A 72,089-nucleotide genomic window follows, 5' to 3' on the forward strand; every position below is an offset into this window, starting at 1 on the left:
TAAATCCAGCATTCCAAATTACTGAAGGGTCAGTGCATGACCCCGGGGCAAGTGAGACAGTTATCTTGAAAGTAGATGTATCGACTTGGAGCTTCCTCTCCCCCTTCCCTTTAATCCAGGGTTTCTCAAACAGGGGTCACCGCTTCTGTAGGGAAAGCCCCTGGTGGGCCGGGCCGTTTTGTTTACCTGCACCGTCCGCAGGTCTGGACGATCTCGGCTCCCACTGGCTGTGGATCGCTGCTCCAGGCCAATGGGAGCTGCTGGAAGTGGTGGCCAGTACATCCCTTGGCCCGTGCCACTTCCAGCAGCTCCTATTGGCCCAGAGCAGTGATCCGCGGCGAGTGGGAGCTGCGATCGGCTGGACCTGTGGACGGGGCAGGTAAACACACTGGACCGGCCCGTCAGGGGCTTTCCCTACAGAAGCGGCAACCCCTGTTTGAGAAACCCTGCTTTAATCTGAACATTGATACATTTATGGGAGGGATGGTATGATGAGACCACCTACCATGGCATATACCTGATCTGCTACTGCTAGTAGTAAATATCTCCAACAGCTGGTGATGGGCCACTAGATGGGGAGGGTTCTGAATTACTAGAAAATTCTTTACCAGGTGTCTGGTTGCTGGCTCTTGCCCATATCTCAGGGTCTAACTGATGACCATATTGGGGGTCAGGATGGAATTTCCCCCCAGGTCAGATTGGCAGAGACCTTGGGTTTTTTTCCCCCGCCTTCCTCTGCAACATGGGGCATGGGTCATTTGCAGGTTTAAACTAATGGAAATGGTGGATTCTCTGTAACTTTCAGTATTTAAAAAATGATTTGAGAACTTCAATAACTCAGCCAGTGGTTAGGGGTCTATTATAGGAGTGGGTGCAGGAGGTCAGACTAGTTGACCATGACAGTCCTTTTTGGCCTTACAGTCTGTCTATATATAAAGAAGACTGCATAGAATAGGGATTAAATTCATAATACACTTCTAGTAGGTAGCTTGTGAGTAAGACCTTGTTTTGGCCAACCAAGTTTCAGGAGGTGAAAAAAAACCCTGTGATAACCATCTGCCTGCTAATGGTTTCTCTTTGAAGATTTCAGGGCTGTCATGTTTATCTTGGGGGTCTAATTCACACCAAACTCATGAATATCAAGAATTTTCTCCGTCTGACTTCTGATCTAACTAAGGATCCTGGGTCCATTTCAGAATCCTCTTCGTAGACAATAGTGTATGAATTAATCAGTCTGTTCTCCACATCCTAAATACTGGGAAATCTTAAATTCAAAGCATCAAAGGGTCTTTATTAGGAAGATAAATCAACGTTGTAACAACTTTGTGACTGATTTTTTTTTAAAGCCCTCAATATATTTCTCACATTGTGCCAGACTTTTTGCTTATTTGATCCCAGCACACTGTCCATTTTGTGATAAAAGGAGCCCTTGTTAGAACTCTGGCATAATGAAATTGTAAAGAGGGTTGATATTTCTCTGCCTCAGAGTCCGCCTCTTTTTGCCCCCCCCCCAATCATCTCTGCAATTGATGGCTTAGCCCTCAGGCTCATAGATACTTCTGAAGAGCAAATATTTTGACGTTGGAATGGGAAAGGTCCTCCAAATGTTAGTTGTTTAAAAATGTAATGCCCCAGGAGATGAAAGGTCCTGTCACCCATTTTAAATTATACAAGCTGAACAGTGTTGTCTTATGCATATACTCGATGTATTTTTCAGGAACAAGGTCTGAACATTTCCAGTAATGTGCAGCTTAATAAGTTTGTTTGCCAAATGCTACTGCCTCTTCTGTGTTAAAGGTTTGAGAAAACGAATGAATAGATCCATAGGACCTTGCCCTTTCTCTCAGGGTACGTCTACACTACAAGACTATTTCGAATCTACTTAACTCGAATTTGTGGAATCGACCTTATGAAGTTGAATTTGTGTATCCACACTAACTACACTAATTCGACTGTCTGAGTCCACAGTAACGGGGCCAGCGTCGACTTTGGAAGCGGTGCACTGTGGGAAGCTATCCCACAGTTCCCGCAGTCCCCGCTGCCCATTGGAATGCTGGGTAGAGCCCCCAATGCCTGCTGGGGGAAAAAATGTGTCGAGAGTGGTTTTGGGTAACTGTCATCATTCAACCGTCACTCCCGCCCTCTCTCCTTGAAAGCGCCGGCGGGAAATCTGTTCGCGCCCTTCTCTGGTCGGTTACAGCTCGGACGCCACAGCACTGCGAGCATGGAGCCCGCTGCGATCATCGCTGCACTTATGGCCGTTGTCAACTCCTCGCACCTTATCGTCCACCTCTTCCACAGTCAGCTGCTGAGAAATCGGGCGAGGAGGCTCCGTCAGCACGGTGAGGACAGGAAGTCACAGAGTGGCGCAGACCTCTCACAAAGCAGGGTACCGCGCAGTGGAGATCATGGTGGCAATGGATCAAGTTCATGGTGTGGAACGGCGATTCTGGGCCCGGGAAACAAGCACGGACTGGTGAGACCGCATAGTGCTGCAGGTCTGGGATGAATCACAGTGGCTGCGAAACTTCAGGATGCGTAAGGGCACTTTCCTTGAACTCTGTGACTTGCTGTCCCCTCCCCTGAAGCGCCAGGACACCCGGATGCGAGCAGCCCTGACTGTGCAGAACCGAGTGGCCATAGCCCTCTGGAAACTTGCAACGCCAGACAGCTACCGGTCAGTAGCGAACCACTTTGGCGTGGGCAAATCTACCGTAGGGCTTGCTGTGATTCAAGTAGCCCATGCAATCGTTGAGCAACTGCTCTCAAAGGTAGTGACTCTAGGAAACGTCCAGGTCGTCAGAGATGGCTTCACCACAATGGGATTCCCAAACTGCGGTGGGGCTATAGATGGGACTCACATCCCTATCCTGGCACCAGCCCACCAGGCCAGCCATTACATTAACCGAAAGGGCTACTTTTCTATGGTGCTGCAAGCACTGGTGGACTATAGGGGACATTTTACCAACATCTACGTCGGGTGGCCGGGCAAGGTTCATGACGCGCGTTTGTTCAGGACCTCTAGTCTGTTTAAATGCCTCCAGGCAGGTATTTTCTTCCCGGACCACAAAATAACGGTTGGGGATGTGCAGATGCCTACAGTGATCCTCGGGGACCCAGCTTACCCGCTAATGCCCTGGCTCATGAAGCCCTATACAGGCGCCTTGGACAGTGAGAAGGAACTATTCAACTACCGGCTGAGCAAGTGCAGAATGGTGGTGGAGTGTGCTTTCGGACGTCTCAAGGGGAGATGGTGGAGCTTACTGACTCGCTCGGACCTCAGCGAAAAAAATATCCCCGTTGTTATTGCTGCTTGCTGTGTGCTCCACAATCTCTGTGAGAGCAAGGGGGAGACCTTTATGGTGGGATGGGAGGTTGAGGCAAATCGCCTGGCTGCTGATTACGCTCAGCCAGACAGCCGTGCCGATAGAAGATCCCAGTGGGAAGCGCTGTGCATCCGGGAGGCTTTGAAAGCTAGGTTCCTCGGAGAGCAGGGTAACCTATGACTCTCCAGTTGATTTACAGAGAAGCTGAACCTGAGCCTGTTTCAGTGACTGTTGACTTCGATCTGCGGTTACATACCCCGTTCTCCAGGTTTCCCCCCTTCCAACACACGTTTTAAAATAAATTTAATGGAACACTGATTATTAACAAAGTTTTCTTTAATTATGAATTCCTGTTCTAGGGTTGAAACATGGACGCAGACTGTGGTGGGTACGGTGTGCACTGATGTACAGACCGCTTCTACACTAGAGGAATGACAGGCTCCTGCTCCTACAGCGGTCTCTGGGGGGAGGACGGTTGCAGGTGGGTGTGCAGGAAGGGGTGGGTTTGCAGGAAGGGGTGAGGGGTGCCGTCTTTGGGACGGAGTTTGGATGCAGGCTCTGGACTGGGGGTTGGGACGTAGGAAGGGGTGAGGGGTGTGTGGGAAGGGTGAGTATGTGTCCGTGGATGAGGGCTCTTGCTGGGGCTCAGGGCATCGGAGAGGCTCGTGGCTAGGGTGGAAGGGCATGGTAAGGGGCAGCCTGCCTTGCCATTTGTGGATGGCAGGCGCTAGGACCCTGGGGCAGCATACACCTCACAGACTGACCCGGGACTGCATACACCTCCCAGACTGACCCTGGTGCCTAGTGACTGCAGTCTGTGTGTGTCCTGCTGTTGATCCTGCCCCCAAGTCTGTACCCTGGTAATGGAGGCTGTCCTATGCAATTAAAAAACCCCTCTCCCCTTCACACAAAGTCTTCTGACAAGAAAAACGTGACGGGAACAGTGAATAACAACAAACTATTTTAATACTCAACTACACAGTGGGGGGATGAAACTTGGATTTTGGACTGGGTGATCCAGGAAGGGAAGCACTTCTCAAAATTTATGGCATGAGAGCTGTGTGGTACATGAGCGCTCTGCTGAGGTGCAGTGACAGTTTTCACGGCCCCTAGCGCCCCTCCTTCTTGTTATTTTGGGTGAGGGGGGGACAGGACTTTGTGGCGGGGGATGGCGGTTGCAGATACAGTGCAGGGGGGCTCTCTCCTCCTGCCTGCGGTCCTGCAGAACATCTACAAGGCGCCGGAGCGTGTCCGTTTGCTCCCTCATTAGCCCAAGCAGCGTTTGAGTCGCCTGCTGGTCTTCCTGCCGCCACCTGTCCTCCCGTTCGCTGTGTGAGCGCTGGTGCTGACATAGGGTCTCCCTCCACTGTCTCTGCTCGGCCGCCTCGGCTCTGGAGCAGGCCATCAGTTCCGAGAACATGTCGTCCCTAGTCTTTTTCTTTCGCCGCCTAATCTGCGCCAGCCTCTGTGAGGGGGAAGCCGGGGCAGTTCGTGAAAGAGCCGCAGCTGTGTGATGGGAAAAAGGAAATGATTTCCTTGAAAAGATACATGTTTGCGAACACTGAACACAGTCTACTCAGTTTCTGTGAACAAGACCATACAGGGCACCTAGTCTCACGAGCTCTCAGGACAAGTTCGAGATTTCGGAATACGCTTTCATTGGCTGCGGTCTTGCACAGGAGATCGGACAAGCGGGGCGGTACAGCTGAATCCGTGTAGCAGCCAGGCCTGGTAAGCCCTACACTATAGGCTGCTTAACAGTTAATGGATAGATGTGCCCTCCCGCTGAAGGCAATCTGGAAAGCATAAAGTCTGACCCTGTTCCAGCCCCTCGCGGCTGTGCCCGGGAAAGATCACTGTATGCTTTTCCTCTGCGGCCTCCAACACGTGGCTGTTAAACGAAGGTCATTGCTATGCAAAGTAAAAGTCAAGCATTCACAATAGTAACAGTACACTAATTGCCCTAATTAGATGCAGCAGTCACCGAACGAGATTACCCTGAGGCGGGTCACTCGGAGAGAGAGAGAGAGGATGCTGCTAGAATCCCTGCACAGACCAGGACCGTATGCTGCCATGCTGGTGGAGGCAATGATTCCGCTGTACGTTAGGATGGCCTGGCGCGGAAGAGTGTGCTTCCACGGAGCACCAAATAAGGCACCTCTCCCCAGGAACCTCCTGCGGAGGCTTTTCGAGCTCCTCTACGAGAGCTTCATGGAAGTGTCCCAAGAGTATTTCTGTTCCATCCCTATATGTGTGGACCTTCTTTTTATATAGTTTTATATGGAAAAGTTTTTATATTGTTTTTATATAGTTTTTATTCCTGTTTTTTAAAAAATAAATGTTTCCATGTTTATAGCACTTACCGACTGATCCTTCCCCTGATTCTGAGTCCGGGTTAACGGCCGGGGAGGGTTGGTAGGGGATCTCTGTGAGGGTGATGAAGAGATCCTGGCTGTCGGGGAAAGCGTTATTGTAAGCGCTGTCGCCTGCGTCGTCCTCCACAAACCCTTCCTCATCTTCCCCATCGGCGAACATTGCCGAGGAACTGCCCATCGACACTATCTCATCCTCAGAGTCCACGGTCACTGGTGGGGCAGTGGTGGCAGACCCACCTAGAATGGCATGCAGTGCCTCGTAGAAGCGGCATGTCGGGGGCTGGGCTCCGGAGCGTCCGTTTGCCGCTCTGACTTTTTGATAGCCTTGTCTCAGGTCCTTGATTTTCACGCGGCACTGCGTTGTATCCCGGCTGTAGCCTCTGAGTGCCATGGCTTTGGAGACCTTCTCGTAGGTCTTTGCATTCCGTTTGTTGGAGCGCAGCTCCGAAAGCACAGACTCCTCGCCCCACACAGCGATCAGATCCAGGACTTCCCAGTCTGTCCATGCTGGGGACCTCTTTCTATTCTGGGATTGCATGGACTCCTCTGCTGGAGAGCTCTGCATCGTTAAAGGTGCTGCTGAGCTCGCCCCGATGTCCAACCAGGACATCAGATTCAAAGTGCCCAGACAGGAAAAGGAATTCAAATTTTCCCGGGTCGTTTCCTGTGTGGCTGGTCAGAGAATCCAAGCTTGGACTGCTGTCCAGAGCGTCAACAGAGTGGTGCACTGTGGGATAGCTCCCGGAGCTACTAAATTCGATTTGCATCCACACATAGCCTAATTCGATAGCCATGTCGAATTTAGCGCTACTCCCCTCGTCGGGGTGGAGTACCGAATTCGAACTAAAGAGCCCTCTAGGTCGAATTAAACGGCTTCCTGGTGTGGACGGTTGAGCGGTTAATTCGAATTAACGCTGCTAAATTCGATTTAATGTCCTAGTGTAGACCAGGCCTCAGAGAGCACCTGTTATACAGGCTGAGGGGACAGCACTGTGGGACACACTTGTCAAAGTATTGGCAGCTCATAACTGTGTAAACTTCCTTATATAAAGTGGGATGGAATTATGAATCTATTCAAGAAAATCCACAGCTCAAAAGGCTCATCTTTAATCAGACATTTGTGCCAATATAACACATGCAGTAAAAGATGGTAGTTTGCTTTTACATCACTGAAACTCACTTGGTATCTCTTCCTGAATATTGGGCAGAATATGGAATCATATTAACAGGCAAGAAATGATTATAAAGACAATTAATAAAACAAGACCTCCGGGCAGCCATTTTATTATATCCATTCCTCTTCTCTCATCCTCAGTTAAGAAATACTTTTTCTTCTCTCTCAAGTTTCTAGATACATATTTTTTTTAGGCTTTGTGCTGAGCTCTACATGTGACATTAGTTTTTCATCCAGTTCCTGGCAGTCATACTGGAGGCAATTTCTTAAAGTTGCCATGTATCCAATAGATCATGTTATCTGGATTACCTGCAGATTCTTGGTGGTATTGACTCGATTCACATCCATAGATGAGGTATACTTTATTAGGTTGACTCCTACCTCTAGTGAAGCTTTTAACTTGCTAGTGTCGGAGAAAAACTCAGTTCTCGCTTTTTCGTTTGGGTGCAGCAAAATCAAATATTTTATTATTTCTCCAGTAATTACAATGGAGGGAGAGAGTGCCATAGGACACAGGGTCGCCCCAGTCCTGGACAGGTCTCTCAACTGGTAAACAATTACAGCAAGCCTTTATACTTTTGTTACAGACAATAACTAGCAATAATACAGACAATAGAGAGCAACAACTACATTTTGTTTATACATAAGCCATTCTGCTTATGTCTCACTCCTAAGAAAAGCAAGCCTGCATATTTGGTTATCAGTTACAAGGTCGTAATAACTTTGTACACAGTTCTTTCCCTATGTCTCACACTATCCTTGCTTCTAGAAGTCTCACGTCATTAGGGTTACAGCTGGGCTAACTCTTGCTAACTGACTGACATGTATTAAGATCCCCTTCAAATCCTTATTAATTCTTTCCCTGCTTCCACACTCCCCCCTTTTGTACTTCTAGTACAACAAATATTTTCAAATCTCTATTTGCATTAATTCGTGGATTTCAGATTCTACATCAGATGTTTCAACCTTAGGGGTTTTGATTGGATGTAATGACAAGGCATGATTAGCATGAACATGAAAGGTATTGCTATTATTACGTTTTTTTACAACAACAACAACAATAACATAATCCTAAGCTAACTAACAACACTACAAACAATAACATTCCCATAGGAATAATATAATGGGGCTGTTGTACAATTTTGTTTACAAAGCACAAGACATCATACTTAGTACATAAAGTAGACACTCTATAAGCTGTATGAAAGGCATTCTTTTCAGCTTGATATATATTCTGAAGCATGTGAATTTGCCCTTGCAATCCATAGATTCTTTGAACCTCTGGTAACAATGAAAGCAAATTTTGAAACCGATCAGGCACTACACTAGTCCAATTAAAATATACCTGAAATCGAAGAGCTACTTACAACATTCTATCTGCAGGCCAGTAAATAATATGATTGCCTGCAGCAGTGGTAAGATTAATATGTATATCTTGCAATGTGGTGGCTTTAACGTACACACAGCTATCATTAGCTTGAAAAAATGGGTGTCCCGTCAGGGTAGTTCCTTGACCTCCACCCTCTCAGCAAATATTGTCATAAACAGTGACAACTGCCCCTGGCTTCAGTTTATAGATACACTGAGCTGTGGTGGTTCTAACGGCTAAAATGTCCATTGACTCTCTATCCTTATCCAAAATGTCAGGTGTTATTCTAGGGGTACTGTCTATAAATCAGTTAGGTATACCAGGTGGTCTAATTTCCCAGATGTCTCGGTAAATAATTCAGTCCCACATGCATCCTCCTCATGGACCCGGCAGGATTCGGTATGTGGGAGCCCACACCCCCCTAACCGGTCCAAATGCTTGGAAGGAGCACTGTGAACGTCCACATTTCCATCCAGAAAGTTTCCAAGTATGTTTCCATGACCATAGATCAGATGGTTCCTGATGTGTCTGTAAGGGCAGTGGGCCAAGTCTGGTCTAGATCCCACTGCAATGCCTTCCTAGCCTCAGTGTTATTCAATACCACAGTTTGTCTCAGCACAAATCTTGGCCAGTTTATTCTTTAAAATCCGGTTCTGGCGTTCCACTGTCCCAGCAGACTGTGGGTGGTGAGGGCAGTGAGCTGCACATAACTCCTTTACAATCTGTCCAGTAAAATGAGTTCCACGATCACTGTTGATACTCACAGGGATGCCAAAACGTGTATAAAAATCTTTAAGCAGAAGTTTCACAACAGTCCTGGCATCTGCTTTCCTGCAAGGAAAAGCTTCAACCCAATTGGTAAATACATCAACTAAAACTAATACATATTCATAACCACAACATTTAGACATTTGAATAAAATCAATCCGAATATTTACAAAAGGTCCCCAAGGAGGAGGGTGGGCTGCCCGCTTAGCTTTAACAGCTTTACCAATGTTGTGCTGTTGACAAATCACACAGTGTTGACAGTAGGAATGTGCTACAGAAGGGAAACTCGGTGCACACCAATCTATGTTAACTGCAGCAACCATCCCCCCTTTGCTCACGTGTGCCATTCCATGGTATATGCGAGCAAGAAAGGGCAGTAACATCTTCGGTGCCACCAGGCGACCATCCGGGGCACACCAAAGATGATCAGTATGTAAAATGCATCCAGCAGCACTCCAAGAGTGTTTCTAGGTTCTTGATGCAGCCTCCTGGATCTTAGCCAGATCCTCAAGGGAGGCTAGTGAAGGCTGCCCAATTAGGACACAAGTATGTTCAGCCTGAGGTACGGAAAGGGTCGCTGCTTTGGCTGCAGAGTCTGCCAAAGCATTTCCATGGGTAACTTCATCATGAGGGGTCTTGTGAGCGGTACATTTAACAACAGCAATAGCTTCCTACCATCCCCAGCCCTCTGGCTAGAAATCTGAGGTAGCCAGAAGATCCCATGCACAATATGGGGAGTGGGTTAAGTTTTCATGTCATTGCTTCCAAAGACCGTCGGTATGCAAATTTTAACAACAATTTGTAATTAAAAGATTTGGCCAATGTAGTTTCTTTCTCCCACCCAAGAAAATGTACTAGACTTTAGTATATCACATTTTTCTGATGTATCCAAACACTTTGTATTCTAAGTCGAACAAAACAAGTATCCACATTTCAATCCAACACTTCCGCTAGAGTTTAAATCAGACCATCCCATGAAAATATTAAACACAACAATTCTGGCCACGAGACAAACACCACAAAACAGAACATAGAACACAAAACATAATTTTTACTCTGTCAGTAAACGCATGGTACGTTGAATGCTGTTCAGCTGGCATTAGTTTTCTTTGATTATCTGAAAGACAAAAACAGAAGTCTACCCCTTCTGGGCAGTCAATTACTTAAAATATACAAATACTCTTGTTGATTTTAGGCAAAACAGGGGAATTACCCCATATTTTCTTGTATGTGTTTTATAGGCAGCCCAGGTTACAGCGGCTTCTTCCTTATCAGTTAGATAATTTGCATTAACACAGATGCTTTCTGGCTTGCTTTTTACTTTTAACTTTTGCTTTTAAACACTGAAAGAAAACATCACCACTTACAGTGCCCTTAGAGCCTAATACAATATTAATTACATAGCACTTTATACACTCTTTAACTAATTTAACAAAATTGTTCATAGCCAAATGATTGCAATCTAATAATTTCTTTGCCTGAATTTATTTACAAACATGTCAAAGACACCAAAAACTTTTCTCTTTAGCATTTTTACAAAGTTCAACTGCTGTTCCTCCCAGCAACTACAGAGTCAACTTTTCACTGTCCTGTAAATCACTTGCTTTGTCTTTCAATAGCCACTTACCAATTCAAATCACCATTCCAAATATCCTCCTGAGTATTTGAAATATTCATGCTTATACTCACTTACTCTTTCCTTCCACTACACCCTCAAAAGTTTCCAACCTGTTCTCCAATCTCTCTGTCTGTTGCCTGCCCGCCTGGGCCCGATCCTGTTTTTCTCTCTGAACCGTCCCTTTCATGGGCACAAACTTGTTCCACTACCAGTTTAGCTCGGAGGGTGGGCTTCTCAACTAGCCCCCACCCTTCTGGTCTTTTCCCTAAAACATTTTTACTTACATGACTACCCGAGTCCTCCCTAGTAAGGCTTGCCACCTGGGCAAAAATACATGGCCATTGGGTAAAGGCCATTTACTTAACAGATAATCCAAACCCCTTTAGGGGGTCTACCCAGAGACCCACCCATTTGTCTGCTGACACTTAAACAAAAAAGAAAATTACACAGAAAACAGAGAGAATTACAGTCTAAGCCAGATTTTTTCCTACTTCTATTACATTGTCCGTTACAGGGGGCGGGACAGAAGAATCTCAATACAACCTCAGAGCTTCATCGCACACATGGCTTCCACCCTGAGGAATTACGAACGAGAAGTTCAGATCCGCCCACACACCTAACGCCCAAGTGAACAGAGCAGAAAAACAACAGTAACCGGTTAAACAGAACAGAACCAGAACCAGAGAGTGCACCAAAACCAAATAGTGTTTCCTTATTCTATTAGGGCTCACCTCTAATCATGCAATTCTTAACATATAACACCAACAATACCAAACAAAGCAAACATAAAATAACAAGGGTAAAACAGATAGATGGTGTAAATTCTGCAGGGCTCCCCCATTCTCAATCGCTCACCAAACTGTGACAAATATCTGTTACCAATTTATCCCTCATGTCAGGTAATCAGACTTACACTGCAGGACGGTGGGGGAGGATAGAGAAAACAAACCATATAATCAAATTTTAAAGCTTCATTAAAAATAATAAAACAACAATGGAGAGTGTTGGGAATGCTCCCACATCACTCAGGAAAAATATGAATGCTCCAAGCCTTAAGCCACTTTAATACTCACACATGTCCAGACTGGCCACATCTGTGTATAACGGTCAGAGAAGGGGGAATAGGTGGACGGGAGATTATCCTGTATACAGCTTGTTCAGAATTTCCAACATACTTCTGCTCTTGGGATGGCTGTTCTTTTACACCCTGGAATCTCCTGCGGTGTCTCTTTCAGAGATTCCAATTCAGGTTAGCTGCCTGTGGCTTTTCCAGGAATTTCCAAGCCACACCAGCTACAGGGTTGCAGAAGCACACTGCTGGATCTCACTGGAAAGTTAAGCTTTGCAAATGTAATTTCAATTCTGTAACTTGTATTGCCTTTGGTTTGCCTGTGTCTCTATTTTTCCACAACCAGCTGGGGCTGAAAGCAGTTTTTCTTTGCACTTAGCATAGTCTGCACTGGTTCTTGACCTTGAACGTAGAGCAACTTTCCCTTTATCTCTGGGCTAAGCTGAATTTCAAATTAACCCGTTCCTAGGCAAATTGCTCACACTGTGTCAGAGGCTTTTCTTTGGTGATTAAAAGCTCCTCTGAGATATATGATCTTATCTAGATTGAAGGTACCTTCTAATGGACATTGTTTAGATGGATTTTCACGCGTGTACAGATTCCAATCATTTAAATACCTGCAGGTTTTAGGACCATAATGTACGTACATGGAATATGCTGGGGTACCCTTAGGGGGTGAGGTGGAATGCTTAGACTGTCCCTTACCTATTTTCCATTTACACACAAAGAGAGGGTGCCCTGTCCGCGCTAGCGGCTCAGAAACTAAGGATCTCTCCCTACAGGGCACTCACACAGGAGAGACTAACGGGAATGACCATGACTCTCCTACACCTCCCTTCAGCAAAGAGCGTCGGCTAGTCTCTGGGAGACGGCGCCGCTTACTCTGATTGCATCCAGTGAGATGATCAGACTTTCAGTAGCCCACATGGAAAGGAAGGGGAGGGAAGATGGGTTCACACACTCCTAGACCCAGGCAGCTTCCTCGCCGGACTATGCCAGGCCGAGTCAGCCCACCGTGGGTCGGATCTCCTAAAGATCCACTAGTTACCGGGCTTGCGTTAGAGTAGTCCTGATCACTAGCCTTCGCTTCACAGGGTACTCTGGGCATCTTCCGGTAACAGTCACTCACACTGGTGTACACACACACACACCAAGGCCTCTTTTCTCTTTTTTTCCTTTTTTTCTTCTTTACCTCTGGTTTGTTTTTGTTTTGTTTTTAACCACGATGCATCTTTACCTGGTCCGGACCAATACCATGAGGCGGTATGACAACCCCTCTTGAGGCAGTAAAAACCCCTCAGCACCGGTGCATTCTAATGCATTTACCTATGCATTACCTTATGCATTTACCTATGCATTACCTTGTCGGTCAACTCAGCAGTTCCCAATACTGCTATAAACTAACCTTGTTGGGGCCTTTCCCCAATACCACTCTGCATCTGATCTTGCTGCACAGTCAATAAGTTCAGATGGCGTGAGCCCAACAGAGACAGACGTCCTCACGGACAGTCCTCCTCCGATACCCCAATAGAGATTTCAAAAGGTCTCATACCTCTCATGTGGCGCCATGGAGTTCGAAGGGGAATGATCCGTAGTAGCCGTCTGTGGGTCCGTGGGCGTTGCCATCCCGGACGAGCCCCCAAATTGTCGGAGAAAAACTCAGTTCTCGCTTTTTCGTTTGGGTGCAGCAAAATCAAATACTTTATTATTTCTCCAGTAATTACAATGGAGAGAGAGAGAGTGCCATAGGACACAGGGTCGCCCCAGTCCTGGACAGGTCTCTCAACTGGTAAACAATTACAGCAAGCCTTTATACTTTTGTTACAGACAATAACTAGCAATAATACAGACAATAGAGAACAACAACTACATTTTGTTTATACATAAGCCATTCTGCTATCTTATTTGTCTCACTCCTAAGAAAAGCAAGCCTGCATATTTGGTTATCAGTTACAAGGTCGTAATAACTTTGTACACAGTTCTTTCCCTATGTCTCACACTATCCTTGCTTCAAGAAGTCTCACGTCATTAGGGTTACAGCTGGGCTAACTCTTGCTAACTGACTGACATGTATTAAGATCCCCTTCAAATCCTCATTAATTCTTTCCCTGCTTCCACACTAGGAAGGAATGCATGTGATTTTAGCTAGAGCGGTACTAGTGAAGGCATAGCTCAAACCAATGGGTAAGCGATCATAACAAACAGTAACACCTACATATTATTGATAGATTCAAGGTCTTTTAACTTCAGAACTCATTATATGGAAATGGAAGACCAGAACAAGTCAAGAAATACTTCTACCCCACTGAGAAGATTTGGATAATAGTTTAGATAAAGTCACAGCACTAGGTAGAAAAGGAAAGCACACCTCTACCCTGATATAACACTGTCCTCAGGAGCCAAAAAATCTTACCACATTATAGGTGAAACTGCGTTATATCGAACTTGCTTTGATCCGCTGGAGTGCACAGCCCCGGCCCCCCGGAGCACTGCTTTACTGCATTATATCCAAATTTGTGTTATATCGGGTTGCGTTATATTGGGGTAGAGGTGTATTTGGTTTGAAAATAACACTGTGCAGCTACTTGAAAATAAAAATAAATATTCCATTTGGTAAGTAGCTGAGTCTCTTCCAAAAAGGACCAACAGATGAGGACACTCTTAAGTTAAGTGTATTGCATTGTTTGATATTGCATGACATTTGAGGTCTTTCTATAATGATCACTGACAATAAATATGAGACATTGGTATTGTGCTACACTGACAGTCATATTTTCTTGCCAGCTGGGGAATTATGTAGCTTATTTATAAAAGTTGTTACTTCCATGGTTACAGTACTCTGGTGATCTTCCTGTGACCCTAGCTCTGTGCAGACCAGACAAAAGGAGATGCAAGCTTTTTCTGCACATCCTCTCTGGTTAGTGTTCATTTTAAAATTTCAGGATCCTGGTTGTACGAAATCTGCACTGATATGTTGCTGACTTGTAGTAAAATGAAGATGTGGCTGTACATTTGGAAGGTGGGTGGAAGGAATGGTTTCTCTGACTATATAAAGTATAATCTTCAGAAATAGCAGGGGCCAATGAGATAAACATAAACATTAGATTTGGCAAAGTAGTTAAAACATTGTTTTAAAAACATCAAACAGAATGCCACCCAAAGGTAACCTGTTCTGGCAACAGTGAAATGGGTGGAGGAAAGTCTCCAAATTGAGCATGCTGAAATTCAGAGGAGTCTAACTAACCAATGCCAGTTTCAACGAAGAGCCCTGAAAGGCCATTACAATACCAATACCTAGCAAAGGCCTGTGGCCTTGCGCCACACTAAAACCTCTAATCCCATCAAATGAAAACGAATCCCTGTTGCTAGGACAAATTACCCATAATTACAGTCCTCTGAAAGTAACAAACCAGAAAGTAATGTACCCTTTACCCCGTTTATTAAGTAGTTCATGTCCATGCAAAATCATCTGCACCTGTTCTGTCCACAGCCATTGTTTTCAATGAGACTTTTTTGTAACTTAGACATGCCCCTTCAGTACATTTTTAATTGTCAGAACCTGAGGGTTATTCAGCAGGAGGAATAGAAAGAAAGCCATCCTGAGGGTATCAGTCATTTCCAAACATTGTCCTTAGTATATGAGATACCTGACAAGGGAAAGAAATTAAATGGTCTCTCTCTCTCGATTGATATTATATGTTTTCAATATTTCTTTCACATTTTATTTATTTTAATTCAATTTCTTTTCTCACTGAGCTGCTCTTTTACTGTCTTTCCTCCAAGTATGGCCAACTATAGTATCTGGGAATGTTGGGCACTCTGTGTAAAACTGATTAGAATCACTTGATGGTGGACCATTTTGTAAAGATTCTAAAATGACTAATGTTGCATGGCAAACATTTCTTTTGGGTTGATCTAGCCTCCCTCCCCCAAATTGCAAAATAAAATCTGATGTAGCAAATGTCAACAGTAGTGATCTTCTCTAACGTTGGGGCAGTTACTTCTTTGTATAAACATATTGCATGGCTGGCACAGAGGGAAATCTCCCACTTAACACATTTTGCATGCCACTGATGTTGGCTCATCCTGTGTTAGGGGAAAAGCGTCAGATCAACAATTAGATACCATTGTTCCGATTAAGGAAGAGAACACATTTTCATGAAATAATTTTTTTTGTAAAATTTACATAAATAATTCATGTAGGCTTGAGAAACTCTGCCAAGAGAGAAATGAATAATTCATTAAAATGATTACTAGGGTACAAGGTTCAGTATGTAACCTCCACATCCCCTCTATTTGATATGTATTGGTCACAGCACTGACCACTGAAAAGCACAATATCCCTAGAGGGCATGAATGAGAGATTGCAATAAGAGTTTCCCATTGAGTTCAATAAGAGCATTTCAATCTCCTTCTCACCCCTGAGGGAGCACTTTAACTTTCAGTGGTCAGGAATGTTTAATACATGGGGATTTTCATATTCATTCTCTGGAAAAAAGTTCTGTGCTGGAGTTTTCCAGGTAAATTTGGGCTACATCATCACATGGATTAGGTAAGAATATTTTAGCTGAGTTTCTGAAGAACTATTCTATTAGAAAAACACAATTCTGCATTGAGGGTATGTTGTCTTATGTGGGAACCAAGCAGATCTTAATACAAAATTAAGAGATTTAGTGTGGGGAGTGCCTCTTTCTGCAAAAAGAAATACGGGAGGTGGCATTGGCTGTGACATTCTCCAGCGTTCCTCTTGTTCAGTTTCCATCAGATCATTCACTTTGTGGGTGGCATGGGGTCCATGTATCCCATCCTAACATCTGGATGTGCATGCCTCGGTTTGCCCTCTGACTCTCCAAGGAACACCCCCTACTTGTGTTTGTAGTATGACTCCCCTTCTTGGGGTCTAATTTATTGAAACAGAATGCAAACTACATAGCTTGCTTGGCTGTATGCTAAGGTGCAAACAGTTCTATCTATGGGGAGCAATCAGTCCATTCGTGTAGCTTTGCGAACAGGGGCTGCTAACAGGGAGTTTCGCAAGGGAGTTCTCCAGGTGAAGGAGGAGCAAATACAGCATCTGTGGGGTGACTGTCTGTAGTGTGTGTTTGTTTGTGTTTGGGGGTTACTTGCTGTGTGCTGAGCTTGTGTTTGTCAGTCTGTTTGTTTGTTTGGTTGTTTGAGGGACCGTGTGCTCTGGCTGGCAGTTGGAGCCAGGTTTGAAAGCTCGAAGCCTCTGGTAATTGGCTGAGCCTTAATCAGTGGGCGGGGCATTCACTCAGGCCAGGGCTTTATAAAGCCGTGCACAAGCGACCAAGGGCTGCTAACAGGGAGTTTCGCAAGGGAGTTTGGGAGTGGGAAGGGAGTGGGAGTCCCTTGCCAGCCCTAACCCCTTCCCTGTGGTCCCCCCCTCCTAAAACCTGTAAACCGAACCACATTCCAAAACTCCTTTCTGTAAACCACCCTTCCATTAACTAGGAGACAATCAGGCAGAAGCCCAGCAGCAGAGGGGGGGCTATCCAGTTTATTGCACTGAGTGTTGCATGTATGATTACCTGCCCTGTGGGCGGGTGGCGTATGTGTGCAGTCGGTGCAAGGAGCTCCTGGCCCTCAGAGACCATGTATGGACTTTGGAGGCCAGGGTGGCGGAACTGGAGGAGCTAAGAGAGGCAGAGAGGTATGTTGATGAGGCTTTCCGGGACACTGTAGAATTGTCCCACCTCCGCTCAGACAGCTCCTGTGCTGTTGAGGAGGAAGAACGGCCCAGGGAAGTAGAGCAGTCAATGGTAGCAGAGGGAAACCTTCCCGTAGTTGGGACCCTCCTTCCAGATGGTGCTGGGGTTGCCTCTCACACTGAGGTTGCCTCTCCGGGGGGAGGGAACTCCAGTTTCTAGGAAAAGGCAGGTGTTAGTAATGGGAGATTCGATTATTAGAAACATAGATAGCTGGGTCTGTGATGACCGGGAGAACCGTATGGTGACTTGCCTGCCTGGTGCGAAGGTTGCGGATCTCTCGAGGCATCTAGATAGACTTATGTGTAGTGCTGGGGAGGAGCCGGTGGTCGTGGTACATGTAGGTACCAATGACATAGGGAAGGGTAGGAGAGATGTCCTGGAAGCCAAATGTAGGCTGCTAGGGAAGAGACTGAAATCCAGGACCTCTATGGTGGCATTCTCAGAAATGCTCCCAGTTCCACGCGCAGGGCCAGGTAGGCAGGCAGAGCTTCAGAGTCTCAATGCGTGGATGAGACGATGGTGTAGAGAGGAGGGGTTCACGTTCATTAGGAACTGGGGAAACTTCTGGGATGGGAGGAGCCTATACAGGAGAGATGGGCTCCACCTAAACCAAAGTGGAACCAGACTGCTGGCACTAAACATTAAAAAGGTTGTAGAGCAGTTTTAAAACTAGGAGATGGGGGAAAGCCGACTGCTGCAGAGGAGCGTGTGGATCGGACACAGACTTTTCTTAAGGGAGAGTCTGATGATAGAGAATCTCCAGGTTATAGTCAGGAGCAGAGGACTGAAAAGTATAATGTAAGGGCCAGATCAGATGATAAACAGTCACATAAAAAAGAATCTGGCACATCAGAAAAAGGCAGGCTAATAAACAGGGACAAGTTTTTAAAGTGCTTGTACACAAATGCCAGAAGTCTAATTAATAAGATGGGTGAACTAGAATGCCTTGTGATAAAGGAGGATATAGATATAATAGGCATCACAGAAACCTGGTGGACTGAGAGCAATCAATGGGACACAATCATTCCGGGGTACAAAATATATCAGAAGGACAGAACAGGTCGTGCAGGGGGAGGAGTGGCACTATATGTGAAAGAAAGTGTAGATTCAAATGAAGTAAAAATCTTAAGCGAATCCACATGTTCCATAGAGTCTCTATGGATAGAAATTTCATGCTCTAGTAAAAATATAACATTAGGGATCTATTATCGACCACCTGACCAGGACAGTAATAGTGATGATGAAATGCTAAGGGAAATTAGAGAGGCTATCAAAATTAAGAACCCAATAATAGTGGGGGATTTCAATTATCCCCATATTGACTGGGAACATTTCACTTCAGGACGAAATGCAGAGATAAAATTTCTCGATACTTTAAATGACTGCTTCATGGAGCAGCTGGTACGGGAACCCACAAGGGGAGAGGCAACTCTAGATTTAATCCTGAGTGGAGCGCAGGAGCTGATCCAAGAGGTAACTATAGCAGGACCGCTTGGAAATAGTGACCATAATACAATAGCATTCAACATCCCTGTGGTGGGAAGAACACCTCAACTGCCCAACACTGTGGCATTTAATTTCAAAAGGGGGAACTATACAAAAATGAGGGGATTAGTTAGACAAAAGTTAAAAGGTACAGTGACTAAAGTGAAATCCCTGCAAATTGCATGGGCCCTTTTAAAAGATACCATAATAGAGGCCCAACTTCAATGTATACCCCAAATTAAGAAAAACAGTAAAAGAACTAAAAAAGAGCCACCGTGGCTTAACAACCATGTAAAAGAAGCAGTGAGAGATAAAAAGACTTCCTTTAAAAAGTGGAAGTCAAATCCTAGTGAGGCAAATAGAAAGGAGCACAAACACTGCCAACTTAAGTGCAAGAGTGTAATAAGAAAAGCCAAAGAGGAGTTTGAAGAACGGCTAGCCAAAAACTCCAAAGGTAATAACAAAATGTTTTGTAAGTACATCAGAAGCAGGAAGCCTGCTAAACAACCAGTGGGGCCCCTTGATGATCAAAATACAAAAGGAGCGCTTAAAGATGATAAAGTCATTGCGGAGAAACTAAATGGATTCTTTGCTTCAGTCTTCATGGCTGAGGATGTTAGGGAGATTCCCAAACCTGAGCTGGCTTTTGTAGGTGACAAATCTGAGGAACTGTCACAGATTGAAGTGTCACTAAAGGAGGTTTTGGAATTAATTGATAAACTCAACATTAACAAGTCACCGGGACCAGATGGCATTCACCCAAGAGTTCTGAAAGAACTCAAATGTGAAGTTGCGGAACTATTAACTAAGGTTTGTAACCTGTCCTTTAAATCGGCTTCAGTACCCAATGACTGGAAGTTAGCTAATGTAACGCCAATATTTAAAAAGGGCTCTAGGGGTGATCCCGGCAATTACAGACTGGTAAGTCTAATGTCGGTACCGGGCAAATTAGTTGAAACAATAGTAAAGAATAAAATTGTCAGACACATAGAAAAACATAAACTCTTGAGCAATAGTCAACATGGTTTCTGTAAAGGGAAATCGTGTCTTACTAATCCATTAGAGTTCTTTGAAGGGGTCAACAAACACGTGGACAAGGGGGATCCGGTGGACATAGTGTACTTAGATTTCCAGAAAGCCTTTGACAAGGTCCCTCACCAAAGGCTCTTACGTAAATTAAGCTGTCATGGGATAAAAGGGAAGGTCCTTTCATGGATTGAGAACTGGTTAAAGGACAGGGAACAAAGGGTAGGAATTAATGGTAAATTCTCAGAATGGAGAGGGGTAACTAGTGGTGTTCCCCAAGGGTCAGTCCTAGGACCAATCCTATTCAATTTATTCATAAATGATCTGGAGAAAGGGGTAAACAGTGAGGTGGCAAAGTTTGCAGATGATACTAAACTACTCAAGATAGTTAAGACCAAAGCAGATTGTGAAGAACTTCAAAAAGATCTCACAAAACTAAGTGATTGGGCAACAAAATGGCAAATGAAATTTAATGTGGATAAATGTAAAGTAATGCACATTGGAAAAAATAACCCCAACTATACATACAACATGATGGGGGCAAATTTAGCTACAACGAGTCAGGAAAAAGATCTTGGAGTCATCGTGGATAGTTCTCTGAAGATGTCCACGCAGTGTGCAGAGGCGGTCAAAAAAGCAAACAGGATGTTAGGAATCATTAAAAAGGGGATAGAAAATAAGACTGAGAATATATTATTGCCCTTATATAAATCCATGGTACGCCCACATCTCGAATACTGTGTACAGATGTGGTCTCCTCACCTCAAAAAAGATATTCTAGCACTAGAAAAGGTTCAGAAAAGGGCAACTAAAATGATTAGGGGTTTAGAGAGGGTCCCATACGAGGAAAGATTAAAGAGGCTAGGACTCTTCAGCTTGGAAAAGAGAAGACTAGGGGGGGATATGATAGATGTATATAAAATCATGAGTGATGTTGAGAAAGTGGATAAGGAAAAGTTATTTACTTATTCCCATAATATAAGAACTAGGGGTCACCAAATGAAATTAATAGGCAGCAGGTTTAAAACAAATAAAAGGAAGTTCTTCTTCACGCAGCGCACAGTCAACTTGTGGAACTCCTTATCTGAGGAGGTTGTGAAGGCTAGGACTATAACAATGTTTAAAAGGGGACTGGATAAATTCATGGTGGCTAAGTCCATAAATGGCTATTAGCCAGGATGGGTAAGAATGGTGTTCCTAGCCTCTGTTCGTCAGAGGATGGAGATGGATGGCAGGAGAGAGATCACTTGATCATTGCCTGTTCACTCCCTCTGGGGCACCTGGCATTGGCCACTGTCGGTAGACAGATACTGGGCTAGATGGACCTTTGGTCTGACCTGGTACGGCCTTTCTTATGTAGCTTGCCAGCCTTAATTCTTGATGTTCCTGGGGCACCAGTACTGGGTTTGAAGATTTCTTTCCCTATTTCTGACACAAGGCTATGCAGTCCTTGCCCTGTATTCCATCCAGAGACCGCCTCAGCATTTCCTGTTCGATGCAGGTCTTTTCTCATTGTTTGAACAAGCAGACCCTTTTATAGGTGAAACCTTTTTAGGGCTGCCATTTCATGAGTCTTGGTCACCTGACTCAGTCTCAGGGCACTGCCTGAGTCGTAACCCAGCTCACCTTTGACAGGAAGTTTATTCCACCTACCCCCTTGAGCATGAGAAGCAATTTGTACCTTGAATCTGGAGGTTGCAGGAAAATTTGCTACTGGTGCATAGTCGTGTCTTTGGAGGCCTTGTGTGTGTGTATACCAGGCTGGAGGGGGAGAGCAGGCCAGCATGAAATATTTACTGTACAAACATTAACACAGACTTAGGTTGTGTTAACTTTGGGGGTGAGTATACTGCTGGTGTCCAGGGAAGATGCATTTTTGCCCCTTGATTCTACTCAGCCTGCACTCTCTCATGAGTAAGTATCCAGCTCAACAAAGTATCTTCAGTGATGTCTGGAGCGCTTCTTGGGGTGGGAGAGGAGAAACAGTGCTTTGAGGTGGCTCTGACCCCCTAATGCAAGGGCAGTGGCAGCTTTGTACATGGAGGGGAACTTTCATGCCCATGTCCTATGGGGACAATTCATCCTCCTGCACAGCTATTGTTGTTAATATTCTGGAATATAGCAATCAGATTTCTTAGATTTTAGTCCAGTTAACAAATACTTACAGATATGATGCTGTCTCTTGTCATATCTGGTGATGATCCTCTGAGAAGCAGCAGATGTCAGAGTAGGGTTGCCAACTTTCCAATTGCACAAAACCGAACACCCCTTCTCCACCCCTGCCCCTCCCCGAGGCCTTATACTCACTCACTCCATCCACCCTCCCTCCATTGCTAGTTCTCCCCCACCCTCACTCACTTTCACTGTGCTGGGGGACGGGGTAGGTATGCGGGGAGTGGGGTGGGGGAGGTGAGAGCTCTGGCTGGGATGCGGGCTCTAGGGTGGGGCCAGGGTTTGGGGTGTGAGAGAGGGCTCCGGGCTGTGGAAGGGGGTTGGGGTGCAGAGTGGGTATGGGCTCTGGGCTGGGAGTGTGGGCTCCAGGTGGGGCCAGAAATGAGGGGTTCTGGGTATGGGAGAGGGCTCTGGGCTGGGGCAGGGGGTTGAGGTGTGTGTGTGTGGGGGGTGAAGATTTTAGCTGAGGGTGTAGGCTCTGGGGTGGGGCCAGGGATGAGGGGTTTGGAGTGGGAGGGGACTCCGGGCTGGGGAAGGAGGTGTGTGTGTGTGGGGGGGGGAGTAGCAGGTGCGTGCTCCAGGAGGGAGTCTGGGTGCAGCAGGGACTCTGGGATTGGGCAGGGGATTGGGGTGCAGGAGCGGGTGCTGGGGCCAGTGGTGCTTACCGTGGCTCCCAGGAAGCAGCTGCCATGTCCTCGCAGCCCCTAGGCACGTGGGTTGGGCAACCAGGGAGGCTCTGCATGCTGCCCCTACACCCGCAGGTACTGCCCCCACAGCTCCCATTGGTTGCAGTTCCCGGCCAATAGGAGCTGCAGAGCCGGCACTAGGGGTGGGGGCAGGGTGCGGAGCCTCCCTGGCCAACCATGTTCCTAGGGGCCGTAAGGACCTGGTGGCCACTTCCGAGAACCTGCCTTAGCCCCGGACCCCCGCTGTGCCACCAACCAGCCTTTTAATGGCCTGATTGGCAGTGCTGACTGGAGCTCCCAGGGTCCCTTTTCGACCGGGCATTCTGGTTGAAAACTGGATACCTAGCAACCCTATGTCAGGGCCCTGTACGTCGGTTTCCCATTCAGGGAGTAATTGGTGACACGGACTCAGGTATTTTCTTACCTGAACTTACATTGGTCACACTATGCACACAAGTCCTGGAACAGAGATGATTAGTTTGACTTAAGCAGCAGTGTAGACTTGCTCTTAGTGTCACTGATAATTGTGATCGTGGCAGTTCAGAAGACATCTCTTGTATACTTTGGTTGTCCTGCAACTAGGGATTAGTGGTTAAAAGAAATGCATGTAAGTATCAAGAAAGCTTGAGTTGGTAATATTGTGTGATTCTTCTCTAGCTGAAAATACGAATCTGTTCTAATAGTGATAATCTAGTACAAAAAGATTTCTGTGAAGATGTAGAGAAATGTACTCGCCTGAGTAGTCCCATCATGAAGCCAATAAGACTGCTGACTTGGGACAGGTTATGCAGGTAGAGTGGTTCAGGGAACCTATGTGAAGCCACACCTAGAAGGTTTGTTCTCCCCTAGCTCCATTATTATTATTTTTGTATTGTAATTGCACCTAGGAGCCCCACTGTGTTAGGCACTGTACAAACACCTACCAAAAGGTGGTCCCAAAGAGCTAACAGTTAAAGCAGTAGTAGTACATTTATCACCTCTAAAACAGTACTGAGTACTACTTTCCCCAGTGTTCAAAGCCAGATTTCCTGTCTGGGGGTGGGAGTAAGGACAAAATGCAAACATGTTGCATCCGATGAAGTGGGTATTCACCCACGAAAGCTCATGCTCCAGTACATCTGTTAGTCTATAAGGTGCCACAGGACTCTCTGCTGCTTTTACAGATCCAGACTAACACGGCTACCCCTCTGATGGTTGATATTAATTCTGTTGTGCTTTGAAATGCTAAGGAAAGGACAGGCAAAGTGTAACCAATGAAGTGTTATTCCAAACTTAACCCCCCAGTGAGCCTACAACATACACAACTTTGAATGGCAAGTTTATGAATGTTTTTAGAGAAAACGTCAAATCTATACAGGAAGTCTGTGCGCACTGCATAGCAGTATTGGATTTCGATTCACGTTTTTCTTGAATGTACAGGGGGCTCTTCTCCCCTTGGTGAGTGCACCTGACTTCAATTAACATTAATGGAAGTTACAAAACCATCAAGAGTAGAATTGATCCTTTGGTTTACAGCCTTTTAATTCCTTTCAGTAGGCAATACTTGCAGTCGGTCGTCATTCTGTAGTTAACAGGTAATTCAGAAATAGTGAAAAATAGTTTGTTCTTGGCACAAAATCGATTTGAGTTGGTCCACTATATTAGTACAGCTAGAAAAGCTGCTGAAGGCTGGGGATGTATCATCTTCCAACTTTGTTACTCCTCTTCTAGAATAATATAACTTGTGTGTGCTTAACAGGGATATTCAGTTTGTATGAGAAAGGGGAATTTTTATGAGCCTCAAGAAAACATAATCTTTGTATGAAATGTGTAATTTTTTGAGTTGAAAACTGATTGAAGGATTCTTAAACTATGGGTAAAGATGAGTGTACTGAGCTGGGAGCATGCATGGTGTATATTCATTAACAGGACACTTTTGAAATCTGCAGCTGATGCTAAAAGGGAAATTGTTGAAAACATCAGTGAAGGGACAGAACAATTAGAAGCATGGGCAGGAACTAATTATGAGTTTTGAACTGGGAAAAGTGCAACATGACATATCCAGACTAAAACCCAGATTCAGTGAGGGAGGGATTCGTGGAATGCTAAAATAGATCTAAAGTAGGAGTGATAGTGAACAGCAAATTGCATATGAGTTTGTAATGTGATCAGGCAGCAAATAAAGCCAATACAACTTTGGACTGCTGAATGCTCACCTGTATTTTCCCACCCCAGTGGGTGCAAGGATTTTTATTTATGCAACACTGAGTATGCAATGGGGAATATTGTATAAAGTGCTATGTAAAATATCAGTAAATTGGGGGCATTTAGAGAAGAGAATAAAAATGATGAAAGTGTTGAAGGAAATTATATAGGATGAAAGACTAAAAAACCCACACCCTTAAATACATTCAATAACTTGGCCAAACAGAAATTAAGAGCTATTTGACAACTGCCTGAAGGGTGTAAACTGTCCACCATTTGAAGTTTGGTTAATAAGTGGTTTGGGGTGGTACATAGGTTTTAGGTAGGATTGATGAGATGAAACCAAGCAGAGGAGAATATAGAGTATCAGGAGAAATTTTCCTAAGAGTGAGATGCATTAAACTATGGAAGATTTCTCAGAAGAAAGTCATTGGTGGAAGTTGCTTGTGTCATTTTAAAATAAATAACTGGACTGGTCAAAGCACTTGAGAGCATTCTTTGGGAACAGTCCTTCACAATCAAGGGCGTGTTCTAAGGGTGAAAATATCTCATACACAGATGGCCAATACAGAGCTTATGTGTCACTTCAGCCATCAAAGTAGGGGTTCGGTGGCAATTAATATATAGGCTTTGCAATGACCTTCTGGACATGGATGAATTTCACCCTAACTGAACTACTGGGGTTCACATTATCTGCCTCTACATTTCTATCGGTCTTCCTTTGATGGATGCAGTTGCTGCTGCAATGCAGTGAGAAATCCTCTTTCACTGTGGATTATGCAAGAAGCTCTGCACTAGTTTTGTAAGACTGGGCATTTTTATGCTGGGTATGGTAGATGCAGCAGAGACCAAAGTACTTGAAAAATTGCATCATGCTAATACTATAATTTTAAAAGGAAACCATGAAACCTGAATCTCCCTCAAGAAGTCTGACATACTGTTGACAGCCTCCCCCTTGTTTACTAAGATGTAGCTTCTGGAAATTAAAATAGGTCCAATGCAATTACAAATTTTACCATTAAGTTTTAGTATTAGATCATGATTTTCTAGGTATCTGAGTCATAAACAGCACCACTTTGACCCAATTACCAATTAATCAGGAAATAAAAGCAACTAAATAAAGAACAAGAGTCTCATAGGGGAGAGCAGTCTTTTCTAGATAAAGTTAGAAGAGGACAGGAAGAATATAATGCCTCATTGGTGGATACTCCAGTTCATACTGATATTTTAATTAGTGTTATTGATAAAGTGCATTGCAGTTGTGCCAGGGCCTAATTTAACTTGCAATTAACATCAACAGGGGAACTCTTGAAAGTGATTTTAACCTAAAAAGGCCTGACTCTCCAAGCTCTTACTTGTGTGAGTATGTCACCAGGCTACAAGTAGGTAAAGTTTTGCATGATCAGGCACAGAGAGAGCATGTCCCTGTCTGGAACAAAGGTATTTTTATCTTTTGTTTACCTTGTGTGTTGCACTCACCTGTTGTGTCTCACTTTATAATTAGATTGTAAACTCTGTAAGGGCAGGAACTGTCTTTTTGTTTCTATCTGTCACAATCCCTAATTGGGGCCCCTAAGTGCTACTGCAATCTAAATAAAAATAACTTCATATAAAACGTCAAATGCGTCCAGCATCCTTTTTCATTTTTAAAAGAGAGTTCTTAGGATCTGAATTGTCTAAACATTTTAGTCAGGGTAAATAGTGAATATAATGTATTCCTTTACAGAAAACAAACATAAAAGGGAAGATCCTTAGCTGGTGTGAATTGTCATCGCTCCATTGAAGCCAGTGGAGCTATGACAAATTATACAAGCTGAGGAACTCCAAATTTCCACTAAAATATATTTAAAATAAGCATATTACCAGAGTGTTTCTCTGAGTGGGTGTATATGTAATACATCAAATCTGTCTATCTGGATTAAATTATAGTGTGGTATAGAGGGGCAGTATGTTATTGGGATAGAATGCCTGCATCACCCCAAAGGAGTGGTTAGCAGGTCATCCCACGTGAGTGTGGATAAAGCCTTTATGAGACACCACACTACCATGTGCTCTTTACATTTTTATAGACAAAATATTTTAGAAGTGTTTTAAGAGAGTTTTATTGGTACTGTATTTTTAATCCCTTTGATATGAGTCCAGTCCATTGGCATCGAACTTAGCAGCTAAATTACCCAACACTAGATGTTAAGAGCTTTAAACTACTCTTTTATTTGACAAGGACCAAACCCTTTCAGAAATCAACCCAGTTGCACATAGTTTTTATAGAGAGGGTCAAGTAGGGTTGCCTATGGCCCCATTAGCTACTGCTCTTCCCAGAATTCCTCAGTGCATGTGCTTGGGCCTGTGCTATGGATTTGCTGGGGCAGTGTAATCTGAACTCCAGGGACTGATAAGTAACCATTCTTCTTAAACTGAAATAATACTGTCCAGTCTGATTCCGATCACAATTAGCATCTATATTCCTGAGGACTGGTTGGCTTAGAAGAAGAGGAAGCATTGTGATTTGACATTTTTATGATGACAACAATTTGAGTATAGTTGGAAAAGTTCTGCTTGATGAAATTTACATTTTAATGTAAGTAGGCTGCCCAAATCGATTTCTGTGATAGTATCTGACCAGGAAATATCGAGAAGCCCCCAACTTAGTCCTGCCTAAAATAAATGGAGTATATTGATATTGCAGTACCCAGGGCATTTGATGTTCAATGGAGTTCTATTCTGATCTTAAACGATTTGAGAAAATGGAGAGGAAAAAGCCTTTTAACAGATTTCACACATTTTCATATCCACCTCAACATTAATAAGACTGCCATTTGCAGACACTGAGCTCTCCCCTTGTAGACTAAGCAGGCTCTAGCTGAGAGCAGTTACATAATAGGAAAACAAAGGCAACAGCTACACAAGCTTCCACAAAGTCAATGGGGACTAGTGTTCAGATCTGTGCTTCAAAAGCTTCCAAGCCAAAGATTCTGTTGTATTTATCTTTTAAACCTGATATTCCTAAACAAAGTGGGCTAGTATGCCCTATGATCACTAGGCTGTTAGCAGCCAGAAAAAGGAAAACCCACTCGGCATGTCCTTAATCCTGTTGGATGGTTACAATAAAATCAAGCAGGTGTGTGAAGAAAAATAAAAATGAGGCATTTTCAAGTTAAGAATTCTTTTATCAAGTGGAAGATGGTTCAGATGCCACAGGAAATCTAAACTCAGTGGGGCAGTGTGTTTTAAATTAACACACTGTAAAGCTTGCCAACTGGAGCCTGAAATTCCATAGGAAATTCAATTTGCCCTATGTTTTCCCTCTAGCATTTCTAGGGAGGTGCTGTTGCTACAAAATTTATTCCGCAAATTGATGATGGGTAAAGTGTCGAATACTAGCTGGGCAGCATAGATAGATTTGTGTCTTAATTTAAGCAAGTACATGACAGTTTATCTCTGAACTCTACCAAGGCAATCCACAGTACAATTACTTGCCTGTTGTAAACAAATAGGGGCTCAGGGAGAATGCGTTTCTATTTTAAACTTAGTCTCTAGACTACTGTACTATATGGTAGCTGGAGAAATTGGCCAGCTCACACACATCAGGAGTCTGTCATTTTGTTGAGATGGCTTGATGTTTGAGAATATAATGAAATGTAAAGTTTGAGGTTTGATAAAGCCTTCTGATTTAAACATCTATCTTTGTTCCACAGTCTCCAAGGGAAACAAAATGCATGAAATGTGTAACTATTTAGGTGAAACAGCAAGAAGCCATCAGTATTTGAAACCAATTCACTAAGCATGGAAAATGGTGTTCTGATCTCTATCCCTGTGACATAAGTATATCACATTGTTTGCCTCTAGGAGATTAGACCATAAAGTCAAGAATCTTAATCTTTGCCTTTTAATGCATGTCATCATTAACAGGCATCAGTCACTGAATTAGTAAACTTTTATTGCTAAAGCATATTCCTGTCCACTTTGAAATGTTAAAATATTAAATTCCTTATTCTGTCTCTCAATCTGAAAATCATTGCAACCAGAACCACTTCTTCCCTACTCACCCATCGTCTGATGCTCTCTTACTGGCTGCCTTGAATTTGCATAATATTTTACCTTCTTAATTAGAAAAAAGAGCGGTGGTGCTAGTCTTTCCTTCTGGTCATTGCTCTGCTCATGAGTTACCATCTCTCAGCAGCATATAATTATTTTAACAATTAAGACAGCTGAAAGTCAAAGAAGCTTGTCAAGACAATCCTTGAAGCAGATGTGGGTTCCTGTGGTTTGGTATGGAAGGGGAAAGACAAACTGGGCAGATTGTATGAAAGACAGACTGAAAGAGAAGCAGCACTGTTTGGGGTGCCAGTAGAGAGAACACTAGAATAAAGTTTAAGAGTAGAATTTTAAGGTTCAAAACTGCAGCAGGAGTCAAATTATTCACTGCAAACATATAGTGTTTTAAATCTGGAAATGCTAATCTCATGCCACCCATCCCAGAGGCAGGGTTAATGGAAATGGGATGGAATAACCTGGCTTGCCGTGAAGCTGTGAGGCTCTGTCAGTACAAGAATTAGCTTTGTAGAGATGCACCACAATACAAATCCATAAGGCAAAGTGATTTCCATAAATGCTGTTAATAGGATGTAGAATGCTGAAAGACAGTGTAGAGCTGTCAATGTTTAATGTAAAGTTATGCAAGAATGAAGGATTTAAAACATTTTTAGGTCACTTGAGTACACTAACGGTGACTGAACAAGCGCATGATCTTGAATTAACAAGATAATGCTATGGAAGCCAGCCAGCCATATCACAACTCTGCAACAACATGGCTCTGTTTTCTATGCTGCTAGCCAAGACTTGCAATGTAAAGAAGGCAAAAAACATAAATTACAAGTCTGAGTATAAACTGGAATAATTCGGTTAAAATTAGAAAAGAGTAAAAGTATTTACTTCAGCTTTATTGTTGTGCACATTCCCACACACTGTAATAGTTAAAAAAATACTAAAGGAATATTATTCGTTCAGGCACCAATCCGCTAAACCACTTAAATACATGCTTAATGTTAAGCATATGACAGGTCCTAATGAAATCCCTTTCAGAGATTACATACTATGCTTTGTCCTGAGTTTAAATACTGTTAAAGGACTCACTCGCTAATCTTATATTGTGGCCATGATATATTGTATATCATGATATTATGATATCCTGAAAAGAGAATCATTATGGGGTAAAGAAATAACTTGAGAGCTGATCCTGGAGAACAGATGCAGGTATACTCATCAGTGTGACTATAAAATAAAATTATTTAAGAGGTACTTGACTCCAGAGGCTGTACAAATAATTTACAGAAATTTGGAAGCATAGCAGCAACCCTCACATAGCACTCCTACTTTGTGACCTATTAGCTGTGGTTTCCAATGACATAGATTTAATTCCATGGCAAACCCAAGTTATATATCCTTTGGTGTATCCTCCTGTCTCCTAATTTTTCTTAGCTTAGGCGCTACTAAGGGGGAACCTTAATGAAATTGCCAGAAACTCATTCCCAATAGAAGACTCTTTATATTACAGTTCAATCTGCCTGACCCCCATTAGTGAGACACAAAGAGGGTAAAGGAATCTATTACATGCAGCATTGCCATAGATTCACTCCCTACTTCTTGTCCTGCTAATGGGAATCAGGCAGAGGAAATCTGGGTTCTCTTCCCAATTCTTTAACTGATCTGGAGGATGGACTTGAGAAAAATCTCTCAAGCTATCCATTCCTCAAATGCTTTTTGTAACGCACATTTTTTCTTACTCTACCGGGTGTCTTTCCTCCAAGGATCTCAAAGTTATTTATTTTCCTACTGAAGGGAGATGAGAAGGCTGAAGCAAGCAAAGGAAACTTTTAATGAATATATTTAAAAAGAAAGTTTAGATCCAAGGTATGTGTGTGTGTATGTCTCTGTTCGGGGAGGGTGAATAATCTTAAATCCTAAATCTATCCCTAGTTAAGACAGCATTTAAATGTGTGTTTAATTTAAAATGAATATAGGGATGCTTGAGTATAGGGATGCTTTCTAGAAGTAGGGCCCAAGTTCTTACTAGTAATAAGATAGTAGATCATGTTATTCTGACCTTGAAATCTCTTCACTGATTGCAAATGAAAATTGATGTAAACCTATTATTTCCTGTTTGTTTGCTATGGCACTGGTTCAGGGAAGTATACCTATTCAGAAAGCATGTGCTTATAGCATCAAAGCACGCTTAAAGCTAAGCATGTGCTTAAGTGCTTTCCTGAATCTGGGCCTATAGTATTAAGTTAATAATACTGGCCTAGAGTGGGTCTCTGATTTGGTCTGCCCCTGAAATATAATCTAGAAACCTTGGTGATGGAGTCCATTGTATCTGTGCAGCACGGTTATGGAATCAGCTTCCAAACCGTATTTATTTAAGAAATCTAGCATTTTTGCATTAAAATCATAATTCAGAAAATGTCCTTGTAGTTGCTTTTAATATGCTAAGTTGCCATGGGACTCTCTTTGAAGTGTATAGTACTTTTTTTTGGTAAATGTGTTATATTGTTGTTATAAGAGCTGAGTGACTAGTCTAGACGTTATTCCAAAAATTAGTTTGAATTTGAAGGTGAAATTCATTTTGACCCATTCATCACTAGAACTGGTGTATAGTGAAAAGAATTATTCAATTTGTTCTATATATTTATAATATTAATTCACACAGTTCTGGTTGCTGTTGGCCCAAACCAAAGTTCAGCATCTTAGTATCCCTAAACTTTAGGCAGGGAATAATATTAGAAGTCTAAAACTCAGCTCAAACCCCAAATTTGGAATTGGCCCATAACTTTATAAATATGTTAAAGCCACTTCCAAACATCCTAGAACTAAAGATTGTTCAAAATCTGAATTTAACTTTTATGGCTTGAACCCTTTATTTCTTAGTAGTACAAAAATGCAATATACTAAAAGCTAAGAAGTGTAGAGGCTACCCTGTTTGTTCTAACTAACATTCTAATGCATTGTGACAGTTTGGAGACATCACACTATTACTGATTGTCCAGGTTGATGGTCAGACTGTGCCTATGTCTTACTATGACTAATAAAGTAGATTGCATTCAGTGTATCATAATGTGCTGTTAGGGATTATGAAGTGCCATTTCCTTTATTCTTTATAAATATGGGATGAATGCATGCTGTCTACTAGTGAGATTATATTTGTTTATTTCCTTTATTTTCAAATATTGTTAATAAGATATTGGATACTACCTGTCTCTCTTCATTGTTGCTCCTGAATTGAAGCACTGCAAATTAGCTCTGTGCTCTACCCACATCTAATGCAAATCAACTGCCCTAGGATTTGTCACAGTGATGTAAAAATCAAACAAAACATGCATACACTAAACTCTGAATGTTAAAGATGGATCAGGAACAGGTTTGGAGCATTCCACATTTAAAGGGCAGAATCACAAAATCAATTATTCTAGTCTAACAAGCTTCACAGTGGGCATAATTCTGAAAAATTCAGTAATAGCCAGCATCTTCAAACTGACGTTCCAAAAGTCAGGCACCCAGATCTGTATGTAAGCAATTAAAAACTGGTTGGATTTTGAGACGTTAAGCTCCCACAGTTTTCACTGACTTCAAAGGGAGTGGAATAGTTGCTTTTTTTGTTGTGGTTGTTGTTGAAGCAAATAAGCTGTTTAGGCTTTAATTTGTGTTTGTATAGCACTTAGCCCTATATTGAAAATAATTGTTATTCTGGTTGTATGTCTGGCCTGAATACAGGCAGAGGACAATAAAAGTACATTTACATATAAGGTAAAAAGCCATCAAGCTAATAAGCAGCAGAGGAGACAACATACTGAGCACAGTGGGGAACAGAGTCTGCACCCCAGGGAGCCTGCCTGGCTCTTGAGACAGAGCCAATGAACATTGGGTAATATGAGGGGAGCAAAACCACATTTGAGTTATCCATTACTGAGGGGGCATCGGGTACAGTACCCTCTCAGCCTGTGAAAGTTGGATCCCCTGTCCTGGAGGGCTAGAGATGCTGGTAACTTGATGCAAAACAAACACACACAAACAAACAAACAAACAAACCCTACTTAGGTAAAGACTGTAACTTGCTACAATTAAGTTTAATCACTAGAAAGTGTTTTGTTTTTAACTGTATCTGTCTTTTTCTCTTGCTTAGTATCACATAAATTGTGGTTCTTTATCAATAAACATATTCTTGTTTTATTACAAATTAAAAGTGTGAATTTTCAGCTAACCTAACAGGTGGATGTATGGTCTGTCTCTTTGGAAGCAGTGAACTTAATAATTTCTATCAGTGTCACAGTGATAGGAACTGGATGCTGCAGAGAGATGTCATTGGGGAACTTGGGTTCACTGATTGTTACCTGCAAGGCAAGATTTAGACTTAAAGTCTCGAGGACTCTGTTGGTGAGGTCGACAGACTGGTGTGGCAGAGAGCTAAGGACACAGTCTAATCTCCAGCAAAGCTCACTCTTGCTGAGGAAGAGAGGTAACACAGTGGCTTGCAGTTCTGGATGTCTTGAACAGAACGTCACAAGACTTAATTTGTCTGACTGTACATTTGTAATGTAATTACCTTCTAGTATATAGTAACGGCAGGGGAGAAAAAAGTGGGCTTCCTGTTGCTCATAATCCTGTGCTGCAGGTCAGAATGAATTTGTGAGGATAATTACTCATGGGGAACATTCCAAATCTTTAGATAACAAGATCATAATAAAATTAGTAATACTTAACACCTCCTGTACATAGCCATTTTTAATTAAAAATTACTGGTGAGCATTATCGCTGGGTGAAATCCTGGTTCTGCTAAACTCAGTGGGAGTTTTGCCATTGACTTTAATGGGACCAAGTTTTTATTAATTTTACAGATAAGGAAATGACTGGAAGAGAGGTTGTCACTAGGTCAAATCACAGGGTATGTCAACGGTGAAGCAGGGAATAAGACTCAACATGACTGATTCCCAGTCCTGGGCACTAATCACAAAATTATCCTTTCTTTCCCTTTTATAAAACAGTTGTTTCTCCCTATGCTGAAGCCTGCTGCATCTTATCACCAAAAGCTTTTAAGCTCAGGGTGCTGTGCCAGGTCAGGGTACACTACTAGTTTCTCATTGGCACAGGAGTTTGTACAAGAAATCATGTTTTAAAAAAGAAAAAACATGGTGTGGAGCAAGATCGGTGAACACCCTATGAGAATGTAAAAATGTCATAATGGAAAGTGAACATAAGGGGGGAGTGGTATTCTCCAGGCTCCCAGGAAAGCTGAATGTTTAGTAATTAATGCTGATGAATATCAATTTTGTTTAAATTATGTCACAGAGATGTGGTGGTAATTTTTATTTTATTATTTATTATAAATTGGGCATATATCTCACATTATTAGGGCACTGCACAGAGTAGTTACAGGCTGGGTTGTTATGCTACAGCTGTCCTAGTGGAATTTTTCTTTTTAAGGGGGCACCTTTCTGGTGGATGCAGTTCTGAGTAATTTCTTTGGAATGAACAAGTTTTAAGTTCCACCATATCTCAGAGGTAAAATATCTAGTTCTCTATACATACCAGTATGGAAAGATTGCATTATATGAGCTCCATTTACCAAAGTGAAAAAGTAACAGAATAATCCTCCCTAATACCCAGAAATGGAGACTCCACTCTCTGTGGAACAAATTCACACAAATATAGCACTAATGATATCTTAGAATTAGCTGGCAGAATGGTCTATTAAAATAATATGTTGCACTAAAAACTGTAAACGCTAAATGTCCATTAAGTAATCAAATATTAATATGTCTCATTGCTGCTCAAGGTGAAGGACAAAAATGAATATAGGAGCATATCAAGAATAAGGCAAATTGACAGGCCAGAAATACAGTAGTACATATTGTTTTTAAGTGAATTGACCAACACAGAGATATAGCAAACCAGATAAAGACAGTTATCTGCCAGGTCAAATAGCTGTTGACTGGAATCTTCTTAACCGATAGCTAGTCAACAATTCAAAAGATGAAACATATGTCAAGTATGATCACAGACAGTTCCATTGAAGACTGCCTTCAGGAAAAGAGATTGATTTTGTTTAGGGCTGTCAAGTGATTAAAAAATATTCATGATATTCATGATTAATCTGTTAAACAATAACAGAATACCATTTATTTATATATTTTTGGATGTTTTCTACATTTTCAAATATATTGACTTCAATTACAACACAGAATACAAATTGTACAGTGCTCACTTTATATTTATTTTTTATTACAAATATTTTCACTGTAAAAAAGAAACAAAAGAAATAGTATTTCAGTTCACCTAATACAAGAATAATGGTGCAATCTGTTTATCATGAAAGCTGAATTTACAATTGTAGGATTATGTACAAAAAATAACTGCATTCAAAAATAAAACAATGTAAAATGTTAGAGCCTACAAGTCCACTCAGTCCTACTTCTTTTTCAGCCAATAGCTAAGAAAAACAAGTTTGTTTACATTTACGGGAAATAATGATGCCTGCTTCTTGTTTACAATATCACCTGAAAGAGAGAACAGGTGTTCACATGGCATTGTTCTAGTTGGTGTTGCAAGATATTTAGATGCCAGATGTGCTAAAGATTCATATGTCCCTGCATGCTTTGACTACAATTCCAGAGGACATGCATCCATGCTGATGACCTATTCTGCTCAATAACAATCCAAAGCAGTGCAGACCGTGCATGTTAATTTTCCTCATCTGAGTCAGATGCCACCAGCAGAAGGTTGCTTTTTCTTTTTTGGTGGTTTGGGTTCTATAGTTTCCACATCAGACTTTTGCTCTTTTAAGACTTCTGAAAGCATGCTGCACACCTTGTCCCTCTCAGATTTTGGATGGCACTTCAGATTCTTAAACCTTGGGTCAACTGTTGTAGGTATCTTTAGAAATCTCACATTGGTATCTTCTCTGCATTTTGCAATCTGCAATGATGAACAACATGTGCTGGGTCACCATCCAAGACTGCTATAACTTGAAATATATGGAAGAATGTGGGTAAAAACACAGAGCAGGAGACAAACAATTTTCCCCCAAGGAGTTCGGTCACAAATTTTATTAACATATCATTCTTTTAAATAAGCGTCATCAACATGGAAGCATGTCCTCTGGAATGGAGGCCAAAGTATGAAGGGGCATACGAATGTTTAGCATATCTGGTATGTAAATACCTTGCAATGGCAGCTACAAAAGTACCATGTGAATGCCTGTTCTCACCTTCTGGTGACACTGTAAATAAGAAGCAGGCAGCATTATCTTCTGTAAATTAAACAAACTAGTTTGTCTTAGCGATTGGCTGAATAAGAAATAGGACTGAATGGACTTGTACACTCTAAAGTTTTACATTGCTTGTTTATTTTTGAGTGCAGTTATGTAACAAAAAAATCTACATTTGTAAGTTGCACTTTGACGATAAAGAGATTGCACTATAGTACTTGTATGAGGTGAATTGAAAAATATGATTTCATTTGTTTATCATTTTTACAGTGCATATATTTGTAATAAAATAATATAAAGTGAACACTGTACACTTTGTATTCGGTGTTGTAATTGAAATCAATATATTTGAAAATGTAGAAAAATATCCAAAAATATTTAATACATTTCAATTGGTATTCCATTATTGTTTAACAATGTGATTAAAACTGTGATTTAATCACAATTATTTTTTGAGTTAATCATGTGAGTTAACTGTGATTGACAGCCCTAATTTTGTTCTTTCACCCTTTTGAAGTTACAGTGTGTATTCACAGAATAGAAGAGACTACTAGGCCAACTAGCCCATACTCTGGTGAGTTCAAGGTTGTTCCCTGCACTACATGTTTCTAGTTGTTTGTCCGCTACATTTCTAAATATCCCGAGGAATGGGAGTCCCATACTCTAATGGAGCAGTCAGTCGGGAAACTTCTGGTCGTCTGCATAAAATTTTCCTTTCTATATTTTATCATCTTGAAATATACAAACAGAAGCACAGCCTCCTGGAGCATTGGCTCAGGACTGGCTCAGAGGAAAGAGTGCTGCAATGCCTATAGAATAAATGGCTCCTTGTAGTTCCTAGAAAGTTTCTCATCCAAGCACTGACATGGCTCTGCCCAGCTTAGCTTGATAGCTGAGAAGATATTCACACAAAGTGGCATGGCTGTGGTGAGCAGCCTCCATTTTTTTCTTTATAAAGATTCTGTGTAAGTCAATGGGATGCCAATTCAAAATGACCAATGCATCTCTTTTGCGAAGAACAGAAGAGTACACAAATAATGATCTCATAATCTGTCAGTATGTAAATTACTACTCTCGGCTTGCCACAACATACGCATTTTTGTAAAGATAGGAGGACACGGTTTTCCAAGAATGGGCTTATTGGGACAGCTGTGTGCTCTTATTATATTTCCCCACTCTTACAACCTATCTCAAAACCCGTAGCTGACACAATACCTCATATAGATGCAGCATGCCCTGTACCTTTCCTCTCATACCTGCAACAGGTATTGTCAACATAGTGGGGGAATTGCTAAACACAACCATGTTTTCCAAATGAAATAGAAAACAGTGCATTGAGAACAATCACCACTAATTTTGTGAGCCCAAAGCAAAGCAGCAGCTCTCTGAACTCCCCCAAATGTTAGCAAGGGTCCCCTTCTGCCATCTACTATTATACCACAGGGATGGCAGGTTTGCATGGTCTTCAGGAGTGAGTGAGAGGGGACTGCTCACTCTGGCATTCTTCAGCACACTTAATAGAGTCATAGATAGATACCTTTCTGCCCTCCAAATGCTGCAAAAGAACAGTAATGTTTAGAGCTAGTTTAAACATTGGGAAACTTAATTTTTGTGTGTGTGAAAAATGTGTCTCCCTCTTTTCACTGAAAAAACTTTGCAGTCTGAAAGTTTTCGATCTGCTCTAGTAACTGCACTTGGCAGGAGAGCTGGGGGAATTGGGAGCGTTGGTTGCAGGATTAACTATAGCTTACAAATGAAAACAACCTCAGGGGTACCAATTGCAAAAAACTTTTGAGAGAGGCACATCGCCATCCACCTAACCACTGAAATTACTTTAACTGGCACAGAAAGGTTTGCAGGCTCTTGAGAGTGGATTGAGACACTATCACAGATAGCAGTAATGAGCAGTGTCTTCAGAATCAGCACCCAGGGGGCCGGTTTCCCTGGAGATCTTGAACTTTGTTTTGCCAAGGCCTGAAGGTGGGGCTCTCTGTGTAATTGCTTTGCTACTGTTCTTACTGTGCTAAGCATATTGGTTCCAAATAAAACAGGAACTATGTAGTGACTGTAGGAGAGAGAGCTCAGTGATTTGAGCATTGGCCTCTTAAACCCAGGGTTGTGAGTTCAATCCTTGAGGGGGCCACTTAGGGATCTGGGGCAAAATCAGTACTTGGTCTTGCTAGTGAAGGCAGGGGGCTGGACTTGATGACATTTCAGGGTCGCTTCCATTTCTATGAGATAGGTGTATCTCCATATATATATTTAAAAGTATCTAGAGTCTGTACCTACTTACTTGTCCCACAAAGAGAAATGAACCAAATGCTGGTGTCTTATGGACCATTCTAAAGCTGGAGTAATAGAAAATAGGAAAAAAACAAATGCCTGTATACCAAGTTGTTTGCTGTACTGTTGTATCTGTGCTGGCCCCAGGATTAGATGAGTGAGGAAATATCTTTTATTGGACCAACTTCTGTTGATGAAAGAAACAAGCTTTCGAGCTACACAGAGATTATCCAACAAACGATATTCCCTCACCCTCCTTTTCTCTGTATATCAAAATGACTTTCAGCATTCTTTGGTTATAGCATTTTCATATACTATTTTAAATTCAAATATTCTCTAATATCTAATGGTTAAGTCCACCCACCACTACCAAAATAACTAACTTCGAGTTTGGGTAAAAAATGACCACAGAAATAATTTATATATATGTACGCTTTCTTTATCCCACCCTTTGTCTTGTCTACTTAAGGCTGGATTCTGAAAATAAATGTGTGTGTCTAGACCCCCGTGCTTGTCAGCGTCCCACTGACTTCAACAGGTTGTGCATAGGTGGAGTGGTTCCCCCAGGCACAGTGAATTGCAGAACAGTGGATTCTTGATTCTGCAATGGGACTACTCACAGCTCACAAAGTTAAGTATACGGTAGAACCTCAGAGTTACGAACACCAAAGTTATGAATTGAACAGTTAATCACACACCTCATTGGGAATCAGAAATATGCAATCAGGCAGCAGCAGAAACCCCAAAATAAATAAATAAATACATACATTAAATAAAAGTGCTAATACAGTACAGTATTTTCGTAAATGTAAACTATTAAAATAATAAAGGGAAAGTTTCAAAAAAGATTTGACAAAGTAAAGAAACAGTTTCTGTGCAGAACCCCATTCTGTTCAGGGGCAGAGATCCATGTGTTTCAGTTTCCCCATCAGTAAAATGAGAATATTTACAGTTATCCACCTTTATAACGTTTTTGAAACCCTTGAATGAAAGGCGTTACAGAAGTGCAAAGTATTGTTATTAAATATCTTAAAGGTAGACTTGTCATTATCTGTGTTATAGAAATAATAGATGAAATTGTATGTAAATTACATAATAGATATAATAATTTTAAAAAGAAAGTAAAAAAAAAAGGGACATGGAGAGATCAGAAAAGTGAGTAGGGAGGAGGAATCTCTGATAAGAATGTGGAAGAAAGAGTTCAGTTGAATAGTTTTGCTTTAGGGTGTAATTACATGAAATTACAATCCCATTGTGCATATTTAGGGGCGTATTATTTTTCCTTTTTAGGAGGAGACAATACAGAAATGTTGACAGGTATAAAAAAATAATCACACTGAATAACAATACTGCAGCCTTCATCAGGAGCAATAAATGAATAGCGGCGCTGCAGGAGAATGTTGCATGCTGCTAAAATGTGAATTTTCACAATATGTTGCCACTGGGCTTGCCCAGCATTCTGAGAACCTTGCAGATGTCAATTTACCTGTGTAATCCTAGGATAATTTAGTGCAATTAGCATGTGAAATATTTCAATATCTCTGTGTAGCTACCTCATAATTATAAAGTAAATGTGTACTTACCAAGATGTTGTTGTCCTGCTCAGAGAGGTCATGTAATGATGCTTTCTACCTTGTCATTACGCATATGTGCCAGCGTACTGTTTTAGGGGTGCCACAGGAGCCTTAACTCAAAATGTTGCTAAATGCAAAGTAACATACAAGAGAAGAAAAAATACAAACTACTCACATACCTCAGCATGTTCTAAATTAACACTGTTAGCTCAGGAAAAGGACCTGAGCTTCACTATGGACAGCTCACTGAAGGCTTCTGCTCAATGTGGAGTAGACAAACAAAAACACCAGTACGTGTAAGGAATTGGATGAAGAATAATACAGAAAATATAATGTTATATAAATCAGTGTCTTGGCCTAATCTGGAATACTGTGAACAGGACTGGTTCCAATATCTCAGAAAGATCATTGCAGAATTAGAGTGAGTGACAAGAATGATCAAGGCCCTGGAAATGGTCTCATGGGAAAAGAGATTGAAAAGATTGGGGTTGTTTACCTTAGAAACAAGACAAATAAGAAGGAACATGATAAAAATATACGATGAATGGTGCAGAAAAGAGAGCAGAATCTTATGTTTTTCCCTTTTTTGTACAGCAACAAGGGGACATTCAATAAAACTGAAATTAAAAAGTGATAAAAGGAAATACTTTTTCCACTCAGTGTGTAGTTGCACTGGGGAAGTCATTGCCATAGGACGGCCTTGAAGCTAAAAACCTAACAAGGTTCAAAGAGGGATTGGATATTTATATGTATTTTAAGAATATCCAGAGTTACCATAAATACTAAAAAAAATGAATTTTAGATGGGATAAAAATATGCTCCCAGGAGACTTTACAGAGAGCTGATTATCCTACTCCCGCCTACTTTGAGGTTTCTTGCACATTCCTCTGAAGCATCTGGTGGTAGTTGCTGTCAGATACCCAGGATACCATATTAGATGGACCACAAGTCTGTTCCTAAAATTACTGACCTTTCAAGGGTCTAATTCCTGTATAGAAACAAATAACTTGTGTGCTGTGAGAATGATTTTCCATCTCTGCCTTACAGTGGATACATTTCATTAATTGGCTTAATATAAACCACTATTTTTTTTATTTCAGCAGATACTCATGTTTTTATTAATAATATTTTTCATTTATAGAGCAACTTTCAACCTAAAGGATCCAAAAGCCCATTACAAGTTAGATATGCATATTAGGGCTGAAATTCAGCCACTTTTGAGAGAGAGGGCATATTGGGGTTTGGCTGTGTGCTCTGGGCCAGCATTGCCACCTAATGGTGATACTCTGGCATTTAACGCCTAATGGTGAGAGTCCAAGAGTTGATTTACCTGGTAGTTATAGTTTTGGAAGTGTCAACCAGTGTTAAGAATCGAAAAGCCTCCGTACCTAGTGACTATAGCTTGAGAAGTGTTGAGATGGGGAAAATGGGCCCACTCTACTCCAGCGGATTCCAACCCAGGGCCCTTTGAAACTGTACAAGGTCTAGGGTCTGATACCCATAAGTGCACTCCCCGGGTCACTTTTTACCCTTGTACTGGTCTCTCTCATGTCCTGCATTGGACTGGAGGTCCTTCCTGTGTTCCCCTCTGATCTGTCTCCAAAGTCTCTTCCATTGATAATAGCGAGTCATCACCTTCAGCTCCCATGGACGATAGGCTTCCAGCCACTTAGCATCCTGGCGGTTTCCTGGCAGGACACTGCTGCACCCAACTTCTCTCCTTCTCCAGAGTGAGCTGAGCTATTCCCTTTTGAATAAGGAGCATGCCCAGCAGAGGCAAGGGATTATGGCTTCCTGCATCCAGAGAAGCTCCTTAACCCTTGCCTTGCTGGTGTGGGGTTGATAGATCCTGTCACAGGGCATCATCCATTCAATGCACAACACACTGTACAGCAGGGATCGGCAACCTTTGGCATGTGGTCCGTCAGGGAAATTCTCTGGTGGGCTGGGACGGTTTGTTTACCTGCAGCGTCCACAGGTTTGGCCGATTGCAGTTCCCACTGGCTATGGTTCGCTGTTCCAGGCCAATGGGGGCTGTGGGAAGTGGCAGCCAGCATGTCCCTCGGCCCGCACCGCTTCCTGCAGCCCCCATTGAACTGGAACGGCAAACCGCAGCCAGTGGGAGCTGCGATCGGCCGGACCTGCGAACGCTGCAGGTAAAGAAAGTGTCCCAGCCTACCAACCGAATTCCCTTACGGGCTGTGTGCCAAAGGTTGCTGATCTCTGCTGTACAAAATAGGCAGGAGGAGGCATTTTTTGTCATGAAGACCAGTGAAAATCCTTACTGTTACGGCAAGTGCCATAGGAGCATCAGGCATTCCCTTTTGGGCCAGAGGTGAAGAATGAATTCCAGAATCAAGGGCCCCCTCAGAGAAAATGCTCTGCCACTAGCCCTCAGACATTTATATCTGAGGTCAGTTAGCTTGAGAACCTTAGCTGTTATCTGCAAGGATTATCTGCAAGAACAGGAGTGAGGTAGTTTCCAATGTAACCCCCACCCAGCCGTAAAGATTTTCATAGGTCAAAACCAACACTTTGGCAGCCAGTGCAGACTATGAAGAAGATATGATATGTTAGTGGTCAGTCTTATTCTCTACCACTTGAAGCTTCTGAGTGCTTGCCAAGTATTGCTTCAAGTAAAGCACTTGACAGAAACCAAGTCTGCAGGTGATGGAGGCAAGGATAGCTATCTGCATTTGAGAAAAAAAATGCCCAAAGTAGATGTTAAAAAAGCATGATAGCTTATCTCACTTGACCACCTAAAAGCATCTGGGGAGCTAAGTTGACACTTAGATTATGGATCTTACTAAGAGAAGGTGGACAACTCGTGGAGTAGATCTGTGGGAATATTTGCTTTAAGTCACAAAGTCAGTTGAATGTCACCTTGGGTTGAAGCTTCAAAATTGTGTAAAAATGAGCTAATGTTCTGTGTGGATAATTTAATCTGGTGTTAGTAACATAGGCACAGAAATGTTTCCTTATGTTTCATCCCTGTTTCTATTCAGAAACACACCTGCTGAGGAGAGTCTTCACCACTGCTAGCCTTCCTGAGCCATCCCAGTGCAGAGGTGCCCTGCAGTCCAGGAAAGGTACATTTATTATAAACAGTTTATAAAGGGTTAATGTGATTTAAAATGATAGTGTCCATTAAAGCTATTACAATGTAATGAGCTATACCATTGAGATGTACCATTCAAAGACCATCCTATCACTCCTTATTCAGGGCAAGCCATGTAGAAAACTGGTTTCTCTGGCACCGTGTGTCCCTGACTATAGTTTTAAAGTCATAGCTGCCATTTCTGAGGATAGCCAAACAAAAACCTCACTCACTATTGTAGTAAGTGTGCTGGCAAGCACTTCTGGCTACTAGAAATAACAGCAGGAAGTTCCTCAGCTCTTTCAGTGAAAGTTACACAAGTGGGAGTTGAGAGAGAGCATGCTAAATGAATATGCAAGTAAAGGAATAAAGCTGTGTTGAAACAAGCCTCCTGGAGGATCCAGAATTATTGGAGTATCAGTGTTCTAGGACCTCATTATAGTGTTTTGGTGCAGAGTCTGTAATGCCTGCTGTTCCCTTTCCCTCCTGAAACATTTCCCTTTCTCATTCTCAGCTGGCAGTTCCTTCCCACCTGAAACTCAGTGATCATCTGTTTGACACATCTGGCTGTCATTCAGGGTAGGTACTGTATACCTGCCATTAGGAATTGTTTTTTAACCGTCATAGAGGAGCAGCTTTGTTATGTGGAAGGATTGTGGTTTATTTCCATGTTGTACTAAAAGGGTTGGGGAGCATAGGAGGGAGGGTCTGTTGGTGGCTTTGACCAATGTATGGAAGGAGGTATTGCTTCCAGTGAATCCAGCAGAGAGCATCTGGCAAACCCAGCTGGATTGGATTGCTCTGCCCAGATGGAGTAGTTTACACTTTGGCAAGGTCTGCTGCATTATTCAGTTCAGGCTGTAGGGATTTGCTACAGTTTTGTTATTTATAGTGCTGTGTTGTGGGGCTTTCAAGCCTTACAAAGATTGTGAACTCTTCAAGTGTCACACAAGTGGTGCAGGATCAGTTTACAGTGAGACTAGAAATTTGCAAAGAGAGCGGGGAGAGTTGTATGCAGGGTGATCGTCCCTAAAAATCTTGCAGTTTTTGATGAAAGCTTCTGCACAGATGAAAAAGCAACCTGGTTTTTGTTTTGTTTTGTTAATGATAACATTGGATTCTATAATGAAGCCCAGCAGGTAGGAAGGTCCTGCACAGATTTCAAAAGCAAATGCTCATCTGTGCAGTAAAGCATATTTTAACATAAAGCTGCAGCTTTACTGATTATTCCAGAAGTGGCGGGGCATTGGGATAAGTTTAATATGCTAGAAAGAATGCCAATGTTAAAGAATTATCACCAAAGGACCATACATGAAAACAAAGAACAAGCATGTAATTCCCCACCAAGTGTAAACAATAATAAACATTTTAATGTGAAATGAAATCATATAGAAATGAATTCAGTGTGTCTAAACATCACAGTTTTGCTCCAGAATTTTTTATATCTTGGTAAGACAATAACAATTACCTTTTTAACTGGTGTAGGGATATTGCCCCTCACCAAGCCAGAGAGGCAACCATAAGCTTGTCTCACTGTGTTGGGACTTATCAGCATAGCAAGTAAATGAGTCATAGTAGCAATAGAAAAGCTGAATATTTATGATGCCCAAGACAAGTATGGAGCTAAATGTCTTCCACAATTCTAGCTTGCAAAGCAGACAGTTAAGAAGTCAGTGCACCTTAAAGCACTAGCCAGACCTTTTATCGCATTTGCAGAACATTAAATCCTTCTCTAAAACAAGCCTCATGCTGAATGGAATTTGAGAGGGAAGAATGCATTCAAGGCACTGAAAGAAATAAACTGTGATTCCAGTAGACAAATGTTTCTCAGCAAGTTGGCTAAATATCATAATAGTTATTCAGTTTCTGTCAGCGAGGTGCACATGCAGTAATTTAGAAAGCAATTCTTACAGTTTAATTGGGAAGACAAACTAAAAATACCCCAACCCCATGCTGTAGTAAATGCTGAACAGAAAGTGCAAAAGCTGGAGAAAATAAACTATGAATTCATTGTATCAGTGTGATAGAGTCCTTGGTGGTTTCTCCCTTAGGGAATGGGTGAACATGACCACACCAAGTTCTCTACACTGGGTGGTCACAACACAAGCTCCACTTCCCTACTGTTTGCAAGAGGGCTCTGCCCTTTTCGGGCCACCTTAATTCTCTCTAGCTGGGGTATCAAAATTAAAGTCACAAAATCTCACACATTCAGGGATACTTCCTTCCTGTGGTTCCAGCAAAGGGGGAGGGCGGGGCTAGTCTACAGCAGTGGTTCTCAACCAGGAGTACATGTAGCCCCAGGGGTACGCAGAGGTCTTCCAGCGGATACATCAGCTCATCTAGACATTTGCCTAGTTGTACAATAGGCTACATAAAAAGCACTAGCAAAGTCAGTGCAAACTAAAATTTCATACAGACAATGACTTGTTTATGCTGCTATATAGTCTACACACTGAAATGTAAGTACAATATTTATATTCCAGTTGATTTATTTTATAATTACATGGTAAAAATGAGAAAGTCAGCAATTTTTCAGTAATAGTGTGCTGTGACACTTTTGTATTTTTATGTCTGATTTTGTAAGCAAGTAGTTTTTAAGTGAGGTGAAACTTGGGGTATGCAAGACAAATCAGACTCCTGAAAGGGGTACAGTAGTCTGGAAAGGTTGAGAGTCACTGTCTACAGTGCTGCCAACCATCTAGTCCCAGCTCAGTGGGTTTGGGGAGATTGCTCTGGATGAGAATACGTGGCTGGCACAGCCTGTCCGTCTGTCTGTTTTACCCTGCTGTACTCTCTACAGGGTTGGGATGAAGGTCTCCTGCCCAGGAGTTCCCTCCACAGCTGCATGAGTTGCTTCTGGAGTCTACTGTTTAAGGCAACCCTGCTCCTTTTCTCCCCAGTTAACTTCAATATCCTCCCTTTTAAAGGCCTCCTGCCTATCTTGCATGATTGACAGGGCCACAGGAGTGGCGCTAACCCGACTGCCAGGCGAGGCCTATACACTCCATCACAATCACATTCTGCTGTTTCAGGCTACATCAGTAGATGAAGGCTCAACAAAATAGAGGGTGACTTCAGTGAGGCTACACCATTGAAAGAGAGGAATTTTGCCCATTTTAATAACGTTTTAAATACAGGTTTTTAAAAAAGGTGATCAATGGCCAGTTCTTATTTACACAACTTCAAATTTTCTCGTCTACTGTCTCCTTCCTGGAGGCCACATCATCCCTAATATAGTTGTTGCCATTCTTTCTCCACCCCTCTCCGCCCCCCCCCCACCTGGTTCCTCCTTGTTACGTTCACAGAATATATGCAGATAAGTTAGATAAAAACATCAGATATTCTTGCTGGAAGGTTGCAGTGTTAACACTACTTTTATTCTTAGAATCTGGATAACAACACCCAGGAACCAAAAACAGAGAGAGAAAGCAGGCTGCTCCATAAGGCTGAGAGGCACGACTCTCACTCTACCTTATTTTATACTGATCCTTTCCAGACTGACTCTGATCTCAGGCTTCTTCGCAGAGCCCTCTAGCTTGCAAGCAGGGTCAGGAAACTTCCCCCACCCCCATTCTTAAAGTGATAGCTTGCAGTTCCAACACAGTCCTGAATACTCATAGTCCATCCCTCTTTCTTTTCTCCTGTTCCCTCTGGAATGCCTGTGCCATCTCTAACATGGCCAGACTCTCTTTCTAGTGGTCTGTCTGTTGCCTGTGCCCTTACTGAAACCTTGCTCTCTACCTTCACCTCTTTGGCTTCTCTTTCTTTTGGTAGAATCTCCTTCCTACCCCCTCACCCATTAGACCATGTCAGTATCAGACTCCTCATTTCTTCCTCTTGCCACTTCCTGCCTATTCTTCCTCCTCCTCTGCCCTCTAAATGCACACAACTGGCTTCTCGCTCTCTCTGTGTGGCTGTCATTTGAGCTTCCCCCGATTATTTTCACCTTTGACTCCTTTGATCTCTGACTCTATTCCTCTCTGACTCTACTACCACCAAGATCTGCGCCTGCGGCAGCTCCCCCCAGGCCCACGTCCTAGGCTTCAAGGTGCACCACAGTGGCCCTCCTACTCATCGTGGCATAGCCTCCATGGCTCTCATTGTTGTCGACAGCCGGATATGGGCCCGACGCTCCAGTGCCATCCACTTTGAGGACTAGTTGATTCAGTAGGTGAGTTGTTACTCACTTGTTAGCGGATTCCAACTTCCATGGCCACCATCCTGCTGTCTATATCAACCAACTCCTTTTCTGGGGTCTGATGAGTGTCGGCACTGGGCACCTTAACCCACAGGGGCGGCTCCAGGCATCAGCACGCCAAGTGTGTGCCTAGGGTGGTAAGCCACAGGGGGTGCTCTTCCGGTTGCCATGAGGGTGGCAGGCAGGTTGCCTTCGGCGGCATGCCTGCGGAGGGTCCGCTGGTCCCGTGGCTTCGGCAGACCTCCCGCAGGCGTGCCGCTGAATCTGCGGGACTGGGGACCTCCCGCAGGCAAGCCGCCGAAGGCAGCCTGCCTGTCGTGCTTTGGACGGCAAAATACCTAGAGCCGCCCCTGTTTACCCAGTGTTCAGTTCATCCTGCAGCGCCAGTTCTGCTTACCAAAAGTGGCCCACGTGACTGGGCACTCACATTCCATGCCCGGCTCCAGGCCAGTGAGCCAGGCTTCTTACCCATTTAAAGTTTGAGAATTCCCCAACTCAATGTCTTCGTCACCTGATCTTAAAATCACTTCTTTCTCAGTCCTCTCATTTCACTGTTCCCACTTGGCACTTACCACATTTTCTCCTGGCTCCCCAATCTCTCTCTGTCACTCATTTCTTCCATGACATTTAGTCAGCAAGCCAGACTCAAGTGTTTAAATAATTTGAAACTACAAGACAATGTTGCTACTTGCCTGAGTAACTATAGTTTCATCCCTAGGACATAGGTGTGCAGAAGAAGTCTTTGGCTATCCCAGTAACCAGTTGAAGACTCCAGTAGATCAAGATAGGTAACAAAATGCAACCTCATGGCTTGAGAACTAATTCACTCTTTCTCACTCTGCTATGCCCTTAGAAGCACCTTTGCTTTTGGAGGATTTTCTTTGGTTTTGGGTCTCTCAAGGCAGCTGTGTTCTGGACACTGCCATTTTGAGTATGCAGAGGGGCCTAGTTCTTGTCCAGATAAAGGATGCACTTGCCATTAAAGTTGGTGGGAGTTGTTCCTGTTACCTAGGGAAAAATCAAATTCCAAGGTATGATATTGGGAAATCAATGCATCGATCACTTACCTTCTACAGGAACAAAACCATCTTTGGGAATCTGAACACTGTATGCTTTTTTTCAGAAAGCTGCAAAATTTGTGCACCAAATATTGTCACTCAGTTATTTTGCACCTGAACCCTTTGTTTTGATTGACTATATTTTTTAAGTCTTCCAGACGTGGATCTTGTTTTCTCACATGACTTTAAAGCACTTAAGCTTGTGCTGGGTGCTGTATAAATAATAAATAATGATACTCTTAGGACAGCTCATAACTTAGGCTGTTCATAGGAAACCACTATGGGAAGCTCACTACCAGCAGCAGTATAGACATACCCTGGGAGGCTAGAGGCCTCAGAAAGACTTAGGCAAGACAGTAGTTGATATCAAGGCTGGGGAAAGGCAGTATGGAACCCTGGAGTAGGGTTGAGCACAGGGCCCAGAGGATAGGTTGATTCTTTGGGACTTAGGACTGACCCTGGACAATTTGTTACCTTGGGAAGTAACAAAAGGATATTGGACTAGTCACCTCTCAGCCAGAGGGCAGAATGGTTTGCAAAGACTGATGGCCTGCAGGGGGTATCAGGGCTAGTCTACACTTACCTGCCGGGTCGACATGGTGAGTTCGACTTCTCGGAGTTCGAACTATCGCGTCTAATCTAGATGCAATAGTTCGAACTCCCCGCGCGCTCCGGTCGACTCCAGTACTCCACCACTGCAAACGGCGGTGGCGGAGTCAACCTTGCAGCCGCGGACTTCAATCCCGCGGCATCTGGACGGGTAAGTAGTTCGAACTAGGGTACTTCGAGTTCAGCTACACTATTCACGTAGCTGAACTTGCGTACCCTAGTTCGACCCCCGCCCTTAGTGTAGACCTGCCCTCAGAGATGAAACTCCCAGCAACATCTCACATGGACACAAGGGGACACATTGGTGGTTAATGCACTTCATTACAAGCCCTCCGTGTTAACAGATAATGCTGATGAGCTGCACTGGCAGTAAGAACATATGCTGACTGAGCACTTGCTGGAATGTCAGCAAAATGTGAATATGTTAAATGTAATTTTTTTTAGCAGTCTTGTAACGTAAACGTTTCTTCAAATGACAAACTGTAGGGTCTCTTGTGCTTCCCTGTATTCTGAAGCTGTGCAAGGCTGCACCCAGCTGGGTCTACGTCAGAGCAGCTCTGAGATTTCTCTAACTTACTCTGCTTACTGTGGTCCCCTGTGGACTCTAGGAAGCAGATAATAGCTATAGCACAGTGTACCACTGCTCTGCACCCTGTTCTGGGGCTTGAGTTCAGGGCTGGGAAGAACTGTTATATCAGTTATGCATTAGCCAGGGATGCCCTGTACACAGAGGTATCATCAGGGAGTTGTTTACACCCACTTTATGATGTTCTGGCAGTGTGAAAGTGATCTTCTTGTATCTGGTATTCAGGCTGTAGCAAAGTGCAGCTGGCCTTCCTGGCTCCTGCCTCTGCTAGACTCAGATAAAGTCACTCAAAGACCCTCAGGTTCCTGAACCTGAGGTGCTTTTATTTACAAGTTTGTGCTCCCATCACCTTCTCACCCTACAACATACACATCTGGGTTCCTTGTGTCTGAACCCAGGAGGGAAGGGCTTTCCCCCTGCCTGCACTCCCTTGCTCTCCTCTGTCCTGTCCTGTCCCGTCCTCCTCCACCCCTCCTGCTTCCCCCTTCCCCCCACCCTGCTTTCTTCTTCCCAGCCTCTTATATAGCTCTGGGCTAATTGGGCTGGCAGCTAGCTCTCATTCCTCTAATTAGGGCAGGTTCTTTCGAGCCAGTTCCACTTTATTCACCTAAATGGGGCTGGAGTGGCAGGGCGTTGATTCTGCAGTCTGTCTGCTCAGCACCCTGTCACACACCTCTCTCCCTTCTCCAACTGCCATTCCCCATCCATAGAAGCCACATTGTGTGGAGGTTGGGTGGCCCCATAGCTCTGCTGCCACCCAGAGGTCCTCATACCTGTCACAGCCCCTTGTGGGTCCCCCTTCCCTTTCTGCCTTTGCCCCACCAGGGCTTTGGGGTCAATCTCAGCTCTCCCCTGGATACTCGGGACCTCATATTCCCCAGGCCTATCAAGCGGGTCCCGAGCCTGGTCTTCCGGGGGTCCCCTTGTAGGGAGTTCCGTGGGGCCTTTCAGCTTCCCGGCTGACCCTGGGGCACATACCTCCTCCTGCTTTTGTTCCTCCGGTCTTTCTTGGCCCTAGCTCTGTTGTCTAGGGTTGTTGACCTCAGGGACTCTGTCCCCCTTCCTCTGGGGTGTGTCTCCCCTTTTCCATCATGGGTTTCATCCCCCAACCTCTCGTCCCTCTTAAAAAAGGGGTCCCAGTCGGTTCCCACCACCATGGGGTATGGCAGGCCCTGTACTACCCCTACCTGCATCTAGCGGAACTGGCCCTGGACCTCCAGGGGCACCTGGGCCATTGGGCACTGCCTCTTATCCCGGTGGATGCACTCCACACTCAGTTTGGCTCCATGAATCACCGACTCGGGCTTTACTAGCCCCCTCCTTATCAGACAGTAGGCTGAGGCCGTATTCACTAGACCCCGCTGGGGTCTCCTCCCCACGATCAGGGGAATGGTGGACAGCTGCATCCTTTTTCCTGGCCTTCCTGTGTTGGTCCAACCATTGAACTGGGTGAAACACCATTTTTATGTCCGCGTCACCCGCACTGCCAGCAGACGATTATCTTGATCCCAGTGGCAGTTCCCTGGCTGGCCTCCTATTTCTCCTTGGGGCCTTCCTGGTCGGGGATTCCCTGATTCTTCTCCCGGTGTCCTCCTCTTTATAGGGGCATCCCTCCTTCCTGGGGAAGTCTGTCTCTACCGTACTCGGTTGCTGCCTTCGCACCCAAACCCTTATGTTCTCGGGGAGGCCATGTAACAACTACTAGAAGACAAGCACATCCATAATCCCCACAACTGTCTGTGCATCAGGCCTCAGTCCATTAATTTCTGGGTGAACACCCAGGGCCTCAAACCCCCTGTCCACTTTGCCGCCCAAAACTGCTGGTGGTATTTTTCGGTGGCTGGCCGCACCCAATTTAAGACAGCCGCATCATAGCTTCTGGCCTGCTCCTTGCTTAGGCCATGTAGGCCGCTTGGGCTTCACCAGCCAGGTAGAGAGCGAACTGCAGGGCCCAGGTTGTCTATCCCAACCTGCTCCCATGACTACCCGCTCAGATGTGCCCAGGAAGGCATCGGCATCATCTGCAGGGCCCATTTTACAAAGTCCCAGGCCTGGCCCCCAAATACCATCCCCCACTGTGGGACTCAGCATTCTCTGGAGGAGCTGCTTCTGTACACTGGCCTGTTCTTTTATAAAGCCCTGCGGGCTCTTCTGCGGCTCGGCCTGCCGGCTAAGCAAGGCCTGCCTCTCCAGCTGGTGGACCTGCTGAAAGGTTTGCATAGCCTTTTGACCTCTTCCTGCTGTTATACCACCCAAGGCAGGGTCTCCTCCATCTCCGGGCTGCCAAACTCTTGCTCTCGTACAGGCTCCCAGACAAGCCCCCATGTGTAGCAGAGCACAGCTGGCCTTCCTGGCTTCTGCCTCTGCCAGGCTCAGATAGAGTCACTGAGAGACCCTCAGGTTCAGGAATCTGAGGTGCTTTTATTTACAAGTTTGTGCTCCCACCCCTTTCTCACCATACAGTGTACACAGCTCTGGGTTCCTTGTGTCTGAACCCAGGAGGGAAGGGCTTTCTCCCTGCCTGCACTCCCTCACTCTCCTCTGTTCCAGACTCCCCCTTTCCCCCCCCTTCCCAGTCTCTTATATAGCTCTGGGCTAATTGGGATGGCAGCTGGCTTCATTCCTCCAGTTAGGGCAGGTTTTTTCCAGCCAGCTCCACTTTATTCACCTAAATGGGGCTGGAGTGGCAGGGGGCTGATTCTATAGTCTTTCTGCTAGGCACCCTGTCACAAGGCCCTATGATTCTCTTCTCTGGGTTGCCACTAGTAGTATCTGAGACAGATCTTCCAGTACCTTCTGAATTTGAAGGGTAACTGTATTTATGCTGGTAAATCAGATGTGAACTATGGCAAGTGATTAGTGATATCAGGAACTCAAAGATGAGAATAACTTGATGGAGGTCTTTTTGTAGGCAATTTGAGAAGACAGAGACCACAAGAAGAAAGTATTGTGTTTACAATTTGGATTCCTCTGTCATTTATATCAGCAAAGATGCCAAGAAACTCAATGAAGTTTCAGTGAAATAAACAGGGCCGGTCAGGATTTACAGTGCTGTAACTGAGCAGAATATGGTCCAATGTATCAGTGTACTGCTTAAGAACATGTCTTGAACGCTGAGTCTATCCAGGCTTTAGTCATTGCTTTAATCTGAGAAAATAATTGGATGGCTAATTCTGCGGAGGAGTGAAAATATTGTCTCGCAACACTTACTGAAGCAACGCTGGCTAGATGGCTTTAATCAGATTTTAGAAGTAGAGCCTTATTTTTAAAACCCTTAGGTGGAGCTCCAAACTCATCTTCTACTTCTGCACAGCATAAGGACCAGTAGAAAAGAAATCCATGTCTAAATACAGTATCCAAATTGTAAAATTTTACAGAAGAAGCTGCTTAAAATTTTATAACGGAATACTTTCAGTATGAGAAATAATGAGAACTGATAGCAGTTTTATAGTTAGAAAATCATGTTGTTTATTTCCCTTAGCTACTCAATCTTATCAGTAGAAGTAATTTCCTCGTTTTCAAGCACCTTATTTAGCCTTATAAAATTTTAAATCTAACTTAGAAAAAGATACAATAGATATTTTCTTTTTTAATGATTGATATAGAATGAATATTTAGCATCTCTGACATGCTGCTATTCCTTACTCCCTACTAAAGGAACTGTGAAACTGTTCTGTCTGCATTTTTTAGATGTCACTTTCTTTTGTGCTGTGAAAGATTAAGGGTCTAGTTGGTGTGAAAGCCTTGATTGTCAGTTTACACAGAGTCCAGCATGGCACAAGGATTAATTGCAGGGCCAGCATTCTCTGTCTCATGCTGCACTGAGAACTACTGCAGCTTTAGCCTGCAGGACCAAATTCTATTGTGAGAAGAGGTAATACATCCCCATTGCTGGCTGGCTATTGTGTGTCTCTCGTCAATTGAGTCCACCTGACTATTCAGTTATGTGCTGTTTGGAAGATCTGGAATATTATCACTTTGAATCTCAGACAATTGAGTTTGTTCCATGAAATAGGACTGTTCAGATGCATGCTCAGTTGCACAAGACAGATACTTAGTGAACACTTCCATATCCCCATTTCTTTGTCATGCTTAATCTGAGGAAATAAAAAGAATTATCTTCCTAGTGAATGTTTGCAGCAAAACTATAATTTTACATTGTGTGCTTTACCGATGCCACAACCATTTTGCCAAATCTAGAGAGACATATAATGCAGATGAAAGGAATGCCTCCTTCCATCCCCCATTGCATTCCTCTGCCCCTCCTCCCCCCCAAAAAACAGTTTTATGTGTGCTTGGAAAAATGCAGATGAATAATTCACCAGTGTTCATAAAAGGAGAGCGATGGAGCGTCCCAGAGATTAAAATCGACAATCCAGGTACAGTCTAGGAAGATATATTGGTGGTGGCTCCCTTGCATTGCACTGTCAAGGTACTGCCATCCTATAGTACAGAGATCTGCAGAAACCAATTTGCACTCGAAAAAACAGGGCTGTAGTTTTTTTAAGGCCAAACAGAATATATTTCTAAGCAATTAAGCATGAATGTGGAGTGCCTTATGGTGTGTTGGTATAGGCTACTAAAGACTGAATTAAGACAACAAAATACATTCCACATGGGGTTTGCTTATTTTTAATTCTTTACACCAACGCTCTCACATTACGGCGGTGCATTTTCTCATCCATCCCTAGTATAGGCTGGTTGTAGGACTACTTGTGGGGCTGTTGGCAACAGAATGTGCTGCTTATTGGGACCCACAATGTGGCAAGGACCAGTGTGAAAAGAATGAGATTAAAGATACAAAGGGTGCAGGGAAAAAGCAGGGAAAAGCAGCAGTGATAAGGGCTAGAATAGCTGAAACAGAAGAGGTCTTTGGAAACAGATATGAAGCTCCATGAGGTCTGCAAGGGGAGGAGGGAGAGATTGAGTACTAATGTGATTTTCTGCTATACAAAGTTTGCTAACCTAACCTAAGGAGAGAGGTCATTTTGATCCACGACTTGCAAATAATATGAGTATTAGACATTTGGGCAATAAGCAATGATGACATAAAGGAGCCATTAGAGTTGATCATCTCAGTGGAATTGTTTCCATTCAAAGTATTAAACACTGAGATTATAAACGTTAACTGTGCCATAGGACCCATTTTCATTATTGTGACAATGTTTCAAGTCAATGGGATTGTTGTTTATCAAGTAAGGATGGATGAACGAGCTGGAATTAAATAAGAACCCTCCTCCTGCCGCATGTTCTTGCTCTACTTCTAAACTGAATAATTTTAAAGGTCCAAAAAGTTTCATTAAAAGCTTCCTATCATTCAATATCCCTTGAATCTTCTGTGGCCAGGATCCATTAATCTCATCACTGGAAAGGGCACCAAAACCTGATGCCATTTTAAAAGGCTAGTGACACTAGAATTCTCCGTGATTTATGTGACAGATTAAATCATGTGTTTACAAAGTCTTGGAGCTCACAAGATACTACCCTTCCCATGAAATTAATGGCAATTGTGGGTTGAGAAAGGGAGAGGACGTTCAGGATACTTAAGTCCTGCAGTGCACTTGGTGGCATAAATTGTTCTTAAACCTTAGGCTGCTTCTATTGTATATTTCAGCATGGTAAAGGAGCAAGATCCCCACAAAGGAGCTATTAGGAATTTTTCAGGTAGAATAATGCACATCAGATAGACCCCATTAGTGAAAATATTGCACGGTGTTAACAGGTCCTGTGGCAGAACATCAGAAAGGGACATAGACCCAGGAAGAGTCCTCCTTTCAGAAGAAATGAAGTGTGCCTCCTGTCCATCCCACACACCTTATTTTTCAAGAGGATAATAAAGCAGGTAGTGGGACTTGAAGCCTGATGGGAGGATGAGGTTGTGGGGAACTCTTGCCATAAGTTCAGATACTCTGAAAAACTTCAGCTCATCAAGTTTGGATCTTTATCCTAATGATAATTGTCATTGTGGTTTTCCCATTGTGGGGCATCTCAACAGAATTGAACAACTGATGCATTAGAATCATAGAATTCTAGTCCAGTCCCCTGCACTTATGGCAGGACTAAGTATTATCTAGACCACCCCAACAGGTGACTGTTTAACCTGCTCTTAAAAACTTCCAATGACAGAGATTCCACAACCTCCCTAGACAATTTATTCCAGTGCTTAACCACCCTGACAATTAGGAAGTTTTTCCTATATCCTACCTAAACTCCCTTGCTGAAATTTAAGCCCATTGCTTCTTGTCCTATCCTCAGAGGTTAATGAGAACATTTTTTCTGTCTCTTTATTGTAACAACCTTTTATGTACTTGAAAATTGTTATGTTCCCCCTCAGTCTTCTCTTCTCCAGACTGAACAAATCCATTTTTTTCAATCTTTCCTCATATTTTCTAGACCTTTAATCATTTTTCTTGCTCTTCTCTGGATTTTCTCCAGTTTGTCCACATCTTTCCTGAAATATGGTGCCCAGAACTGGACATAATACTCCAATTGAGTCCATATCTGCATGGAGTAGAGTGGAAGAATTACTTCTCTTGTCTTGCTTACAATACTCCTGCTAATACATCCCAGAATGATGGTTGCTTTTTTTTTTTTGCAACAGTGTTACACTGTTGACTCATATTTAGCTTGTGGTCCACTATGACCCACAGATCCCTTTCCACAGTACTCCTTCCTAGGCAGTCATTTCCCATGTTATATGTGTGCAACTGATTGTTCCTTCATACGTGGAGTACTTTGCATTTGTCCTCTTTTAATTTCATCCTATTTACTTCATACCATTTCTCCAGATCATTTTGAATTTTAATCTTATCCTCCAAAGCATTTGCAACCCCTTCCAGCTTGGTGTCATCTGCAAACTTTAGAAGTGTACTCTCTATGCCATTATCTAAATAATTGATGAAGATATTAAACAGAACTGAACCTAGGACTGATTCCTGTGGAACTCCACTTTAGTCAAGCCCTTGAAGCTTGACTGTGATTCTTTAGAAATGGTTTTCCAACCAGTTATGCACCCAGCTTACAGTAGCCATGTAGGTTCTATTCCTCTAGTTTGTTTATGAGAATAATATTATGGATCGAAATTGCACACACAGAACACTGATTTCATAAACATTTTTATTTATATTTTAAATGAGTTGCAAGCAAGTTACAATAACCAAAGCGTATTTAATTCAAAAGCTAATAAAAATGCATAAGATTTGTATTGCACCTTTCACCAGTAGATCTGAATATCCTGTGAAGGTTAAGTATTACTAATCCCATTTTAGAGATGGGGAAATTGAGGCATAGAGAGGTGAAGTGACTTACCCAAGATTCCACAGTAGGTCATTAGCAGAGCCTTGAATGACTCCACAGCCAGTGCTCTAGCCACTGGACCATGATTCCTAGCTTAGTTGACAAAGCTGTTGTTGGCTGTTCTCATGGTTCTGATTCCACAATTCTGGCCACTAAAATACTTGTGTAAGCAGAGTCAGGATGAGCTCTACCCTGACATCTGGTGGTGAATTATGGCGAGTGTGGAAAAGAACTTAGGGGGCTGATCTTGTTTGCATAGGCACACCCAGCATGAGCCCACAGCAGCCCAAAATGGTCAGTTTGACAACTGTGCAATCCCCAATTTCTCCGTTATTGGGGTAGGAGGAATAAAGTGTTGTTACCCTGATTATGTGAATGAAGGCCTATGAGACTATTTTATGACAGAGGGTCTCACCATCAACTAAGTAGCATTCGCTAGACAAGGGACATGGGTTCCAAAACCCAGTGAATTGAGAGAGGCTGGGTTGTACCTGATGATATGGGCCCCTTTTGAGGGTCTGGCACACCAATTGCACCTCCTTCTCCCTCTCCACTGTTGAATAATAGAGCTAATTTTGATTCCATTAGGAGTCTAGCTAGAGACTGCTGAACTGAATTCACTTTGGGCTAATGGTGCACCAGCATTGGGGCTCCTCTACTATAAGCTGAAATCCCTAAGAGCTGAAACCACTAAAAGAGCAAAAACTACTGAGCTGAGATCACTGAATGCTGTGTTAACTAGTGGGGGAGCCTGAAGATATATTGCTAAGCGCCTGGCAGAGCAGTTTGCAGGACTGGTTGGAGCGGTGAGTGGAGCTGAGCAGTTTGCGGGGATAGCTGGAGTGGTTCACGGGATGGCTGGTGAAGCGGAGCATCTTGTGGGATGGTTGGAGCAGCCCACGGAACAGCGAGTGGAGCAGAGCAGAGTGGAGCAGTTTCCGGGGACGGTTGGAGGAGAGGAGCGGAGTGGAGCAGAGCGGCTCGTGGAGCAGAGCTGTTCGTGGTGAAGGCTGCAGCAGACCTCCACGGAGAGGCGGGGCAGTCGGCCTCGGCCCACGTAAGGTGCCCCTTAACGCCCCATGTGCCCCCCGCATTCCACCCAGGCTGGGGGGGTAAAACTCTGCAGATGAACTTTTGAACTCTGGGGCAGCACTGACCAGGGACAGAGACTTTTGGGTTATTGGACTTTGGGGTGATTTGGACTTAAGACCCTGAGGGGAAAAGGACATTGCCAAACTTACTTGGAGGTGGGTCCTTTGCTCATGGTTTGTGTTATGAATCCTGTGTGTGGTGTTTCCCCAACGTAATGCCGCATTGTTTCCCTCCTTTATTATTAAAAGGATTTTGCTACACTCAGACTCCGTGCTTGCGAGAGGGGAAGTATTACCTCCTAGAGGCGCCCGGGGGTGGTGGTATGTAATTGTCCCAAGTCACTGGGTGGGGGCTCAAGCCGGTTTTGCATTGCGCTATTGAAACAGAACCCCTGGATACTGAACCCAGCCCTTGTTGCTGCCAACTCAGAGGGGCAGAAGGGTTACACTTGTAAAAGGCAGCTAAAACTATATGAAATACATAGGAATATATATGATAGGTGGAACTGGTTCGGGCTGATATTTCCCGTGCCAGGTGTCTGCCTTGGGCTGAATGTGTTTGAAAAATATCAGCCAAAAGAAGTTAGCCATTTTCCAGAATGAACCTGGGGGAAAAGACATTGTTTTCTGGTGACCTTTAATTTGAGAAGTTCTAGTACCCCATGCTTTGGATCACAGACTTGAAGTTTGCCAGGGGGGTGGCCTTTATGTTAGGGATGTGCCTTTTGTAGTCCTTGTGAAAAATCCTTCCAAATTTAGCCAAAGGTTTGTGTATGCAACCTTAATTCCCCCCCCCACTGTGCATGCACATTATGATACATATTTTTTCCACAGGATCTCTGCTTCATTCAGTGCACAGGAGGGACCCTGCTCTGGGGATGAATCAGGGTTGTTTAGTCAAAGAGGCTGTTGTCTATAGGATACATGCTTTGTTTGTTGCAGAAGATGGAGAGTGTAAAATGAAAGAGGCAGGGGACTGTAGCAAGAGAAAGGATAGTTAATACCACGCTAAACAATTAGATTCTATCCTGGCCTCTGCCATAGAGTTCCCATGTGATGCTAGGCAAACCACTTAAACCAAACTTTTCATAGATGTCATTAATTGTGTATTCCTCATTTTCTGAGTGCCCAATGATTAGGGCCCTACCAAAATCACAGTCCATTTTTTGTAAATGTCATGGTCATAGCATTTTAAAAATCTTGAATTTCATGGGTTTCAGATATTTAAATCTTAAATTTCACAGTGTTGTAACAAAGCATGAATATTTATTTTAAAACAGCAAAATATAAACATGTAAAGCCCTTAAGTCAGCATTTTTCAATCAGGGGGTTCTGATAAGGCTATTGTAGGGCGGTCGTCGTGTTGCCACTAGTGCTTCTGAGTAGTTCACTAGTGCTTCACTAGTGCTTCAGAGCTGGACGGCCAGAGAGCAGCTGCCCAGATGTCCAGCTCTGAAGGCAGCGTTGCCACCAGCAGCAGTGCAGAAGTAAGGGTGGCAATACACCGCCACTCTTGCTTCTGCACTGCTGCTGATGGTGGCACTGTCTTTAGAGCTGGACACCTGGCCAACGGTCTCCACTCTCCAGCCACGCAACTCTGAAGGTAGTGCAGAAGTAAAGGTATCAATATTGTGACCCCTCCCCCCTACAATAGCCTTGCAGTCCCTTTTGGGTCAGGATCCCCAGTTTGAGAAACACTGTGTACTTTTGTATATTTTACCCTGCATACTTTTAGTATAGCATACAGTCTTCTGTGTATTTTTATCCAGTTTCACGGGGGAGACCAGATTTCACGGTCTGTGACATGTTTTTCATGGCTGTGAATTTGGTAGGGCCCTACCAATGATTTTCAGAAGCATCTGAAGTCAGTAAGAGCTGTGTTCTGAACATATAAAGTGCTATGTAAGTACCCCCCAAAATCAGGTCCAAGATATCTCAGATTGGTTGTTTAAAATTAGTGGATACTTTTGATCTTAATTTCTCTGTGCCACAGTTTCTCTTGTGTATCTTCTCTTACCTCACAGAAGTGCTGAGAAGAGAAATTAATTAATGTCTGTGATAGACTCAGATTTTATAGTAATGTGCACCACAGAAAAGGCCACAAGTAAATTAATAATTCTGTCTTCAGAATAAATAAATAAATAAATAAGGCCTGGGATCATAAATAGAACAATCAGAAGAAACCAAAATATGGAATAGCTGCTCTCATTAAGTGAGCACCTATTCGTTGAATGAGGCAGGGATCCGGTGGAAAAAAAATAGTATGTGATCTTGTGTATCCACTGAGATTGAATGGGAAGTTAAGTGATCTACGAGAAAATCTCTCTATTTAAAGGTATTTCTCACTGTAAATAGTTTCTAAACCTCTGAGCCAGACAACTTTTCTGAACCCAAATCTCAGCATGCATTAACTGTATACCCTCAAACACTTTTACATGTTGTTTGCTGTTTTAGGTTAATTTATTTCCATGTATCTCTCTGTCTTCCAAGCTTCCAGTCTTATGGGTATAATTATTTAGTCAACTAGAAAGGTAACTAAAACCTGTTGGCAAAGAAACAGTGGAAGAAAAGATCCTGGTTATTAGGAAGAACTGTCTCTCATACTATTAATGAAACTATATTGAGACGGGAGTGGGGGTGTAACCTTTTGATTGTGAAAAGAGAGGGACAAGTCTTTAGAGGTGAACTACAAAGCCAAAAAAAAAAAGTAACTTTTTCTACTGCTTTATAACATATGACTATGGCCTCACAACATTTTCTTTCTTTCATCCCAGTTATTCTCTGTGTGGCTTTTTACATTAGAAATATAAGAAATATCACATCCTGACCTTCCCTCTCTTTCCTGGAAGACCCTTGCACACAGAAACTGAGCTATAGCTGTCCCAAATGATGGGGAAGGGATCTGAGTTTATGCCCTGGTCTACACTAAGAGTTTAGGTCAAATTTAGCAGTGTTAGGTCAATTTTACCCTGCACCCGTCCACACGACCAGGCCTATTTTGTTAACTTAAAGAGCTCTTAAAATTGATTTCCGTACTCCTCCCCGGAGAGGGGTTTAGCGCTAAAATCGACATCGCTGGGTCGAATTTGGGGTAGTATCAATGCAATTTGATGGTATTGGTCTCCGGGAGCTATTCCAGAGTGCTCCATTCTGACCGCTCTGGACAGCACGCTCAACTCAGATGCACTGGCCAGGTAGACAGGAAAATTCCCAGGAACTTTTGAATTTCATTTCCTGTTTGGCCAGCGTGGCGAGCTGATCAGCACAGATGACCATGGAGTCCCAGAATTGCAAAAGAGCTCCAGCATGGACCAAACGGGAGGTACTGGATCTGATCGCTGTTTGGGGAGAAGAATCTGTGCAGGCAGAACTCCATTCCAAAAGACAAAATGCCAATATATTTGCCAAAATCTCCAGGGGTATGATGGACACAGCAGTGCCATGTGAAAGTTAAAGAGCTGAGGCAAGTCTAACAAAAAACAAAGGATGCAAATGGTCACTCCAGGTCAGAGCCCCATACATGCCACTTCTATGATGAGCTGCATGCAATTCCTGGGGGGGGGGTACCACTACCCCACCACTGACCATGGCCACCTGCAAGGGGGGAGTCTCAAGCAACAGGGAGGAGGATTTTGTGGATGAGGAAGACAAGGAAGAGGAGGAGGAGGTTGGGGATAGCGCACAGCAGGCAAGTGGCGAATCCCTTCTCCCCAGCAGCCAGGAACTGTTCATCACCCTGGAGCTAATACCCTCCCAAGTGGGCTCCCAGACCATGAAGCTGGAGAAGGCACTCTGGTGAGTGTACCTTTGTAAATATAATACAGGGTTTAAAAGCAAGCGTGTTTAATGATTAATTTGCCCTGAAGACTTGGGATGCATTTGTGGCCAGTATAGCTACTGGAAAAGTCTGTTAATGTGTCTGGGGATGGAGTGGGAATCCTCCAGGGACATCTCCATGAAGCTCTCCTGGAGGTACTCTGAAAGCCTTTGCAGAAGGTTTCTGGGGAGGGCAGCCTTATTCTGTCCATCAAGGTAGGATACTTTACTGTGCCAGGCCAGTAGCAAGTAGTCTGGAATCATTGCAGAACAAAACATTGCAGCAAATGGGCCTGGGCTTTGGTGGCATTCAAGCAACATCCGTTCTTTATCTCTCTGTGTTAGCCTCAGGGGAGTGATATCATTCATGGTCACCTAGTTGAAATACAGGAAATTTGTTTAAGGGGACATTCAGAGGTGCCTGTTCCTGCTGGGCTGTTTGCCTTTGGCTGAAAAGAAATCATCCCCCTGTTAGCCATGCAGTGGGGGGAGGCCCGTTCATACTCAGCTGTTCGCGATTGGCTGACAGGGATCTTCCCTGATACTAGCCATGCGGTGGTGGTGGTGGGGTGAAGCGATCATCCCAGAGGATTGGGGCTGGGGGGTTGGATTGTGCTGCACATTCACCCTAAAACCACAGCCCCTCCTTTTAAATGGCCAACCCAACTGGCTCTGCTTGGTATGGGAAAGGAGGGCACTGCTGTTTGAAAACATTCCCACACGTTATGAAGAAGCCAAAACCCTTTGCCTTACCATGGCTGCTTGCAAGCCGAATTCTGTTGCCCAGCTGAGCATGTGTGATCTCTCACACCAAACCGGCAGGCACTCAATATAAGAGACAAAATGTGACCTTGTACCGAAAGCACATGTGCTATGTAATGTGAATCGCTTGATTCAGTGTGAAATAGTCTTCCCTTTGTTCTCTAACATGTATCTTTTAAAATACTACTCTCCTTTTTTTCCTCTCACAGCTGCAAATGTTTCTATGCTCCCCCTATCATTTCCATCCCAGAGGCTAGTGCAGATTAAAAGGTGAAAAAAACACACTCGTGATGACATGTTCTCAGAGCTCATGCAGTCCTCCCGCACTGAAAGAGCTCAGCAGAATGTGTGGAGGCAAACAATGGCAGAGTCCAGGAAAGCATTAAATGAACGTGATGAGAGGAGGGAGGAGCATGCTGAGAGGAGCCAGGATGCAATGCTGAGGCTAATGGGGGAGCAAACTGACAGGCTCAGGCGTCTGGTGGCGCTGCAGGAAAGGCAGCAGGAACATAGACCGCACTGCAGCTCCTGTATAACCACCTACCCTCCTCCCCAAGTTCCATAGCCTCCTCACCCAGATGCCCAAGAATGTGGGTGGGGGGAGGCTACAGGCACCCAGCCCCTCCACCCCAGAGGATTGTCCAAGCAACAGAAGGCTGGCATTCAATAAGTTTTGAAATGTAGTATGGCCTTGTCCTTCCCTCCCCTCATCCACCACCCCACCCGGTGCTTTCCTCCTTCCTCACCCCTCCTGGGCTACCTTGGCAGTTATCCCCTTATTTATGTGACGAATTAATAAAGAATGCATGAATTTGAAACAACAATGACTTTATTGCCTCTGAAAGCGGTGATTGAAGGGGGGAGGTTGGTTGGGTTACAGGGAAGTAGAGTCAACCAAGGGGGCAGGTTTTCATCAAGGAAAAACAAAAAGAACTGACATCGTAGCCTGGCCAGTCATGGTTTTCAAAGCTTCTCTGATGCACAGGGCACCCAGCTGTGCTCTTCTAACCGCCCTGGTGTCTGGCTGTGCGTAATCGGCCATCAGACGATTTGCCTCAACTTCCCACTCCGCCATAAATGTCTCCCCCTTACTCTCTCAGATATTGTGGAGCACACAGCAAGCGGCAATAACAATGGAAATATTGGTTTCATTGAGGTCTAACCTTGTCAGTAAACTGCACCAGTGAGAGTTTAAACATCCAAATGCACATTCTACCACCGTTCTGCACTTGCTCAGCCTATAGTTGATCTGCTCCTTACTACTGTCCAGGGTCCCTGTGTATGGCTTCATAAGCCATGGCATTAAGGGGTAGTCTGGGTCTCCATGGATAACTACAGGCATTTCAACATCCCCAACAGTTATTTTCTGGTCTGGGAAGTAAGTTCCTTCCTGCAGCCGTTCAAACAGACCAGAGTTCCTGAAGATGCAAGCGTCATGCACCTTTCCTGGCCATCCCACATTGATGTTGGTGAAACATCCCTTATGATCCACAAGTGCTTGCAGCACCACTGAAAAGCACCCCTTGCAGTTTACGTACTGGCTGCCAACGTGGTCCAGTCCCAAGATAGGGATATGCATTCCGTCTATCACCCCACCACAGTTAGGGAACCCCATTGCAGCAAAGCCATCCACTATGACCTGCACATTTCCCAGAGTCACTACCTTTGATAGCAGCAGTTCAGTGATTGCGTTGGCTACTTGGATCACAGCAGCCCCCACAGTAGATTTACCCACTCCAAATTGATTCCCAACTGACTGGTAGCTGTCTGGAAGCTTCCAGAGGGCTATCACCACTCACATCTTAACTGTGAGAGCGGCTCTCTTCTTGGTATTCTGGCGTTTCAGGGCAGGGGAAAGCAAGTCACAAAGTTCCATGAAAGTGCCCTTACACATGTGAAAGTTTCACAACCACTGGGAATCATCCCAATCCTGCAGCACTATGCAGTCCCACCAGTCTGTGCTTGTTTCCCGGGCCCAAAATTGGCGTTCCATGGCATGAACCTGCCCCATTACCACCATGATGTCCAAATTGCCAGGGTCCGTGCTTTGAGAGAAGTTTGTGTTCATGTCCTCATCACTATTGTGATCGTGCTGTCGTTGCCTCCTTGCCTGCCTTTGCAGGTTCTGCACATACTTCAGGATAATGCACGAGGTATTTACAATGCTCACGACAGCAGCGGTGAGCTGAGCGGGCTCCATGCTTGCCATGGTATGGTGTCTGCGGAAGAGCAGAGCGGAAGCAGTGGATGATGAAGGATGCCACGAGAATAGATATTTATACAGAACAATGAGAGGACCTGCGAGGTGGATTCATGGCACCAGGAGAGCAGAGTTGCAGCGGAAGTGGTGGAGGATGACATTTAGCATCATGCACATTTCCCGAGGAAGAACACGTATGCGGGAGCCCGTGACAGACAACATGGAGAAATTTGCTATTGAGACAAGAGCAGCGGAGCAGAGTTGCAGCGGAAGTGGTGTATGACGATGGTTAGCAGTCCTACTGCACCGTCTGCTGACAGCAGCACCCAGGACACAACAGCGGCCGTGTCGGTGAGCTGAGCTGAGCAGGCTGTATGCTTGCTGTGGTATGGCTTCTGCACGGAAAAAAGGCGCGCAATGATTGTCTGCCGTTTCTTTCATGGAGGGAGGGGCGACTGACGACACGTACCCAAAACCACCCGCAACAATGTTTTTGCCCCATCAGGCATTGGGAGATCAACCCAGAATTCCGATGGGCAGAAGAGACTGCGGGAACTGTGGGATAACTACCTACAATGCAATGCTCCGAAAGTCGACACTAGCCACGGTACTGTGGACGGACTCCGTTGGGACCAGAGACCACAACAGAGACTTGCATTTTACCTTTCATGGGTTGCACATCACCTTGCCCCACCCATCACCCTCCTGTTGTCTGGAGATCACATTCTACTCTATTATGCTGCTCGATATTGGTCAGAGACTCCACCCTCCAGATACAAGGCAAAGATTCACCTTCGCCCTAAACATCCAGCACACAGACCCCATTTTCTCCCCCCTTCCCAGCTGTATCGTATGTACTTTTGCATCACAGGCCTGTGAAGAGTGGCTTGGTAGGTGCAGGTTATATCACCATATATTAAAAGGCACACAGTTGTCATTGATATATGTAGCAATAAAAACTCTCATGTAGCAACTTGGGGATAACCTGTCAAAAGATGGAAAATGGCAGGACTAGAGAAGTAGAGTTAAAGATAGTGTAGAATGATGATTTCCAGTGGTTTAATGTCTAATATATTTGATCTAAACTTGTTCTAATGAGGTTCTTTTAGTTTAATGCATATATTTATAACCATAACCCTGCCTTAATGTAATTTTTATATGGTAATTGGAAAACATACACATTTACCTTCTTAATTCTATCACATTATGCAGGGTATAAACTGGGGCTGGTTGCCAGAATCAGACAGATAGACTATGACAGCTAAAGACTCAGACTGCTAACGAACAAGGGGACTAGACTTTCAACAGAGCTCAGCATCAATAGTTCTCATTTAGGCGTCTAAATAAGTAGCCACATTTCCCAAGGGAGCTGAAGGCTCCTGAGCTCTGAGAATCTAGTCCTAGATTAATAGGGCCTCATTCTCCGTTGCCTTGCACCTTGGGCCGACATGTTACCCCATCAGCTTGGTGGTGTTTTACACCCACTCTCCCATCACTTAGCCAGGGTGAAAATGAAGGCACAAAGTACAAGGCAGTGGATAATCAAGCCCATGGAACTGACTGCTAAGATCTTACCCTGCTGGTTTTCTACTGCCCCTTAGAGTCGGGTGTCTGGTTCCATAGTTTGCTGGCACTTTGCAGAATAGATGGACTAATATAGAGATCAGATGATCTATGGAAATATAATATCAGAGTTTTGGAACTCTTGCTCAAATTAAAAATTTAAAGAAATCCTGGAAAAAGAAATGTAACTTCTAATGAGATGTGTCAAGAGTATATTGAATATATTCTGGTTCCTGACGTGAATCAGATCTTCCTGTATCTGGGGATTTATGCAGGGCTTAAATTCAGAATATGCATTAGAGAGCCACAGTGCAGGTATGAAAGCTTCATTTCAGATTTTACCTTTGCTCGAAAGCAATAACAAAAATGGAAGTTCTGTGCCTTGCCAGTTTGTCATTTTCAATTGCTTCCATCCAGTTCAGCAAAGTGGCATATTAGAGGTATCCTGCACTCATTTTGTAAGAATAAGATTATAGATTAAAGTGGTTTTGACTGAGGATTATCAGTCATGGTGAAATAACAAAAAGTGAAGTTTTGAGCCAATTTAACCTTTAATAATTAAAAGAGCCATCGCACATTAATATTGATTTGGAACAAGGGGAATTTCGAATACTGATTTGATGTGTTTTGAATAGCATACTTCATTTTGGTTGTTGCTTGTGTCAGTTTGCTTTAGTGTTTATTTTTATTTATACATTTGTAATGTGCTTGGCAGATAGCAATGCCATACAAAAGAAGAGTCAAAACAATGAAGGGCCTGATCCAAAGCCTGTAGAAGTCAGTGAAAAGACTCCAAAGAGTTGAGTTGTCTTTGGATTAGGTCCTAAAAGAAGGAAAAAAAGACTTAAACACACACGATCGCCTTTAAAAGTCCTCAGTTGATGACATGAACTGTCCTTTATGAAAAAGTGCTATAACATTTAGCATATAATTGTTCCTGTCTATGGGTTTGTGAAACATCCTTTTGTAGCAAGGATATTTTAGTCACTATTAAATTCTACTGCCTGTAAAATAACTTCTATAGACCCCTATTGGTTTGAGTGCTATTAAATTCTATGACACTTCTATATGTGGTATTCTTAACAAGAGGTGATTGGTGATTTCTCCTGATATCTTCATGCTAAACGCTGTGGCCATAGACCATTGTTTCCTAATGACAAAGGTAATTAGCGTTAAGGCATGTTAATGGCTGTGTGTGATCAGAAAATAATGTCTTCATTAATGCATAGTGGACTCCGTCTGAAATAAATGTATCATTTGAGCAGCCAATGGAGAGTAAATGCCTAAGTTTCTGTTTCCTGTAAACTGTCAACTGCTTAAGTTCATTAACTGCATAAAACTCAGTCCTATGTATATGATGGTGATGCTACTTTACCCATTCTTTTGTAGTCCACTCCTGTATTTCTCATGCACCTGAAACTCTGTCAATTTCAGTTTTGAGCACCCTCTGCCCCATTGTACTGAAGTGATATGGCACTGAACAAGGAATCCATATCCAAATGCTTCTGGGGAGGCGGGAGGGGAAGGTGCTGGAATTTGAATTCAGAATCAGATCTGAATGTTGTGGCTGCACCCTCTCTCTGTAATAGTATGAACCAAACCCCTGGATCCTAGACACCTAAATGTTTAAGTAAGGAGGGAGGCTAAAATCTGGTTGCAGGTTACAGTTTGAAACCATTTCTAGTATTTTTGAAAGTAGAACATACATGTCCAGTTCCATATAGATGTCAGTGGCACTAATATGAGGTGTGTGCGAGGGGGGGGTCTGTGTGTGTAAAATAGTGTAACATTGACGGTTTTCACGGTGCAAATATTTGTCATAGATTCTAAGGCCAGAAGTGACCATTGTAATCATCTAGTGTGATCTCCTGTAGAGCAGAGGCTACAGAACTTGCCCTAAATAATTCCTAGATCTAATTTTCTAATATATTTTAGAAAAACATCCAGTATAGATTTAAAAACGGTCAGTGATGGAGAATCCACCATCACCCTTGGTAAATTGTTCTAGTAGTTAATTACCCACACTGTCTAAAATGTATGCCGTATTTCATTTCTGAATGTGTCTAGCTTCAACTTCCAGCCATTATTTTACGTTATACCTTTCTCTGCTAGATTGAAGAGCCCATGCAACAAATAGACTGTAATCAAGTAATCTCTTAACCTTCTATTTATTAAGCTAAATAGATTGAGTTCTTTGGGTATGTCTGCACTGCAGTGTCAGGCCAGGGTTCGAACTCAAGCTCAGGTATAAACCCCATTCTGTCTACACACAAATTGTGTTAACCCAGAGCTCAGACTCAGGGTCCCAGGACCCCATGGGAGTGGAGTGTCCAAGCTTGAGCCAAGTTGGACTCGGGTCATGTCCTGTTGTTTTGCAGTGTAGATGCAACGCCACTGAATTTGTGCTCTGGGAGTCCACCAAAAGTATTCCACAATACCACAGACTGACGTTCTTTGTCCTCTGGATAGTCAAGTTTGGTGCACAATCAAGTTTTTCCATATTGCACCATGAACAAAGATCTAGAGCAGACATGTGGGGAGCAAGTCTGGGATATAGGTGGTTGGACTCAGGCCTGAATAATGCAATGTGGACACTGGAGCCCCAGGTTGGGACGCAAGGTTCAACAATTCCTAACCTGGGTTACAAAGGAATGTAGAAGCCCTGTCAAGCCGTAGGTTAACAAACTCAGGGTCTGCTAACCTGAGCTCTACTAATCCTGGGCTTACACTATAGTGCTGACATACCCTATGCGTCTATCACTCAAGACATGTATTCTAATCCTTTAATCATTCTTCCAACTCTCCTCTGAACTTCTCCAATTTATCAACATCCTTCATGAATTGTGGGCACCAGACCTGCATGCCAGCTGCGGTCACACCAGTGCCAAATACAGAGGTAAAATAACCTCTCTACAGTAACTCCTCACTTACGTTGTAGTTATGTTCCTGAAAAATGCGACTTTAAGTAAAATGATGTTAAGTGACTCTAATTTCCCCATAAGAATGAATATAAATGGTGGGGGGTCAGGTTCCAGGGAAATTTTTTTTGCCGTACAGTTCTATAGTTGTGAGGTGCCCGCGCCTTACCCCACACAGGCACAGCCCACTAGCACTGGAGACAATGAGGCAGGCAAGGAGACTGAAGGTGCTGTAGGCGAGGAGAAGCACATTGCTCAGCAGCAGCGGCAGCTTCCCCTGCTCTGCAAGCACCAGGGGCGGAGGGCTCAACCTTTGGCCTGCCCACACCAACCCCTTCCCCCGAGCTCCCGCCCTTAACCCGCCTCTTCTTCCCCCCTCCTCTCCCTTTACTCCACACGCTGTATCCTCGCTCCTCCTCCCCTGCCTCCTGCCCACGGCAATCAGCTGGCCCGCAGCGTTCAGGAGGGAGGGGGGAAGATTAAGGACACTGCACGCAGACTCCCCCTCCTTCCCCTGCCTCCTGAACACTGCAATCCAGCTGATTGCCGTGGGCAGGAGGCAGGGGGAAGTTCGCCACGTCCTTGTTCATCCCCCCTCCCTCCTGAACGCCGCAAGCCAGCTGATTGCTGCAGGCAGGAGGCGGGGGTAGGAGGGGGAAGGTGCTGATCCGGGGGGGTCTGCCGGCGGGCAAAGCAGGCAGCCAAACGACGTTATAGTGAAGCATTGCACAACTTTCAAGGGAGCATGTTCTGTAATTGAGCAGGGATGTAAGTTTGAAACAAAGTTAAGCGAGAGGATGTTAAGTGGGGAGTTACTGTACTTCTATTTGAGACTTTCCTGTTTATGCATCCCAAGATCACACTAGCTCTTTTGACCACAGCATTGTGCTGGGAGTTCATATTCAGCTGATTATCCACCAGATCTTTTGCAAAATCACTGTTTGGCACTATAAGCATGGACTACATTCTTTGTTCCTAGATGTATTCATTTACATTTAGCCATATTAAAATTCATATGTTTGCTTATGTTTGCTTGCATCCATTTTAAAAAGTGATCCAGATCACTCTGAATCAGTGACCTGTTCTCTTCATTATTTATCACTTTCTCCAATTTTTGTGTTCCCCTCAAACTTTATCAGTGATGATTTTATGTTTTCTTCCAGGTCACTGAAAAGAAAGTTAAATAGTGTAGGGCCAAGAATTGATCCTGGTGGCACCCCACTAGAAATACTACTCGATGATTCTCTGTTTACAATTATCTTTTGAGACCTACTGTGGTGGGGTGGTTGCCCCACCCCCATGTGAGAGGGGGCTAGAGTAGGCCAGAGGAGCTGCACAGGCTGGCAGCCAATCAGGAAAGGGATTACTTAGAGCCAATGAGGGCCGAGATTGGAGACAGCCAATCAGGACTCAGCTTGTCCCTATATAAAGGCTGCCCAGAAGAGCAGCAGGCACTCTGTCCCAGACCTTCATGGGGGAAGGTCTGTCTCCAGAGCAGGAAACCAGCACCTGGGACAGTGCAGTGCTGGGCAGGCTCTGGGGAGTACAAGGGAACTCCAGTCGCTACCTGCCAGGCTGCAGGCCCTGAGGGAAGGGGTCTAGTTGGTTCAAAGGAGCTGAAGGGGAAGTTGCCCAGGGACAGATGGACAAGGGGAGAGAAGGAGGGCAGGGAGGCTGCCACTAAAGGGTCGCTGGGTTGGGACCCAGAGTAGTGAGTGGGCCTGGGTCCTCCCCTCCCCCTTCCCCCTTGTACTGCATCTGGCCATGCAGTAGGGTGGCTGAAACAAACTGCAACCAGCCCTTGCGACAAGAGGCCAGACTTTGGAGGTCGTGGTTGGCCACTGGGGCCAGTGCAAGGACACTGCTAGCACCTCCCCCTCGGAAGGGGGTGAGGATGGACTAGGGGGCACTGCTGGAGTGCAATGGCCTGAAGAGGATGCTGCCAAGCAGGGAGCAATGCGGGTCCAGACACCAGCAAGGAACAGACGGCAGACGGGACACCACCAGCAGAGGACACTCCGCCAAGGACTGAGCTTATTCCCGGAGCGACCAGTGGGAGGCACCACGGTGGTGAGTCCCGACCCCATCACACCTACCCATTAGCCAATTTTAATCCATTTAATGTGTGCCATGTTAACTTTATATCATTCTTGGTTTTTTAATCAAAATGTGTGGTACCAAGTCAAATGCCTTATAGAAGTCTAAGTTTATTACATCAACATGATTATTTTTACCAACCAAACTTGTAATCTCATCAAAGAAAGATATCAAGTTAGTTTGACGGGATCTATTTTTCATAAACTCATGTTGATTTGCCTTAATTACATTCTCTTTTAATTCTTTATTATTTGAGTTCCATTTCTGCCACTCTGTTATCTTGCTCAGGATTGATGTCAGGTTAATAGTCTTATAATTTCCTCGGTCATACTGTTTACCCATTTTAAAAATTGGCATAATGTTAGCTTTCTTCCAGTATTTCACCAGTATAGGTGAAACCACGTTATATTGAACTTGCTTTGATCCGCCGGAACATGCAGGCCGACCCCCCGCAGAGCACTGCTTTACTGTGTTATATCCGAATTTGTGTTATATCTTGTATTATATTGGGGCAGAGGTGTAGTTAAGTAGATGTTAAGTGTTTACAGGATCAGGAGCATGATATGGAATTAATCCAACTGTGTTTCTGGCAGTAGAAAGCTGTTTAAAAATAAATTCTGAGCTGGAAGTCTGCTGTTAATTCTTAAGTTGACATAGTCAGTATTTTGGTGGACCACTTGATGATGACCTTTTCTGTTCATTC

Source organism: Mauremys mutica, chromosome 2 (assembly GCF_020497125.1).
Source record: "Mauremys mutica isolate MM-2020 ecotype Southern chromosome 2, ASM2049712v1, whole genome shotgun sequence".
In the NCBI taxonomy this organism is placed as follows: domain Eukaryota; kingdom Metazoa; phylum Chordata; order Testudines; family Geoemydidae; genus Mauremys; species Mauremys mutica.